Below are 61,479 nucleotides of genomic sequence, written 5' to 3'. Positions count from 1 at the left end.
ACATCTCTCTCCTCTCTCTCTCTCTTTGCGTGGTCTCGGAGATTGGAATCGGGGGGGGTATCAATAAATACCCCCTGAAATTTATCCTCCATCTCGCACCCTGGTCCGCGTGTGTGTGTCTTAAACGTGGCGGGGTAAATTGGTAGGGGGGGGGGGTCCTCGTCAGCATGCCGCATCGTAATAAAACCTCCGGCGGCATTAAACCCGTCCGACAAAGTCATAAACGCCAGAAGTTTTACAATCAAGGCTTGGCTCGGTAGGTGTGGGGAAGCGTTCTTTCTGCGGCCGTCTGGAACGCCTCTGCGTTGAGACGGTAGGAGACCGCTGGGAGCTGTGCACTTTTATAAATCATCATTATGAGTGGCAAACTCATTTCTTTAGAATAAGTTTTCCCCTTTTTTCTGCCAACAAAACAGTTGTGTTAAGATGTTAAAACACCACACTGAAACCTTTTACAAGGAATCGTGTCTGCATTAACCACAATACTTGTGGTCAGAATGCAAACAAAACACATACTATACTTAATTTTGGAGCTTTCGTGACTGCAGGAATTATTCTTTGGTTCTTTCGGTAAAGTCACGTATAAAGATAAAATAATAAATTAAATAATAGCATACGACGTTTCGATTGCAACACAAGCAATCATCATCAGGTATAATGATGATGATTGCTTGTGTTGCAGTCGAAACGTCGTATGCTATTATTTAATTTATTATTTTATCTTTATACGTGACTTTACCGAAAGAACCAAATAAAAATACATACTATACTTTTGATTTAACGCTTTCGTGACTGCAGGGATTCATATTATTGGTTATTTCGGTAAAGTCACGTCGGTATCAAATTAAATAAATCACGACGTTTCGATCGCAACACAAACTATAATCATCAGGTGGGAAACCACAGCAGGTGTAACCCTCTTCTTGGTTATTTCGGTAAAGTCACGTAGAATGGAAATAATAAAATAATAAAACATAATAAAATAATTCTCACGACGTTTCGGCCACAACGCAAGCAGCCGCCCTCATGTGAAGAACAGGTCTGTCGAGAAGACAGAATCTGAATGTGTCTTCTCGACAGACCTGTTCTTCACCTGAGGACGGCTGCTTGCGTTGTGGCCGAAACGTCGTGAGAATTATTTTATAATGTTTTATTTTTTATTATTTTATTATTTCAATTCTACGTGGTGACTTTACCGAAAGAACCAAGAAGATGAATCCCTGCAGTCACGAAAGCTTTAAATCGAAATTCAGATGTAACCCTGTGAGCCATGTGGCTCTTGACTCGGGTGCAACCGCAACAAAACAAAAACATATACAAGAAACATTCTAGATTTGAAGTTTTCGGTAAAGTCACGTAGGTAAAAAGAAATAATAGAAATAAATAATAAAATAATAAGAAATAATAATAGAAATACAATTATAAATCATCTTAAAGTGACGACGCGCAAAAGAAAAATCCAGGAAACAAGTATAACCCGTAAAAACAAAGTTTTTCACTATAAGTCCTTTATATGCGTGGCGGCTCGAGTCCTCTCGTCCTCTGGCTTGAGATGGCTGCCACCTATGGGTCAGATGATTGTCTGCAGTATTAAACAATTGGTAATTAAATATTTAATTTGTTTTCCCTAAACAGTGTAAAATTTTGGAATTTTTTTTTCACGAACATTAATTGTCTCGCACAACGAGTCTGTGTGCAAAATGTCAGCTCGATTGGATCACGGGAAGTGGGTTAAAAAACGACCGAAAGATTTGCACGGTCGTAAGCAAGCAAGCAAGCACGTAAGCACGTAAGCACGCAAGCAAGCAAGCACACAAGCAAGCAAGCAAGCGAACTTAAATAAAGGATTTAAAAAGCAGCAAAGTCTTGCCGAATTGAACGAATTACTCATTGGTTCTTTCGGTAAAGTCACGTATAAAGATAAAATAATAAAGTAAATAATAGCACAATTTAATAATTATTCATTATTTAATTTATTATTTTATCTATTATTTAATCTTTGAACGAAGTTCGTCATTGATGGTTGCGATGCTTACTTTTGTGTCTGTGTTGTTGTTGTATAATTTCTTCTTCTTACATCTCACTTTCTCTCTCTCTCTATCTCGTACTTGCTCCGGCAGTACCTCTACTCATTGCCAGATGAAGCAATTGCGGGGCCTGTAGCAAATCTACATATTTATAAAAGGCAAAGTTGTGAATATGTGTGTCTGTTCAAAATGTTTAGCTACTTCCCGACATGCAACAAACTTGAAATTTGCCATGTGGGTACTTTCCAGATTGTACACCGTGCAAACATTATAACAAGTAAACCCGTAAAAACAAAGTTTTTCACTATAAATCCTTTATATGCGTGGCGGCTAGAGTCTTGTCGTCCTCTGGCTTGAGATGGCTGCCACCTATGGGTCAGATGATTGTCTGCCAGTATTAAGCAAGTGGTAATTAAATATTTAATTTGTTTTCCCTAAAAAGTGTAAAATTTTGGAAAAAAATTTTCACGAAAATTAATTGTCACGCACAACGAGTCTGTGTGCAAAATGTCAGCTCGATTGGATCACGGGAAGTGGGTTAAAAAACGACCGAAAGATTTGCACGGTCGTAAGCAAGCAAGCAAGCACGCAAGCACGCAAGCACGCGAACTTAATATAAAGGATTTAAAAATACACTTTTTTCGGGGGGGGAGCTCAATAATGCATATATTTTTTGCACGGCAAGTGAGCTGTGACGTCACATCTGTCACGTGACCCGCGCACGTGGAAGCGTCACGCGTTGTAGTGTAGCGGGTAGCGCTACGAACCCGGCGAACCCGAGTTCGATTCCCGCTCACGGCCACCATCGGTGACGATTATTTTAACCGATCCTGGGCCTCCCCTAGGTCGACTCAGCCTCAAATGAGTGTGTGGTGTGTGAACATCGCCACTGGGGAGACAAAGGCGGCCGGGCGTGGTGGATCCAAGTCCCAGGCGAAGCCGGGTAGCTAGTGTTGTTATAAAGGGGTCCTAAAAAAATACGTAAATATTAAAACACACAAATTTTTAACTCGCACACTAAAGTAATTGTATTTTTTCATTTGCTATACAGCCAGATAATACGACACATCGCTAACCTTGAACAACCAGTCGTTCGTAAAAGTCGAAGGCGGTATAGTACTACAGTAATAGGACAAGTGCAGCATCACTGAACCGGAATTGATAGCTTGAAAGCGTTTAGCGCGGAGCCCTTGAAGGTGCGGGGCCCGTAGCTGCTACACATGTAGTAGCTACTACTACACGTGTAGCAGCTACTACACATGTAGTAGCTACACATGTAGTAGCTACTACATGTGTAGTAGCTGCTACACGTGTAGTAGTAGCTGCTACTACACGTGTAGTAGCTGCTACTACACGTGTAGTAGCAGCTACTACACGTGTATTAGCTACTACATGTAGTAGCTAATATATGTGTAGCTACTACTACACGTGTAGCTACTACACGTGTAGTAGCAGCTACTACACGTGTATTAGCTACTACATGTAGTAGCTACTACACACGTGTAGTAGTAGCTACTACACGTGTGTAGTAGCTACTACTCCATGTGTAGTAGTAGCTACTACACGTGTGTAGTAGCTACTACTCCATGTGTAGTAGTAGCTACTACACACGTGTAGTAGTAGCTACTACACACATGTAGCTACATTTGGAGCCACTTTTGTTCCGAGGATCATCCGGCACTGCCTCTACTCACATTGGTAACGGTGCAGAGAAGATGATAGTATGGCCCCTGGGCAAGGCTGACACGCGAATTCGTGAAGCGTCCTCTCCTCCCTCTCTTCTCTCTCTCTTTACGATCAGAGGAAACAAGAAGATGCTCGGTGTAGTCGGCACTTTGCTTTGTTCATCATTTCGTATTTTTTTTTTACATTTTTTAAAACTTTTCTTTATGTAAACCCCACCTCTCACTCACTCTCTCGGTCACTCTCTCACTCACTCTCTCGCTCGCTCTCTCTCGATCTGCACGCAGCCCTTCTCGCAGTCCGACGGCCTCCGACAGGTAGCTCATATCAGCATGCAGAGCTTCCCGTCATCTGCCACCGAGCACACGGCCTCCTCCATCTCTTTACGATCAGAGGAAACAAGAAGATGCTCGGTGTAGTCGGCACTTTGCTTCGTTCATCATTTCGTAATTTTTTTTTTAAACTTTGCTTTATGTAAACCCCCACCTCTCGCTCACTCTCTCGGTCACTCTCTCTTTTTTAAATCCTTTATATTAAGTTCGCTTGCTTGCTTGCGTGCTTGCTTGCTTGCGTGCTTGCGTGCTTGCTTGCTTGCGTGCTTGCGTGCTTGCTTGCTTACGACCGTGCAAATCGTTCGGTCGTTTTTTAACTCACTTCCCGTCATCCAATCGAGCTGACATTTTGCACACAGACTCGTTGTGCGAGACAATTAATGTTCGTGAAAATTTTTTTCCAAAATTTTACACTTTTTAGGCAAAAAAAATATATTTAACATTTATTCAAATATAACTCATTCATGGCTTTGGCTGAATATCACAGTGCAAGAGCCCAGAGCGTAACCCCTCCACAGGCCATGGCGGAGTAGCGCAGTTGGTAGCGCCCTCGCTTCCCATGCCAAAGGTCGCGGGATCGATCCCTGCGTCCTCCACAGGCGAATATATTTTTAAATCCTTTATTAAACCCTTTATATTAAGTTCGCTTGCTTGCTTAGGACCGTGCAAATCTTTCGGTCGTTTTTTAACCCACTTCCCGTGATCCAAAATTTTACACTGTTTAGGGAAATTTTTTAAAATATTTAATTACCAATTGCTTAATGCTGGCAGACAATCATCTGACCCATAGGTGGCAGTCATCTCAAGCCAGAGGACGAGAGGACTCTAGCCGCCACGCATATAAAGGATTTATAGTGAAAAACTTTGTTTTTTACGGGTTAATTTTTTTCTCTCTCTCTCTCCATCTCTCCTCCCGCTCACTCCTTCCACTCCCCCCCTCTCTGTGTGTGTGTGTGGATGTCTCGACAAGGCCCCTGATCGTGATTAACAGTTGCAGAGGCCGGGGAAGCAATCAAATCAGGGGGGAGGGGGGGGATAGGCGGCTGCCGCTTTATTGCAAATTGAAAAGTGCCACGGGAACTTCGCTGATGAATTAACGCCGCCCTGGTGGCTAAATCAGAAGCAGGGGAGGTTGGTGGTTGGGGCTCATTTCGGCATCGCCACCCCCCCAACGCACTCGCCCGCGTGAAGTGCCAAGGGTTTGCAGGTTAGCAGCGATTACATGGACCATACTTCACTACGCTGGCGAGTGTGGGTTGATGGAGACTCGGGAACTGTGCGTGATGTGCGTGTGGGTCTGTGTGTGTGGGGTGGGGGGGGAGCGGTGGTATAGTGGTCAGCGCTACGCTGCGATACGAACCCGACGACCCGAGTTCGATTCCCGCTCACGGCCACCACGGGTGACGATGATTTCAACCGCTCCTGGGCCTCCCCTAGGTCGACTCAGCCTCAAACGAGTGTGTGTTGTGTGAACATCGCCACTGGGGAGACAAAGGCGGCCGGGCATGGTGAATCCAAGTCCCGGGCGAAGCCGGGTAGTCAAGATAGTTAAATGTATGATGCGTTCATATTCTAAGGTTTTCGGTAAAGTCACGTAGATAAAACATTAAAATTAATAAAAGTAATATAAAAAATAAAAAATAAAAAAAACACAAGCTTCCGTCTTCAGGTGGAACCGTCGTGATTTTTATTTTATTTTTATTTTATTTTTTATTTTACTTTTATTAATTTTCTTTTTTTACCTACGTGACTTTACCGAAACCCTTAGAATATGAATCCTTGCAGTCACGAAAGCTTCAAATCTAGAAGTATGATGCGTTTTCTCTGAAACTGATTGGCCCACACCAGAGATGGCAGAAGCCTTCTTGATGGCCGCGTCTCACCGCCGGTGTTAGACCACAGAACACCGCCAAAAGGCGAACAACACAAGTATCAGAGCACTTAGGGGCCGTCCATAAATGACGTCACGCGATTTTGGACGATTTTTGACCCCCCCCCCCCCCCATCGTCACACGGCGTCACAAAAAGTCAGACCCCCCCCCTCAAATATGACGTCACAAAGATCTGCCCCCCCCCCCAATATAAAACATGCTTCAAATCACTTTAAACTATTGTCATTGTAGTGCGTATTTAATGTGGCGCTGCACTCTGATGTTGTGGGAGAAAACATTTATTAATAAGTATAACCCGTAAAAACAAAGTTTTTCACTATAAGTCCTTTATATGCGTGGCGGCTAGAGTCCTCTCGTCCTCTGGCTTGAGATGGCTGCCACCTATGGGTCAGATGATTGTCTGCCAGTATTAAGCAATTGGTAATTAAATATTTAATTTGTTTTCCCTAAACAGTGTAACATTTTGGAAAAAAATGTTCACGAGCATTAATTGTCACGCACAACGAGTCTGTGTGCAAAATGTCAGCTCGATTGGATCACGGGAAGTGGGTTAAAAAACGACCGAAAGGTTTGCACGGTCGTAAGCAAGCAAGTGAACTTAATATAAAGGATTTAAAAATTATATTTAATTAAGTAGAACGCGTCGTCTATATTTATTTAAAGTTGCCCGTTTTGATGTGACGTCACATTTCTCAACCCCCCCTCCCTCGTCACACATCGTCACAAATGTCTAACCCCCCCCCCCCCTAGGTGCGTGACGTCATTTATGGATCGACCCATTAGTTTCGATTTAAAGCTTTCGTGACTGCAAGGGTTCATCTTCTTGGTTCTTTCGGTAAAGTCACGTAGAAGGGAAATAATAAAATAATAAAAATAAAACATAATACAATAATGCTCACGACGTTTCGACCACAACGCTGCTTGCGTTGTGGCCGAAACGTCGTGAGAATTATTTTATTATGTTTTATTTTTAAATCCTTTATATTAAGTTCGCTTGCTTGCTTGCTTAGGACCGTGCAAATCTTTCGGTCGTGTTTTAACCCACTTCCTGTGATCCAATCGAGCTGGCATTTTACACACAGACTCGTTGTGCGTGACAATTAATGTTCGTGAAAATTTTTTTCCAAAATTTTACACTGTTTAGGGAATTTTTTGTTAAATATTTAATTACCAATTGTTTAATGCTGCCAGACAATCATCTGACCCATAGGTGGCAGCCATCTCAAGCCAGAGGACGAGAGGACTCTAGCCGCCCCGATGCCACGCATATAAAGAATTTATAGTGAAAAACTTTGTTTTTACGGGTTAATTTTTTATTATTTTCCTTCTACGTGACTTTACCGAAAGAACCAAGAAGACGACCCATTAGTGTTGTCGTTGTTGGTGGTGGTGGTTTCTGGCCAGGCGGTGTTGTGTAACCCAGTGGGACAAATTGCCCGTTTCAAAATCACCCTCGCAGGAGGAGGGACTAGGATGCAATCAGCTCGTCTATCTCTCACGGGGAGATATCGGTGGGGTGGAGGGTGAGGGAAGCGGGGTGGGAAGCGGGGTGGTCGATACAAATTGGCACCGACGTCAGATCGAGAGAGTTATGACCTCGGCACTTAAGTGGAGGCGAGCCCGGATTTAGCAAATGCGATGAAGCGGAGGAGGGGGAAGCCTGGTATGAGAGAGAGTGGAGAGTGTGGAGAGAGTGAGTGGAGAGTGTACGGAGAGAGTGAGTGGAGAGAGTGTGGAGAGTGTGTGGATAGTGAGTGGAGAGAGAGTGTGTGGAAAGTGAGTGGAAAGAGAGTGGAGAGTGTATGAAGAGTGAGTGGAGAGTGAGTGGAGAGAGTGGAGAGTGTGGAGAGTGTGTGGATAGTGAGTGGAGAGAGAGTGGAGAGTGTGTGGAGAGTGAGTGGAGAGTGTGTGGAGAGTGAGTGGAGAGAGAGTGTGTGGCGAGAGAGTTTGTGCAGAGAGAGAGTGGGTGGAGAGAGAGTGTGTGGAAAGTGAGTGGAAAGAGAGAGAGTGGAGACTTTGAATTTTAAACAACTTTTATTGCCGCCAGCAGCAAAAGCACTGGAGGCGATTTCAATATGAAATACACAAAGTCACCGGCAAACAAAAGAAAACAAACGCTACAAATCGACGCGCTGTTGCGCTGAAAGCAACGCGCACAATACAAAAGAAAAGCCACGTGGTGGTGGTGGTGGTCATCGCGCACGCCACGGTGACGAGCGAGCGCTTCAGAAGGTGAACACGAGGGTGCCGTCCACGCTGATACAGAGAGGGGCTTTTCCAGCTCACCGGCGTTCGAAGAAGACGCGCTGCACATCACCAACGTGTGTGGTACATGGCGTGCTCCAGCCGGAGCCGCGCCTTAAGCAGGCCTCTGAACACTGGAAGCAGCACAGAGCAGCCGTCAGTGTCACCCTCCAGCATCTTTTTCCTCGTTCTGTACACCGCCATCTTCGCTTGCGCGCAGGCGAAGTTGGAGAGAGTGGAGAGTGTGAGTGAGTGTGGAGAGACTTTTGACTTTTGAACAACTTTTATTGCCGCCAGCAGCAACAGCACTGGAGACGATTTCGATACGAAACACACAAAGTCACCTGCAGCAAATCAACACAAACACTGACAAAACAGTAGTAGTAGGTTTTTACCCTTTAAACTGGTACAAAACTGACACCTTTATACAAGGCATCATGTTTGCAATAACCACAACACAAGCAGTCAAAATGCAAACAAAAATAAACAACTCTGATAATGGTAATCATATGCACTGTCCTTGAAGTTGATTGGTCCACATCCGAGACAGCTTTCCTTAGAGCCTAGTCTCCATTGGTGTTGGACCAGATGACGCCAAAAGGCGCACAACTAAAAAACAGCGCACTATCAGAGTATTGAGAGCTCGGGGTTAGCATTTACATTGAGACCTCCTTTACCAGTGGCAAAATATAGTAGTAGGTTTTTACCCTTTAAACTGGTACAAAACTGACACCTTTATACAAGGCATCATGTTTGTAATAACCGCAAAACAACCACGCGCTGCGGCACGTGGCTGTGCTAAGGGGCCGTCCATAAATGACGTCACGCGATTTTGGACGATTTTTGACCCCCCTCCCCTCGTCGCACGGCGTCACAAAAAGTCAGATTCCCCCTCAAATATGACGTCACAAAGCTCTGCCCCCCCCCAAATAAAACATGCTTCAAATCGCTTTAAACTCTTGTCATTGTAGTGCGTATTTAATGTGGCGCTGCATTCTGATGTTGTAGGAGAAAACATTTATTACAAAGTCTATTTAATTAAGTAGAACGTGTTGTCTATGTTTATTTAAAGTTGTGCATTTTGATGCGACGTCACATTTCTCAAACTCCTCTCCTCGTCACACATCGTCACAAATGTCTGACCCCCCCCCCCCTAGGTGCGTGACGTCATTTATGGACGTTCCCTAAGACGTTCAAACACCAGACAGAAACCTTTAGCGAGGAATCAAGTTTACCGCATTAACCACACGCAACACGCTCCGATAACACTGGTCAACACACTTTTTCTGGCTTTAAGGTAATTTTGGGATGCTGATTCCAAATCTGACGTCAGTTTTTGTCTATCACATCAGGTTTTTGAGATATCAAATATTGCATTTTCAATAAAAACTGCAGAAGAAAAATATTAAATAAATGTGGATATCTACATGAAATGATATTATAAACACACTATCCTAAAAATACAGCACCGTTAATTTCGGGTAAAATCAATGAAAATGGGGTATGCCGATAGCATAAAAATGAGATTTGATAGAGCAAATCTGAGATCAGATTTGGAATCAGCACCCTGAAATTAGTCTAAAACAGCTGCAAAAGTCGAGGCCAGAAAAAAAATGTTTTGTTGACCAGTGTAATAACAAAAGGCTTTGTCTTTTAAACAGATTGGCCTACAACCAGAGACAAAAGCAGCCTTCTTCACGTCCTGGTCTCGCTACCAGAGTCAGTAGACCAGAGGACGACGCCAAAATGCGAACAGCACCAGGAAAATGTCACTACCAGGGTATTTATAGCTCGGGGTGAGCAGCTACAACATGGAGCCTTTGTTACCAGTGTCAAAATATAAAAATAGGGTTTGCCCTTTCTGGCAAAATAAAACAGGTGTGCTAATATGTTAAAACAATGCATATACAGTAAAACCTTGGATTGCGAGTAACTTGGTCTACGAGTTTCGATTTAAAGCTTTCGTGACTGCAGGGATTCATCTTCTTGGTTCTTTCGGTAAAGTCACGTAGAATGGAAATAATAAAATAATAATAAAAATAATCAAATAAATCTCACGACGTTTCGGCCACAACGCAAGCAGCCGTCCTCAGGTGAAGAACAGGTCTGTCGGGAAGACAGCGTCTGAATGGGCACCACCAAGCCTTGTGGTGCCCATTCAGACGCTGTCTAATGTTTTATTTTTATCATGTTTTGCAAGACGAACAAATTTTAAAAATAAATATTACGTTATTCACCATGTAATAAGTATAACCCGTAAAAACAAAGTTTTTCACTCTAAATCCTTTATATGCGTGGCGGCTAGAGTCCTCTCGTCCTCTGGCTTGAGATGGCTGCCACCTATGGGTCAGATGATTGTCTGCAGTATTAAACAATTGGTAATTAAATATTTAATTTGTTTTCCCTAAAAAGTGTAAAATTTTTGAAAAATTTTTTCACGAACATTAATTGTCTCGTACAACGAGTCTGTGTGCAAAATGTCAGCTCGATTGGATCACGGAAAGTGGGTTAAAAAACGACAGAAAGGTTTGCACGGTCGTAAGCAAGCAAGCACGCACGCAAGCAAGCAGACTTAATATAAATGATGTAAAAAAGATTTAACTACACATATTTGTACCATCGTATTTGACAGGTACTGGTCTACTTTACCGAGTGTTGACATCCCCAGCGTTAAACAGTACTGCTATTTTATATTTTGGATTTGGCAGTCAACATCGGTTGTAACCCCTGGTTGAGGTGCACCACTTGTTCCCTTTTAGCCCCCCCCCCCCCGTTCCATTCCCTGGCTACCACATTCAGATAAGCCTCTCCCCCCTCCCCCTTAACTTGTATTTAAGATCTTATCTCTTGGATTTTTCCTCACTTGATACAGTAAATGTAGCTGTGACGGTCCCACCTGAAGACGGAGACTTGTGTTGCCTCCGAAACGTCGTGATTGAATTTAGTTATTTTTATTTTTTACCTACGTGACTTTACCGAAAACAACCTAAGAGTATGAATCCTTGCAGTCTCGAAAGCTTCAAATCTAGAAAAAAATACCATAAAAAATATTAATTTGATAAACGAGCGAGGTCTTGCAATGCGAGTAGTACGTGTATACGCTTTGTCTGCCGTGATCACAACTGATATACGAGTGCTTTGATATACGAGTGCTTTGGATTACAAACACGTTTTCGGAACGAATTATGCTCGCAATCCAAAGTTTTACTGTATTACCAGAGTATGTGTTTTTTTATTGTTTGTGTGTTTGCATGTTCACCACCAGTATGTGCGGTTAATGCTTGAACGTCACCAAACAGAAACATTTCGCAAGGGATAATGTTTACCGCATTAACCACACACAGGGATTTGTGGTTTCTGTTTGGTGTTTGAACATATAAACATCTCCTGTTTTTCTTGCCAGAAAGGGTAAAACCTATTCTTATACTAAACCATCCTATTTGGTTCTTTCGGTAAAGTTACGTCGGTTTATTTTTTATTTTATACCCACGTGACTTTACCGAAACAACCAATGAGTATGGATTCCTGCAGTCACGAAAGCTTCAAATCAAGACTAAACCATCCTGTCAAGGCAAAGCCCCAGCTGAGGTATTCACTTCATTTTTTAGAAGCTGCCTGGCTCCCACAAATGATAGGCGCTCAACAAAGTGGTTCATCGCCTCGGGGAGGATTTATAGCGGCACAATAATCCCAATAATCTCAATGCGGAGGGGTTCACGTGGAGAGAGAGGGACGATAGGGAGAGACACGGGGAGAGAGACGCGGAGAGAGACATGGGGAGAGAGACACGGGGAGAGAGACACGGAGAGAGATGCGGGGAGAGACGGAGAGAGACACAGGGAGAGAGACACGGGGAGAGAGACACGGGGAGAGAGACACGGGGAGAGACACGGGGAGAGAGACACGGGGAGAGACACGGGGAGAGAGACACGGGGAGAGAGAGACACGGGGAGAGAGAGACACGGGGAGAGAGACACGGGGAGAGACACGGGGAGAGACACGGAGAGAGAGACACGGGGAGAGAGACACGGGGAGAGACACGGGGAGAGAGACACGGGGAGAGACACGGGGAGAGAGACACGGGGAGAGACACACGGGGAGAGACACGGGGAGAGATAGACACGGGGAGAGACACGGGGAGAGACACGGAGAGAGAGACAGGGAGAGAGACACGAAGAGAGACACGGAGAGAAATACGGGAAGAGAGACACGAAAAAAGACACGGAGAGAGACACGGGGATAGAAGCTGCCTGGCTCCCACAAATGATAGGCGCTCAACAAAGTGGTTCATCGCCTCGGGGAGGATTTATAGCGGCACAATAATCCCAATAATCTCAATGCGGAGGGGTTCACGTGGAGAGAGAGGGACGATAGGGAGAGACACGGGGAGAGAGACGCGGAGAGAGACACGGGGAGAGAGACACGGGGAGAGACACGGGGAGAGAGACACGGGGAGATACACGGGGAGAGAGACACGGGGAGAGAGAGACACGGGGAGAGATAGACACGGGGAGAGATACACGGGGAGAGACACGGGGAGAGACACGGAGAGAGAGACACGGGGAGAGAGACACGGGGAGAGACACGGGGAGAGAGACACGGGGAGAGACACGGGGAGAGAGACACGGGGAGAGACACACGGGGAGAGACACGGGGAGAGATAGACACGGGGAGAGACACGGGGAGAGACACGGAGAGAGAGACAGGGAGAGAGACACGAAGAGAGACACGGAGAGAAATACGGGAAGAGAAACACGAAAAAAGACACGGAGAGAGACACGGGGATAGACACGAGGAGAGAGACAAAGAGAGAGACACGGGGAGAGACACGAGGAGAAACACGCAGAGAGAGACACTGGGAGAGAGACACGGGGAGAGAAACACGAAGTGACAAACGGAGACAGACACGGAGAGAGACGCAAACTGCACACCAGGCGAGGTAGTTAACATCTCCTAGCCACCGTGATGATGATGATGAAAGAGAGATTCAGACTTCAAATCTACAGCAGCAGGCATCGTTAGGGTCGGGATCGAACCCACGACCTCCTGCATACCAGGCGAGGTAGTTAACATCTCCTAGCCACCGTGATGATGATGAAAGAGAGACACGCAGACTCCAAATCTACAGCAGCAGGCATAGTCAGGGTGGGGATCGAACCCACGACCTCCTTCATACCAGGCGAGGTAGTCAACATTCTCCTAGCCACCGTGGGCTCCTATCAGTGACTGAACATTGATCAACAATCTCTCAGTCTTCAGAGGAAGAACTCAAGCCAGCAAACCTCCACTAAACAGCGTGGAGTGGAGATGTTAGGGCAGGATCCGGTGCTGCTGGACAGTCCAACTGGACGTCTGTGAAAACGAGCATCGCGGCTCATGGGATTCCTCCAGGATAAATACAAATTATCTCCGATTCTGGGTAAATATCTCTGATTTTGAATAAACATCTCTGATTCTGGATAAACATCTCTGATTCTGAATAAACATCTCCGATTCTGGGTATATATCTCTGATTCTGGATAAACATATCTGATTCAGGATAAATATATCCGATTCTGAATAAATATCTCCGATTTTGAATAAACAGCTCTCATTCTGAATAAGCATCTCCGATTCTGGGTAAATATCTCTGATTCTGAATAAACATCTCTGATTCAGAATAAATATCTCTGATTCTGAATAAATATATCTGATTCTGGAGAAACATCTCTGATTATGGATACATATCTCTGATTCTGAATAAACGTCTCTGAATCTGAATAAACATCGCCGATTCTGAATAAACATATCTGATTCTGGATAAATATCCGTGCCATATAAACTTTGTCCAGCTCTGTAGATAACCTGGGTTCAATCCCTGGTTCTGTGCGTCTCTATCACGAGTCACACAACAGCAGTGCCGTAGACACTTTGTCCAGCTCTGTAGATGTCCTGGGTTCAATCCCTGGCTCTGTGCGTCTCTATCACGAGTCACACAATAGCCCTGCCATAGACACTTTGTCCAGCTATGCAGATCACCTGGGTTCAATCCCTGGTTCTGTGCGTCTCTATTACGAGTCACACAATAGCCGTGCCATAGACACTTTGTCCAGTGAGTTTTTTCGAGTCCTCTAAGCAGTAAAACAATTAAATGATTAAATTGGAACCCGTCCCTCAAGGGGTAAAAAATAAACCGAGAAAAAAATGGGACCCCAGTAGTTTGACGATGCGATAAATAAATAAATAAATAATAACAAGCTAATCATAAATACAAAGCGGACAGTATTACGGGGCATGTTCTGTCGTAGTGCCCACCAGAGTCAGAGTTTAGTTTTATCATCATTATTATTATTACTATCCTCAACTATATGCGCGCAACACGTTTGCCAACTTGCGCACTCTCATTTAAATGCCCTCGTTGTGGTGGTGATGGTGGGGTAGTGGTGGTGGTGGGTGAGTATTGGTGGGGCACGGTGGTGGGTGGGTGTGGGTATTGGGGTGGAATGGTGGTGGGGTGGTGGTGGTGGGTGGGGGTGGTGGGGGTGGTGGTGTGTGGTGGTTGGTGGGGTAGGGTGGTGGTGGTGGCTCGTGGTGGGGTCGTGGGGGTGGTGGCTGATGGGGTGGATGGTGGTGGGTAGTGGGGGAGCGTGGTGATGGTAGTAGTGTTGGTGGGATAGGTTCGTGGTGGTGGTCTGTGGGTGATGGTGGTGGGGTGGTTGTGGTGGTGGGTAGTGGGTGGTGGTGATGGTGGTAGTGTTGGTGGGGTGGTTGTGATGGTGGTAGTCGTGGTTGTGGTGGTGGTGGGTAGTGGGTGGTGATGGTGGTGGTGGGGTAGGTTCGTGTTGGTGGGTAGTGGGTGGTGATGGTGGTGGGGTGGTTGTGGTGGTGGTAGTGTTGGTGGGGTAGGTTCGTGGTGGTGGGTGGTGATGGTGGTGGTAGTGGTGGTGGGGTGGTTGTGGTGGTGGTGGGGTGGTTGTGGTGGTGGGGTGGTGGTGGATAGTGGCCGGTGATGGGCAGGTGCTAAAATCAAGACAAGCGAGATAATTCATTCACTGCGGGCTTTTGCCGAGGGCTCGAAGTGTATTCTCCTAATTGACAAGAAGACCCGGGGGATGGAGTGGGGTCATAAAATCTCGGCCGGGAGACAGCGCTGAGAGGGAGGCCGTCAGGCGCTCGTGCGTGGGCGTGTGACGTGGGACGTGGGCGTGTCGTCTGTGTGTGACGCGGGCGTAGAGTTACGTACGTGTGTCTGTATGTAATGCACGCGTGTGTGTTTCGATCGATAAATGACCCTCCCTATATATACACACGCACACCATAGCTCCAAAGTAGCACCAGGCTCAAGATCTCACATCTTGCTAACTGTGAACGCGTTCGGTGTTTGGCTGCTGTTGTTGTTGTTGGTCATCTTCTGTCATCATGGCGCGACTCGCCATGTCTCTCGTTGTCCTCTGCCTGGCCGCCGCGGTCAATTCATTCCCTCTGCTCGTCTTGTCAGGACCTCAGCTCTACCAAGGTGAGACTTTGCCTGGGGTTAATCCGCTGGCGGTAATTAGACCAGCGGCCTCCTGAACCTGGCCGTCATAACACCAGATACCTGGCTAACTTGCTTGCTGGCAATTAGATCAGTCACAATTGAATCTGTCCATCGTAAGACCAGATTCCTGGCTAACTTGCTGGCAATTAGATCAGTCACCTATTGAATCTGTCCATCGTAAGACCAGATTCCTGGCTAACTTGCTGGTAATTAGATCAGTCACTATTGAATCTGTCCATCGTAAGACCAGATTCCTGGCTAACTTGCTGGCAATTAGATCAGTCACCTATTGAATCTGTCCATCGTAAGACCAGATTCCTGGCTTACTTGCTGGCAATTAGATCAGTCACCTATTGAATATGTCCATCGTAAGACCAGATTCCTGGCTAGCTTGCTGGCAATTAGATCAGTCACCTATCGAATCTGTCCATCGTAAGACCAGATTCCTGGCTAACTTGTTGGCATTTAGATCAGTCACCTATTGAATCTGTCCATCGCAAGACCAGACACTATGATAACCTGCGGGTAATAAGACCAGATTCCTGGCTAACTTTCCGGTAATCAGGTTAGTCACCGAGCGAACCTGACCATCATAAACCCAGATACAGCGATAACTTTCGGGTGATAACACCAGATACCGGGCTAACTTGCTGGTCATTAGACCAGTCACCGAGCGAACCTGCCCATCATAAAGACCCAACACTGTGATAACTTGCGGGTAATCAGACCTGGCTAAGACAGATTCTCCTGGCTAACCTCATGATAATAAGAGCAGTTTCCCGGCTAACGTGATGGTAATAAGGCAGAGTTACCCGGGTAACCTCATGATAATAAGAGCAGTTATCTGGCTAACGTGATGGTAATAAAGCAGAGTTACCTGGATAACCTAATGATAATAAGATCAGTTATCTGGCTAACGTGATGATAATAAGGCAGAGTTACCCGGGTAACCTCATGATAATAAGAGCAATTACTTGCAGATTGGTGATTAGCGAGGTTCGAAACACTGAGGTGGTGCCGCAGAGATACTGGATTTTGATCTGGGTTTCCCAAGTGTGATGATCTCAGCGCGATAGTCAACGACTTCATATATTCGTAAGCCACTGGGAGCTACGCCACTTTGAAATCATCATCTATATTGACAAACTCATTCATTTAGAACTGCTTGTTGTTGTGTTTAGTTTGTTGTCCTTCCCCCCGCATCTCCGATTAGCGCGGTTGCCTACGTACGTTGCAAAAGAAGTTCAACATACATAGACTACACTATACACTACATACTACACTATGCTACACACTACACTATACACAACTATACACTAGTATGCACTACACTACGATACTGAATTGAAAACTGTCTTTAGAACTGCTGCTTGTTGTCGTTGTGTTTAGTTGGCGTTTGCATCTCTCTCATCATCATCACGGTGGCTAGGAGATATTAATTATCTTGCCTGGTATACAGGAGGTTGTGGATTTTATCTAGACCAGGGATGGGGAACATTTTCTCTGCCAAGGGCCATTTTGGATATTTATAACATTCGCGGGCCATACAAAATTATCAACTTAAAAATTAGCTCGTTATATTTGGTCAAACATTTAATTAACCCACGCCTAATGTGATGGCTGTAACTGCTTCTCTTTGGTGAGGCGTTTGATGTTGTTAGCTGGTATTGATGATGTTGCTACTCGCAACTGCTTTTCCAGGTTTGCTCCTAGATTTATTGAATTTAGAGTCCCGCCTGCTGTTGCCTTGGCAGGGCCACACCAAATGATTTCGCGGGTCTCATACGGCCCGCGGACCGGACGTTCCCCACCCCTGGTCTAGACCCTGACGATGCCTGCTGCTGTGTATTTGGAGTTTGGTGGCGTGGATTTTTCCTCCGGGTCCCCCGGTTTTTTCCTTCCACATTTACAATCAACGTCTCGATGCGTTTAGAGTTTAGTTGTCCGCTGCTATGAATTTCCACGCGATGATGATGATGTTTAGCCGCCACTTTTGTTGCGCTGCTCACATTTGTTGCTCTGCTCACATTTCGAAAAGTTTATTGGTTTGGCCATCTTTGTTTGTTGTAGTACGGAGTAAGACTGATAGCCTTAATCTAAGTTGTCTTGTGGTTGTTGTTGTTGTTTGACTTGCATCCCACTGGGATGTTTGCACACAGTGTTGGTGTACGGTGTTTTTTCTGCAATATTTTGCTGTCTTTTCTTGGATTTTCTGTTTGAACTCAGTCACATATTCACTTTAAGATGTTTTCTTGTTCATGTTTTTGTTTTTTGTTTGTTGCGGTTGCATCCGATTCAAGAGCCGAATGGCTCACAGGGCTACACCTATTAAATTAACTTGAACATGAACATTTGTGATAGCCCAGTGACGCTTCTGAAATAAGAGCGACGACACAACAGCTCAGTTGGAGGCCTTTCACCTGGCGAAATGAAATACAAACAATAGCTTCACTGCTTGAATTACCTTGTGTTGACTCCCCCCCCCCCCCCCCCCCCAGATTCGCAATTGGCTGGGAAGGAAGCGCTCACAGTGCCAGAGTTCCTGAACCTCAACAGAGCGATAGGTGAGTGACACTGCCGGGCATCTGTTGGGAATAAAAAATTAACCCGTAAAAACAAAGTTTTTACTATAAATCCTTTATATGCGTGGCGGCTAGAGTCCTTTCGTCCTCTGGCTTGAGATGACTGCCACCTATGGGTCAGATGATTGTCTGGCAGCATTAAGCAATTGGTAATTAAATATTTTAAAAAATTTCCCTAAACAGTGTAAAATTTTGGAAAAAAATTTTCACGAAAATTAATTGTCACGCACAACGAGTCTGTGTGCAAATGTCAGCTCGATTGGATCACAGGAAGTGGGTTAAAAAACGACCGAAGGATTTGCACGGTCGTAAGCAAGCAAGCACGCAAGCACGCAAGCAAGCAAGCGAACTTAATATAAAGGATTTAAAAAGAGCTTCATAGCTCATCGGATTTCCTCTAGGATGGTGAAGAATAAAGTTCGCGATTCTGAGTGCTTTCTCAGTGACACACAAAGATAAAGATCCCCCCCTCCCGTATAGCCTTAACAGACTGGTTGGGGCAAGTGCGGTTAGCCAGTAGCAGAAGCGCCTTATGAAGGTCGGCATGAGTGGCAACACGAGGGGGTGGGTGGCCATCTTTGTCTCCCCCAGTGTCACCACACACTCATTCATTCATTCACTCACTCATTCATTCACCCACCCTCCCACTCACCAACTCATTCACAAAGCTCCCCCACCCGTTATAGCCTTAACAGACTGTTGGGGCAAGTGCTGTTAGCGAACGCCTATGAATGCCGGAACTGTGATAACACGAGAGGGTGGGTGGCCAGCAGCACCACCATGCCTGGCCGCCTTTGTCTCCCCCAGTGCCACCACGCACTCTCATTCATTCACTCACTCATTCACCCACTCATTCACCCACTCACCAACTCATTCACAAATGTCCCCACCAGTTTAGCCTTCACAAACAACAAACAGTTGTAAAGAAATGAGTTTGTCAATCTCTAGATGATAGCTGCATAGCGTCGGCGGCTTCCTAATATCGGAAGGAAGAGTGGATAGTAGTGCATAGTGCAGTGTATAGTAGTGTAGTGTATAGGAGTGTACAGTAGTGTATTGTGTCGTGTATACTAGTGTATAGTAAGGTGTATAGTAGTGTAGTGTATAATAGTGTAGTGTATAGTAGTGTATAGTGTAGTGTATAGTGGTGTAGTGTATAGTAGTGTAGTGTATAGTGTAGTGTATAGTTTAGTGTATAGTAGTGTCGTGTATAGTCGTGTATAGTTTAGTGTATATAGTGTATAGTGTCGTGCATAGTAGTGTAGTGTATAGTAGTGTATAGTGTAGTGTATAGTAGTGTAGTGTATAGTAGTGTATAGTGTAGTGTATAGTAGTGTAGTGTATAGTATAGTATTGTTGTGTATAGTATTGTAGTGTATAGTGTAGTGTATATAACATCTAAAAGTGCGCAATCCCGGTGACCGTCTTTGTTCGATGTCTTAACAAGGTTGATGACTGCCCGAGTTGGCGTAACGACCGCTCCGTGCCCGCCCCTCTGTCCGTGTGCCTTGCAGATGACTACGACGAGAATGCCGTGGAAAGTGTGGTGAGTCGTCATCGTCATCACTGTCGTCATCATCATCGTCATCGTCGTCACGATCCATGGGGCAGAGAGCCCCCTAGTAGTATGAGTGGTTGTTGTCCACTGCTACACTTCATCATTCGTTGTTTCGACTTTCCTCTCTGTCCGTTTTAGAATGACAATTTGACTCAAGTAGTGGCCACATCATAACGGTGTATTGTAGAGTTTAGTGTATTGGAGTGTAAAGTAGTATATAGTGTCGTGTATAATCGTGTAGTGTATAGTATAGTAAATAGCATAGTGTATAGTGTAAAGTGCAGTGTATAGCATTAAGTAAAAGTGTATAGTGCAGTGTTTCGTACTATATAGTGTATTGTGTAGTGTATAGTGTAGTGTAATAGTGTAGTGTATAGTGTAATGTATAGTAGTATGTAGTGTATTGTGTAGTGTATAGTGTAGTGTATCATCATCATCACGATCCACGGGCAGATAGCCCCCGACGGTGTTATCCGCTCAATTGTCTTAAATAGACGCAGAGTGGATCTCGCCCCTTCCTCCTTCAAAGGAGTGAAGACGACAGCTAGCGGAGTGTTTACGACGCGGGCCGATCGCTTTGGGATCAGCGGCCGCCAAATCTTTGATGGAGCCACCCGTGGTGATCATGCGGCCGCATCGGCCACGCGCCCCCGGTCCTCATTCGGTTTGACGGTCGACCATTGGCGGCGTGGAAGGTTGAACCCCATGGAGGTTCGGAGGTGGTAGGGTCGCCGTACGAGACGTTTACGTTTTTGACATCGGCGCGCAGATTCAATTCCACCTCTCGCCTGCATTCGTATGTTTGTGGCAGCGATCCAGAAGGGGGTGGCGTGACCTTGGGCGAACGGGCGGCACCGGGTTCACGTGCCGACGTGTCGGTGGGTACGGGTTAACGAGAATGTTTTGGTACTCCCGGACGGCCGCTGTTTCTTCTCATTGTGCCACTCGTGACCCTTGTCAAGTGACTTGGATAAAGGCGCTCTATAAATGAGATAAGAACACCACCACCACCAAGGCCACCGTGGGAGACCACGATCTAGAGCTGATGATACAAGTCAAACAAAACCAACACGCAAAAAATACCCGGCGAGCCAAGTTCGATTCCCGCTCACGATGAACAACAGCGGCAAATATTTTCGACCGGTTACCTGGGCCTACCTCCCCTTGGTCGACTACAGCCTCAAAGTAGTACCTGGTGCGGTGGGTTAACAGCATCGCCAATGGGGAGACAAAGGCGGCCGGGCGTGGTGCTGGTTACCGACCCCCTCGTGTGCCGTTCTTGCCTTCATAGGTGCTGCTACTCGCTAACAGCACTTGCCCCAACAGTCTGTGAAGGCTACACGGGGGGTGATCTTTGTCTTTGTTTATTGTTTCAGCCCGAACCTCAGGACAAACCTCAACCCTTCTCCTTCCGAATTCCCAAGTACCTCAAGATGATGTCGCGTGCCCGCAAGAGTGATGGAGGTAACAACATGGCATCGTCATCATCATCGTCGTCATCGTGAACATACCAGATGCACATGCTGTCCGATATCACCCTTATCGAAAATGGTAATCAACTTTAAGACCAAATCTCCGTTGAGATGACTGCCTCGATTGGCTGCTGACTGCTGTTAACTCTCTGGGCTGTGTGCCTTCATTGGTCAGATAAATAACAAATAAAGCACACGGCAGTATGGATTCCTGCAGTCACGAAAGCTTCAAATCAAGATTAACACAACTGTTTCATTGCCAGAAAGGGTAAAACCTTTTCTCATGGTAATCATCATCATCATCACCAGCAGTAATCATCATCAGCAGCAGCAATAGTCACATTGTTATAGACTGGCCAGCCCACTGACCAGCAGGCACATGTGACTTTAATCCTTTCAGCCTGCTTTTGGAAATACTGCGTCTGAAGACTCAGAGAGCCAAGCCCAGCAACGTGTACAGAAGATGGGAGAAGAAACGACGCCTCTGCTGATACACAAATACACCCGCACACACACAAATACACACGCAAATACATGCATACACATACACACAAATACACACATACACACAAATACATGCACACACAAATATATACATACACACAAATACACAAATATATACACAGAAACAACAGCAACTGGTATTTGCCTAAAAGTGGTGATGACACTGCTTTAACCCATTCACACACACACTCTACATGCATACATATAAACACGCTCACACACACAATCACGCACACCTACACACACACATTCTACATGCATACATAAAACACGCTCACACACACAATCAACAACAACAACTGCCATTCACCACTAAGTGGCGGTGACGTCACCACACAATAACGCACACACACACACAAATACAGACACAAAGATCCCCACGCATATAATGTACACCCATCCAATAAGGGCTCACAAGTGATGACATCACATCTACTCCTCTATTTAAGTAAAGAAACTGGAGGATTTCTCCACAAATCTGGCTGTCGCCTGATGGAGCTGGTTGTAATTACTGGCGAAACGTCGTACTCAGATTGTAAATGTTGTGGCTTGGCTCTCCAACACACAACCGGTTAGTGCTGTAACGAATTGGCACGTTCTGGTTACGTAACAAACCCCTTACTAATTGGCTGTGTCGGGTGGTGGGTTTAACGACACAACATTTATATATTTATGCGACCTAACCTGGAAAAACGCCTGTATTGCACTACTACTATACGTTATTCACTACATTACTGCTATACACTACTATATATGATATACTCTTTGGTGCTTTCGGTAAAGTCACGTAGGTATAAAACAAAATAAATCACGTTTTCGGGCGCAACACAAATACATACGCAAATAAATGCTACACTACTATACACTATACACCACTACTAAACACTGTACACTACTATACACAATACACTACTGCTATACATTATACACTACACTACTATTATACACTACTACTACACACTATATACTACACTACTACTATACACTACTACTATAAATTATACACTACTATACACAATACACTACTACTATACATTAAACACTACTACTAAACACTATACACTACTACTATACATTATACACTACACTAACACTATATACTACTATACACAATACACTACTACTATACATTATACACTACACTAACACTATATACTAACATAGCTATCAACCCATACGATTTACCCCGTATTCTTGTACAGGGAAATTGAGTTTTCAGGTCTATACCACGTACAGCCGTTTCAATGCGGGCAACTAAAAAAATAGTATGTGTCTATCTGTTTGTGTTTCTCTCCTTGTGATTATGGGACTTTGTCGGACGAATGTTGAGATTTATAAGAGGCACGGGGCGACCGATAAGGTCTCAATTGATCACCACCACCGTGAGATTTGTTATCAACAACATCAGTGCAAAAACAACAACAAACAACTTATTTAAAAGGCTAAAAACGATTATCGCCAGACACGAATTTGTTCCGGTGCACGCTCGCGTAACTTGTACGTAGCCATTCGGATATTGGAAGTGATGCAGTTTTTTGGTGTTTTTTGTTATTTTAACCGTCAAGGAACGCAATAAAACAAAAAATGTAAACGTAATGAAAGAGCAATGTGCTTTGAATGACCGCTGAGCTTGAACGAAAGGAGGTGACCGCCATGGGAGTCTGAATTGTGAGATGAACGGGGTCGCGCCCTCCCCCACCCAACGTTAAATGTTCGAGACTGTGAGCTGTGACGGCGTGGATGATGTGAATTTGGCCAAAAGCACTAGCAGCACTATCAGCACCACTACCAGCAGCACCAAATTAATGATGGTCGGGGGTTTGCGCGTTAATTACCAGGGTAACGGCACCCTATTAGTGACAAGACATGCGCGTTAATCCCCGAGCAAACGCGCATGGGCGAGCGCAAACACGTGGGTGCAGGTGGTCGCGCTGATGAGGGTGTTTGCGCGTTAAACCCGGGCACAATGGCGAAACGAACGCGGCTGCGGCACGCGTTACACTCGTTGTTCACACCTGCCCCGAACGTCCGCGATCGTTTATCAGTGAATGCGCGCCGATCATCACACTTATGCGCGTACTCGCACCACCCCACGCTCTCTCCAGGAGCACTCCCACGAGGGGGCTCTCGGGTGAAAACCCAGAGGCCAGGTGATGCCCCCACGAGGTCCTACGTGGGGGTACGTGTGTGTGTGTTCGTGTGAGGTCGACTCAGCCTCAAATGAGTACCTGGTGCGGTGTGTAAACATCGCCACTAGGGAAACAAAGGCGGTCGGGCGTGGTGCTGGCCACCCACCCCCTCGTGTACCGCTCTGGCCTTCATAGGTGCTGCTCGCTAACAGCACTTGCCCCAACAGTCTGTTAAGGCTATATGGGGGGTCTTTGTCTTTGTTCGTGTGAGGAGTTGCGAGGGGGGAGCAGCGACGTATACCTGTCAACCCCGTATCAGTGCCCTCCCTACCTTATCACTGACCAATTCAGACCGTATCGGTCACCCCGTGCCCCTTCGACATCTCAACGTTCATCCTACAACGTTCCATCACAAGTAGAGAGACACAAACAGACAATTTCGATTTAAAGCTTTCGTGACTGCAGGGATTCATCTTCTTGGTTCTTTCGGTAAAGTCACGTAGAAGTAAAATAATAAAATAATAAAAATAAAACATAATAAAATAATTCTCACGACGTTTCGGCCACAACGCAAGCAGCCGTCTTTAGGTGGAGAACAGGTCTGTCGAGAGACAGAGTCTGAATGGCACGCCCCAGGCTTGGAGCGACTATTTATGCTGGGATGGAGGGTGAAGAGCGCCTGACAAAATAATTTGCATATCAAGAGGAATTTAGCATATGTATGGGAAATGCAGATATGCGATTAGTACTACTTGTGAAATGCGTAGGAGGTTTGGCGAGGGGTTTAAAGTCATTATGCCCATGCATTATGCAGGATTAGCAACATTATTAGTCTCGATTTGACTGCAGGAATCCATACTCGTAGGTTCTTTCGGTAAAGTCACGTGGGTAGAAAAATAAAATAAATCACGAAGTGACGGACGCTTGTGTTGCGCCCGAAACGTCGTGAAACATTTGTAGTATTATTTTTGCCCCGTATTGAAACGGCCGTACGCCGTGTGGACCTGGGAACTCAATCTCCCTTCTTCTTCTTGGTTCTTTGGGTAAAGTCACGTAGAAGGGAAATAATAAAATAATAAAACATAATAAAATAATTCTCACGACGTCTGACGCTGTCTTCCCGACAGACCTGTTCTTCACCTGAGGACGGCTGCTTGCGTTGTGGCCGAAACGTCGTGAGAATTATTTTATTATGTTTTATTTTTATTATTTTATTACTTCCCTTCTACCTGACTTTACCGAAAGAACCAAGGAGATGAATCCCTGCTCCAGTCACGAAAGCTTAAAATCGAAATTCATTCTCCCTTGTACAAGAATACGGGCTAACCCTCGTGGGTTGACAGCTGTGATGATGATGATGAGGAGCCCACTCCGTTGAGCTGCTATCATTAGTAATAGCCAGGTCGCTTCTGTGACAGACCTACGTAGCAGCAGCAGCACAGTGGTGAGATCTACACGCTTGGTAACAAATACAATAATAAAGTTTAATCGTTGTTAACGCTCTGTCCTGCATCTTGTTGCTTCGTTTTCGTCGTCTTACCCCGCATCTTGCCGCTTTGTCATCTTCGTCGTCTTACCCCGCATCTTGTCGCTTAATCTTCTTCGTCTTAGCCTGCATCTTGTCGCTTCCCGTTCTCTCCACCCCACTCCGTGAGGAGCTGCAGATGCGAGTGATGGCTCAGAGCACTTGCCCCAATAGTCTGCTACAGGCTACACGGGGGACCTTTGTCTTTGTGTGTTCATAGGCGCTGCTGCTACTCGCTAACAGCACTTGCCCCTGCAGTCTGTCGAGGCTACACGGGGGATCTTTGTCTTTGAGTCGTCGTGATTGGTAAACGATGCATTTGACGTTTGGAACGTCGTTACGACGTCATTTTTACGTCGTTTTACGTCGTTTTTAACGTCGTTTTAACGTCGTTTTTTACGTCGTTCTCGCTACAAAGTCGCCCCAAGAATTCCTTCCCTCCCCCACCCCCTGGCACCAGATATTTTTTTTATTTTATTTTCGTTTTTCGCGCCCGCGCTCGAGAAATCCGACAAGCTACGAAGCTCTTCGCGCGACGGCTGCCCCCAGGGTCGTCGCTACGACCCGCGGAGTGAGTGAGGCGGCTGGCTCGGGACTACTTTTTTTGTTGAGGCTCCCCTCCGCATCGGGGGCGGGGCCCGGGGCGACGCACAGCGACTCTGTAACCTTCCGCTCCGGGGCCCGCCATTTAAACAACGTCGCGAACGTCGCCTCGACGTTGGGGATCTCCTGACGCCCGCCACTCGCTCACTCATCCACCACTCACTCATCCACCACTCACTCATCCACCCACCCCACCACTCACTCATCCAGCCACCCACCACTCACTCATCCACCACTCACCCACCCACCACTCACTCATCCACCACTCACTCATCCACCCACCCACCACTCACTCATCCACCCACCCACCACTCATCCACCACTCACTCGCCCACCTACCACTCACTCACTCATCCACCACTCACTCATCCACCACTCATCCAGCCACCCACCACTCACTCATCCACCACTCACTCGCCCACCTACCACTCACTCACTCATCCACCACTCACTCATCCACCACTCACTCATCCAGCCACCCACCACTCACTCATCCACCCACCCACCCACCACTCACTCATCCACCACTCACTCGCCCACCTACCACTCACTCACTCATCCACCACTCACTCATCCAGCCACCCACCACTCATTCACCCACCACTCACCCAGCCACCCACCACTCATTCATCCACCCACCACCCACCACTCACTCACCCACCACTCACCCACCCACCACTCACCCACCACTCACTCATCCACCCACCACTCACTCATCCATCCACCACTCACCATTAATTCACTTATCTGCCACTCATCCATACACTGATCCATCCACCACTCATCCATCCACTACTCATCCATCCACTCATCAATCACACACCCAAAATCGATTATCAACGATTTTGATTAAATCCGTGACCGTCCTCCCCATCATTAAGGCGGATAATCTTTAACGTCTTTCGCTGCATTCGTAGCTAACCGTGCTAATTGGATGTGAGGACATCAAACTAAACACAACAAGGACAACAAGTGATAAAGAAATTAGTTTTATGTGTGAACGTATTTTTGTTTTGCTTCTTCCTCAGATGGCTTCATGCTGTGATTTCTCCCCCGATCAAAGAAGTAAATTAAGACAATCCAAGCTTTGGGATTGTGGTCCGACTTTACGATGATGATGAAACGTGAAGATGCAGATGCTGGTAGGGTCATTTGAACAAAAAACCATCTCGGATAATCACACTTCAAGCGTCCGTACAGCAGAAATTCTTCATTTGTATGCCGGAGAGTTAATCGGCAACAATTACAGGGGGCGGGGGGGCGGTCCCCTATATGCGTCGTCTCGATATGCGTCGTTTCGCACTCACATCGCCGTGGGCCTTTTGAGGAACCCAACGTGAAATTTCCACCGCAAGCGCGTCGCTTACGCCATTTCCCCGCTCGGTTTAGCCGAGTCGACAACACGTACTCTAACAAGTCGTAAAAACGCACTAGCGACGCGTTAAAGCGTACTGTAAGACAACTCGTATTTCGCGCGTGAGCCGCCATCTTGGCCCCATCGTGGTCTCCCTCGTTCGCGTTGCACGTGAGCTACGAGCGCTGCTTGTAGATCGGCGCGCGGACTTTTATCGCAAAACGCCGACCCCGGCCGCTTCGACGATGAGTGGCAAGCGTGGCGCCGTCGACGGCGTGGGTGGCGAGCGTCGGAAAAAGCGCAGTAGCATCGCGCTCGACGTTAAAATGGAGGTGATCAAGCGGAGCAGGGAGGGCGAACGCGCGGTCGACATCGGGCGCCGTTTGAATCTTCCCCCGACGAGCGTGCGCACGATAGTGAAGAATGCCGACGAAATCGAGAGCAAAGCCAAGCACGTGCTCAAGCATTCGGAGGTGAAAATTACACGGCAGAGGAGCGTCGTCATGGAGCAAATGGAGCAGTTGCTGGCGTTGTGGATCGAGGATCTGCACAGCAAGAACGCGCCGATCAGCTTAGCCCTCGTTCAGGAGAAGGCCCTGAGCCTGTACGAGGACTTGAAAAGGGAGTTGGGAGAGGCGGAAGCGGCGAAAGAGAAGCCATTCAAGGCCGCCCGTGGATGGTTTTACAGATTTCAGGCACGATATAGTTTCAAGGACGTTAATATACAAGGAGAGTCGGCCAACGCCGACGCGGATGCTGCTGAGATGTTTCCCGAAAGACTTAAAATCGTTGAAGGAGGTGGGTATGATCCTACACAGGTGCTTAATCATCTCCAAACGCCTTCGCCAATCAAGCGCAACTCATCCACCCCTCGAGGTAAGATCGTGACAATGATTGGTTAAGGTAAAATATGTTTTTTGAAGATTCGAAAATGGTTTTCCGGTTGAGTCATTGCTTAAAAAAGTCACGAACACGTTTTTCTATTAAAACAAAAGGAAAAGGTTTTAAAGTGTAAAGGGATGCTTCTAAACGCTCATGAAATGGTTTTCAGTGAAGTGTTTGAGACGTTTAAATGCTGTCTAAAGGTTATTGAACTCAAAATCGGTGATAGATGTGTACATTCTGTGTACAGTATAGTACTATACATGTACAGTACCTGGTTTTTTGTATATGTACAATACATATTTTGGTTGCTAGGTATGAAACAACATTCCCCTAAGTTACGGTCCCTATCTCTACCTTGCTCCATTGTTTCTTATGGGAGGAATTGCCCTGCTTTGCGTCACAGATGCAATGTTTAAGCTCTTACGGTCCGTATCCCCCCCCATTTTCATGTATTCCTATGGAGGGGAATGTCCCCATTATAAATCGTTTCGTTATAAGTCTCAGCTTTTCGGTCCCTAACCCCGACGTACAGGCGACCCCCGTACTTACGACCTACTTGGTTTCTGGACGACGGTCGTGAGCCGTTGTAAATCGAACCCCTTATTTCCCCTAGGCACAATGTAATACATTGGGACTCCGTTCCTGGAAACCCGTTATGCAACGTAAAAAGAACAAAATTGACCAAGAAAATAGATGAAAATAACCCTAACAACCATTTATTGTAACATCGTGGAGTTATCTTCTGGGGTAGATCTCTGAGACAAATTACGTGAGGATATATGCTGACTGTAGGAGTTCCACAGAGGGATGATTCTTCATGACGTGACCAACAAAACTCTACCGTAACATTTTTTGCCTAGTCATTCCATTGTTTTATTGGTGTCCCAAAGATATTTGCAGTTCACATCATTGCTCTGGGAAATTGAGACATGTTGGGGGAATTGCCACAGAATATTATTTTGCAAAACGATTTTTAAGGTAGTTTTAAAAGGCTTTTTTCACCATTTTGGAGCAACCATTTTACGTGCCCTAACACGTTCGTTTTCAATGTGTCAATAAAATAAAACATTTTAATTTTCAATGCTGAATGACGCTAAATACACTCAGTACAAAAACATGTAATAGGATGTTTTATTTTGCATTAATTGGTGGCTCGGCCAATCAACATTTGAGCTCAGATTAAATCGCGTGTAGGTTGAAACCCAGATTCATAATCTAAACTTGGTGTTTTTTCACAGAATTCTATATCTCGAGCTGGTCAGACACCTCTAGCTCATGTCACTTTCTTCGAAGATCATCTGTCATTTTATTTTGTTAATGGATGTGTGTAGGAGCAGTCACGAAGCAAGAAGACGAAGGGAGTCTGGGCACCGAGAGACTGAGGATTGTGGTGAAAACTGAAGTGGAGCAAGACGGTAAGAGGCCTGCCTATGCATGAAGTTACACCGCGTCAAACTCGCGCAAGAGATCAGGAATTCTAAGAGCATGAGGACAAGCACGTCCTTAGCAGGCCAGCTTGACAGTCTGATTATTGTCTACTGATTTTTGTGTTCAGTTTGTTGTCCTTCCCCCGCACGTCCGATTAGCACGGCTGGCTACGTATGGTGTGAAATAATCTGAACATGCATATAATTGACTTGCCATAAAAGACTGTGATGCATTGTTTGAATCGCAGCTCCAGATCTGAACCGTTTAAAAGTGGAAGAATGCAGTGGGTGGCCAGAGGAGACTGGGAATTCCCTCGAATGTTTGGTCACTGCAGACCAGAACTTCATTGAGGTGGAGTTGTCAGAAGAGGACTTTGGTGGAGGTGAGTCCCAGTTCACCACACCTCTCTTCAAGTCCAGCTTCCTTACAAAGGTCCTGACGGGTCCACCATCTTCCATCGCGTCCTCTTCCACTGTTGGCAGTCGTACGTTCCAGTCTTTGCTTCTGCACTCTTCACGGTCCATAATTTTTCTCGGCCATCCTCTGCCTCTTTTGCCGTCCACCATAATTGCCATTGGTCCCTTAATCTCCCTCTCCATAACCACCGCCACCGTTATTGTTCGCTCTTCATATTCTCATTATACATCTATCCATCATTAACCCCTTTCATTCAATCCATTCATCGTAATTTACTGTCAGAATAATAATTATTCTCAGACGACTATCCCTCATTAACCCCTTTCATTCAATCCACTCATCATTTATTGTCATCAATTTCGCTTTTACCAAATTCACGCATCACAGATTCGCTCCCCCCATCGCTTCCGCTCATCTATTTAAGGCACTATATACATTCCGTTAAGATAAGATTCCTGTTTGGTGCCAATCTTATGACACGACCATACCAGAGAAGTCTGCATTATTACAGCATTGGGAAAAAATTTGTATCTTGTTAAATCACCAATGCTGCTTACTCCATTAACGGGAAGGTGAAAAATTACTTCATAGAAGTCATCCAAGTCCGTGTGATCCCACATCATGTCAGACACAATGGGCACAGCTAGAATGCCCTATTGTTCACGGTCAAATAACCAGCGAAAGTAGCTCACACCCCGTTACCATCCTTAAATGAAAAGAGTTGCGATCCAATCTCTGACTCGCTACCCCTACCATAGGAACAGATTTAACTAATCAGCCCAGACAGCTACGAAGCCTAAACTAATGTCAGGAAAAAGCTAACCCCCCTGTGTGAGTGGCTGCCTGGCTGGCTCGTGGGCCATTTGCTAAGAAGCTACAAAAAACGATCCAGAACTTGAGACTTGATGACCCTCCAAATGAACTACTTGAGGGGAGGGTGGACACGTGTACAGGTTACCCTACACTTCAACATGATTACAACTGCCAGGAGCACAATACAGGCAGTGCCCGGGTTACGGAAGGGTTAGGTTTCCACTAAATATCCGTCACCCGAATTTTCCGTGTGTTGGAAACTGAAAAATGTTCCATATCCGGAAATAGTTGTGCCTCCCCTACCATCTTCTCTCAGTTCTGTATCGCGCTGCCGTGCTTTTGCTATCGCTACCCGTATCGTTTTGGTGAGGGTTTGTACTCCTTCAACTTAGAAGTCGCCAGCCACCACTGTTTTTCACACAAGGCCATGGGTCCAAGGATAACATTGGGCTTCTCGATTATCCGCGCAAATGACGGGGAGGACGGCCGTGAACAATTCAAAATTGCGGATAATCCAAAAATGTAACCATTTTCCACGGATCTCTTTCCAAAAACCACTCATATAGGTATAAGTTATATTTAAGTTTCTCTGCTGTCGCACAGTTTTATAAATTAAAACTCAAAAAATAAATGATTGGATAAATCGCTGAAATTGAAGCACAACTGACGATTTTGATTTTACTCTTTCGATTTAGAACGAATACAAACAATCGATGCGTGGTGCTCAGTGGTAACTCTTTCCTGCTCCCGCCCAGCAGACGAATAACAATGTGTAACTGTTTTTAGATAATTTATTTGGGCTCAAGGGAAACTCCATGAGTTATTAATTCATATCAAAATTTAAGATGCGCGGTTAATCCGCAAATCGGATGAACCGCACGCGGAGTTTCCTGCATGTTTGTGGAACTTCTTTTGCACCGTACGTAGCCAACCATGCGAATCGGAGGTGCGGGTGAAAAGACAATAAGCTGACCACACAAAAAGCAGTTCTAAAGAAATGAGTTTTCAATCTAGATGTTTTAAAAGTGCATGGAAGTTCCCCCTCGCCCACTGAGTCCCGCTCTGCTTGGTCTTGTTAATAGTTGGTGCCGCTGCTGGAGAGTTACAGAGAAGTTGCCCAGCCTCCTCGCTTAAAAGCTCCCCTTGTACGGTGAGTCCTCTGCCTATGTCGCTCCTGTTTTGCGTCGTTTCACTGTAACGCCACTGACCGAATTGGATAAAAAAAAGCGTTGATTCACCACGACGTTTTGAAGAATAGAAAGGACGCGCTACGCCCAGACGCCTCCCCCCCCCAAGTGGTGTTTACAACATCGTCACACTATACATGGCACAACATTGCCACACTACAACACCGCCGCATTGTGCAACAGCGAGATACTGTGGACCGAACAACGTCGCCATACTGTGCACTGTGCAACATCGGCACGCTGCAACACCGCCACGCAGAACACTATAAAATCGCCATACATTGATACACTGTACATCACTATACCGCACACTGTACAATATCGCCATACTGCACACTGTACATCATCACCATTTTGTACACTCCGCGACATTGCCACATTGCACACTGTACAACATTGCCATTCTGTGATACTCTCGTCTTGTGCGCATTAATTGTGAGTTTTCATCTGCCACATTTTTTCGCAGAACCACGCGAAAAGGAGTGGTAAACGACCGGCAAGTGACATTGCTGCCTCGTCGTCGAAGAAACCGAGGAACACCATCAGTTTCGAGGTTAAATTGGACGTGCTGAATCGGTTTGATGCGGGAGAACGTGCCGTGGACATCAGCTCTGATCTTGGCCTGCCACCCACGAGCGTGAGGACAATCCGTGCCAACGCTCACAAGATAAGGGAGTACGCTCGAAGCGTGACCACGTTAAACGCTGCCAGGATAATCAGGGGCAGGGACAAGGTGAAGGACAACATGGAGAGGTTGTTAAGCGTTTGGATCGAGGATCAAGGACAGAGGAACGTGCCCATGAGTTTGATGATGATACAGGAGAAGGCCAAGTCACTATTTCGGGACTTAAAGAAGGAGCACGGTGAGATTTCAACCATGCCAAACTTTTCCGCGAGCCGTGGTTGGTTCGATCGGTTTAAGCGTCGTTGCAACCTGCATAACCTCAAAATGACCAGTGAGGCCGCTGTTGTTGACTTGGGGGCAGCAAAGCGATACCTGGAACAGTTTAAATTCATCGTAGAAGAAGGTGGCTATTCTCCCCAGCAGATTTTCAACGTTGACAAGACCGACTTGCATTGGAAGCGAATGCCTTCCCGCGCGCGCATCCCCGAAGGGGAAAAGGCGGCCGCGGGTTTCGAAGCCGCTAAAGACCGGCTGACCCTCCTGCTCGGCGGCAACGCTTCGGGGGACGTGAAGCTCAAGCCTCTGCTTGTGTACCATTCGGAGCATCCGAGGGCCCTGGCAGGCTACTGCAAGAACAACCTCCCCGTCATTTGGCGGGCAAATAAAGAGGCCCGGGTGACGACGGCCGTGTTCCAGGATTGGTTCACATCGTGCTTTTGCCCTTTCGTGAGGGATCACTGTGCCAGAAACAAGCTGGAGCACAAAGCGCTGCTCGTCTTGGACACTGCGCCCGAGCACCCGGCGAACCTGGACGACCTGGCCGAAAACGTGCGGGTTGTCTTCCTGCCGCCGAACGCGACGTCGCCGCTGCTGCCCGTGGGCCGGGTCGTGACCGCCACGTTCAAGGCGTACTACTTGCGTCGGCTCATGGGCCAGCTGGCCGCTGAGACGGACGGTGTAGGGAAGCCAACGGTCGGGGAGTTCTGGCGCGGCTACGACATCAGGAAGGCCGTCGATAACGTCGGGGCGGCGTGGCGCGAGGTGACGCCGGCGCACCTGAACGGCGCGTGGAGGCAAATCTGGCCCGAGTGTGTCGACGGGTCGACGGGTTTTGCGAAGACGGTGCCAGAAATTCGACGGGAAATCGTCGGGCTAGCCAGGCGAGCCGGGTTTGACGGAGTCGACGAGGGCGACGTTCGGGAGTTGCTCGAGTGGCGCAGCGAGGAACCGTCTCACGAAGACCTGCTTCAGTTGAAACGGCGACGACGACGAGCGGAGGAGGAGGAAGAAGACGAAAGCCTCCATGCTGTAACGCCGCCCCCTAAGCAGCTGACGGCAAAAAGGCTCTCAGAGGCGTTCGGCCTTTTCGAGGCGGGAATGGACATCCTGACGGAGGATGACCCCAACATGGAGCGAAGCTGCGCACTTAAGTGGGGCTTTGAAAGTCTCGTTCGCTGCTACAAGGAGCTGTACCAGCAGAAGAAGAAGAAGGAGGCGGCAACGGCCGTCCAGATGTCCCTGCAATCGTTTTTCGGAGAAGGGCGCTCTGGAAAAGACTCCTGACAGCGGCGCAGAAACAACGCCAGGAAAGTTCCCAGAGAGGAGCCCCTGCAACGGGCCCTAGAAGGAGGGAGCCCGAGGGAAGAGCCAAGAAGAATCTGAATCAGAATATTTATTTATACTGGAGGAATCCGATGAGCTATGAAGCTCTTCTTTTGCACATACGTCCTAAGAGGACCCAGGAATTTCGTTCACCCTCGGATGAAAAGGCAGACAGATCCTGAATTTTTGTCCCGAGTACCTCCTCAAATCCTCACCTTCACCCCCACACCAGGTCTCAAAATGCAATCTCCATCGCCGCCTCTGGTGAGTACTCTGCACTCACTCCGATTAGCACTGTTGGCTATGTACGGTGCGAAAGAAGTTCAACATACCGTCGATCTTCCATTATCCAGCACGCAATTATCCGGCTTCCAACATTATCCGGCGGTACCGCTCCAAAGGCTGTACCAGTCCGGCGATCGGCACCATGTGTGTGACGCAAAAAGTATCTTTGCTTGATTTCAGTGTCAAATATATACAGTACGTTGTACACTACATACAACTTAAGTAATAAAAATACTACATGTATGTGCACCATAAAATGTACAGTGTGATCCGGCAAAAAGTTGCGTTGTGTAATTCGCCGTTCGCATCGGTCCGGCGATCGTGAAACATATGTTGTTGAAACCAGGGCATAGTAGTTGTAGTACGTACATCACTCCATGATGCAGACTCTTCAAGATTGGAGTGGTAAGTATAGTCCAGTAAATACGGTGACTTTTTACCGTAGCGTATTTATTGTTGTCTATTTGTACATTTATTTATGCCAATTTCATATCATAAACACATTTCTAACACAAAACATATACATACAACACCTAAAAACAATGTTATGCAAGAATGTAAAAAATAAGCTATTTTAAATAATGATGATTTGTTGATTATCCGGCGTTTTTTGAAAATCCGGTGCCCACTTCCCCCGCTGAAGTCGCCAGATTATCGACGATCTGCCGTGTTATTTATTTTTGTTGTGTCACATCTTTTTGGGTATCTCATGTTATCTTTTTTGGTACTTGATAGTTTTTTTTCTTCTGCTTAGTTTTGACCAAAAGAAAATTTACCCCACGCGAACGCCTCCTAAATTCGTATCATTTCCGTCAACGGTAACAAAAATACGTTTCAATTTACTCTAATTTTTCGTTCCATAGGTGGGTTTTTATTTTTTATTTACGAGGATGCATCCCCGAACGTAAATGGGAGGACTTTATCAGTAGACTTCAAAAAAAGACACGGTGTTATTCCAAAGAGCTCTTTCTGCGTGTGAGTTGGCGCAGAACGTCAGTGTTGGACTGGGCACACGATGAGAGTTGCGCGGCAGCAAACATTCAGACTTTTAACATACCTGAAACCCTGGAAGGAACGGCAACTTGGCTTCGCACGTCAGCGTGCAGCTCTGTCTGTGGCTGTTCTTCTGCATCCACGTAGTTTAGTAGTAGTTGAATTGAAGGTGGGGGGGGGGGAGTTAACAGCCGACTCGCACCCGCGGTGGCTACATGTGCTATGAGGGGTATAGCCGATTTGAATTGGCCTTCCCTCCATGGCATTATTCAGATTCTCCACAGCGTTACCGTCTGCCACCAATGAGGAGGTAGGGGGTTGTTTTTGGCGGACAAGCGTGGACTTGCCGTTGACTGGTATCAGCGGTGTCAAGATCGGCTTCTGTGGAGGAGGCTCGTGAAGGACGCCACTGGGCAGTTGGAGGCAGTCGCCCTCCAGCAACAAATGGAGGGCAGAGGAGCGACGCTCACAACAACGGGCGGGGCGCCGGGCGGCTAAAACACAGCAAGTTGGTACAGTAGGGGGCACAAGTGGTGCATCTGCCAACCCATGGCACCTGCTGGGTCTGTCCTATGACCTCCTGCCAGCGGATATTCGACACTTCACGTAGCCTTAAAGTGCACATAGCCTGGCAAAAGTGACGTGGTGACATCACTGCCACTTAGTGGCGAATGGCAGTTGTTCTTCTGTGTAGATTCCTCTTGTCTGAACTTTGCCTGATTTTCACTCCTTATGTAGTGATGAGCGTTACTTAAGTAGGTTTATATGATTGCGTGTGCATGCGTTGTCACCTTCTAATTGGAAAGGTGGCATGGACACCCAACGTGATGAAACATCACTGCTTCACTACTGTTCTCAAATTGGAAAAAAGCAAGAGTACGGTAAAGATCCTGTGATGTGATTTGCAGGAGTAGGTCATCCTGCACTGGCATTATTCATGCAAACTCCAGGTCGTCCTCGCAGCAGTGGCTTTTTAGCTCACCACATCGAACACCGCATCGCGCGGTGCCTTCAGACGCGCTTCCGCGGTCGTCTGGAACGCTCTTCCTTCCGATATTAGGAAGCCACTTGGAGCTATGCCACTTTTAAATCATCATCTAGATTTACAAACTAATTTAATAAAAAGCTGCTTTTTGTGTCTAGTTTGTTGTCCTTCCACCACCCCGCCGCATCTCAGATTAGCACTGTTGGCTACATACAGTGCGAAAGAAGTTCAACGTACTTACAGCCAATGTGGTTACACCGACTCACCTCGTGTGTTTCTCTGTGTCTATCTGTCTCTGCCTGTCTCCGTGTCTCTCTCTGTGTTTGTCTCTCTGTCTATCTCTCTATCATTTTAGGACGAGTGTCTCACTCCATGTGCTTCTGTCTCTCTCACCATCTCTGTAGTTGAGTCTTGCATTGTGAAATCTCGATTTACAAACTAATTTCGGTTGTCTATGTACGACGCAAAAGAAGTTCAGCATACGTATGTGAAGACAGGGTGCCATCTCTTGACCAGGAGGGGTAATCACGAGTATGTTTTATATTAACCAACTAGAAGAGGGGTGTAACTTGGTAAAAGGTCGGGGTCAGCCGGGAAGCTCCGGGAACCTGCTCGAAGGTTCTAGAAGGGGGCAGTGGCTGGGGGCGTGGCCGGGGGCGGGGCCTGGCCATGCCGGGAAGTATATAGGGGGGACGTGACCGAAGGTTCGGGGCTGTCGTGGGGTCCCGAGTCTTGGCTGCCGTCGCCGTCTTCGCCGTCATCTCTCTCTTCATCGTTCGGCCGCGTGGCCGATCCTCTGCACGGCTCCCATCGTCGTCGTCGCTATGTTAGTCAGCCAGCTATATAGTTAGACGCCGACGAAGGGGCTGTGTAGATGGGTCAGCTATGCATAGCCGTGTGTATATATTTATCGCCCAGTGATTGTGCCTGAAGTGTGAGAATAAATAAGAAGCCCTCTACATGTTGTGTCTCTGAAGTCGCTCCCTACACATACATAAATTATGGTCCTAAATTTCAAACTTAGAAAATTTTCCTGCAAATGTCTAGATTGGAATATGCATTGTAAACATCACCCCCTTCTGCAAAAAAAAAATTTTCAGTATCCTCCTGTAAAAGAGTTTATTGAGACTCCCCCAGAGTCTTTGCCGGAAAAAGAGATGCATAATAATAATTGAAATGAAACAAACTTTAGAAAACAGTTCGTAACTATATCTTCACGTAAACAGAATGTGCCAATTCGTTACTAGTATAGCACTAACCAGTGTGTTGCAGAGCAAATCCAAAATATTTACAATGTAACAAATTGGCACGTTCTGTTTACATGACAAACCTTACTAATTGACTGTCAGGTGGTGGCGGGTTTAACGACACATTTACGCAATCTAAATGATATTGGTCGCAAAAGCCTATGTGTTAAACGGTCATAACCGTCAGCCCTGATATGTATAGCATTTATAGTTGTGATAATACGGGTTTATATATATGTAAAAAGTTATGCTCTGGTTAATTTTGCGAAGCTATCTTTTGACCAGAAATAAAATAGCACAGACACTATGCTTAGGAGTGTGGTTTAATCTCGGGTGACTTCTACTTAAAGATGATCAGGGTAAGGTCCAACTGGACTCCACCATTATGTTGTGTACGATTCCATGCCAATTTTATCCGCTTTGAATTGACTGAGATTCATTTGTTTGATTACAGAAGTCGGAGCTGATTCTACATATTGAAAAATTGAATTCACTTGAGCAAGATCTGGAAAAAAATGCAAACCTTTTTTATTTTTTACCGGTGCCATTTCTGTCGGTTGTCGTTACATTTTCCTGCATCGGTTTGACGGAACTATGAACTTGTTATTGTTCAAATAAAGCGGCAGAAGAAGCGAAAGAAATGGAGCTCCCTTGAAAACAAAGATGGACGAAGCAGAACGCACCACCAGCAAGATCCCCCTGAACAAGCCTGCAAGCGAAGCGGGAAGGCGCTTGACCCTTTACCGCATTGTGCACGACAGTCGCTGGGACGGGTTTTGCAACGCGCTCGTTAGTTTGAACGCACATTCTGTGTCCCATGGGTGGCGAGAGGCCGCGCGTGCGTTCGAGGGCTTTTGGGTGACGTTCCACACTGGATCGCGCGCTGGCAAGAGAAGCCTCGTGCGTGCAAGGCATGCGGGAAGGAGCCGTGCTTTACATAATGGGTTCGGAGGCACGCGTTGGGACACGCGCTGGCGAGAGAAGCCGCCGCTTGTGCGTGAAGGTTTTTTTTATCAACGTTATACAGTAGACTCGATTATCCGCGCTAATGATGGGAGGACAGCCACGGATAATTCAAAATCGCGGATAATCCAAAAATATAACTATTGTCCGCGGATCTCTATGCCAAAAAACACTCATTGGTATATGTTTTAAGTTAAGAGAATTACATTTTTTTATGAACAAAATAAATATTCATAGTAAAGAATGTATTGATCCTGTTTTATTCCATTTTTTAGTCCATTTCGATTTATAACCAATACTCGCGATCGACCGATCGGTGCGCGTTCTCAGTGATAATAACACTCAGCCCATTAAGTGGACGACAGCAGCAGAGCCTCACCAATCAACATCAATCAAACTCCGCCCACTGTTGTAAATATATGGCAACTACTGTACTGTAGAGTTGATCGCGTGGATTTAGGAATAACCGGAGCAGCATATTTGTTCGGTTTAAGCACCACGTGACTTTTAATAAACATTTCCAACACAAGTCTCCGTCATCAGGTGGGACCGTCACAGCTAGATTTACTGTATCAAGTGAGTCAAAACATTTCAAGATACAAGTTCATAAATACAAGTTAAGGGGGGAGGAGCTTATCTGAGTGTGGTAGCCAATGATTGGAACGTATTGTTGGGGGGGGGGGGGCTAAAAGAGACTGTAGGGGGCGACAGTTGGAAACCGTTGGAGATGGAGCACGAGGATTGGCTGAAGCGAGTCGGGTGAGCGAAGCTTCCAGAAAGGCGGCTCGGGGGATATATAAGTATAACCAGTAAAAACAAAGTTTTTCACTATAAATCCTTTATATGCGTGGCGGCTAGAGTCCTCTCGTCCTCTGGCTTGAGATGGCTGCCACCTATGGGTCAGATGATTGCATTGCACCATTAAGCAATTGGTAATTAAATATAATATTTTTGTCCTAAAAAGTGTAAAATTGTAGAAAATTTTTTTCACGAACATGAATTGTCACGCACAACGAGTCTGTGTGCAAAATGTCATCTCGATTGGATCACGGGAAGTGGGTTAAAAAACGACCGAAAGATTTGCACGGTCCTAAGCAAGCAAGCGAACTTAATATAAAGGATTTAATAAGTATAACCCGTAAAAACAAAGTTTTTCACTCTAAATCCTTTATATGTGTGGCGGCTCGAGTCCTCTCGTCCTCTGGCTTGAGATTGCTGCCACCTATGGGTCAGATGATTGTCTGCCAGTATTAAGCAATTGGTAATTCAATATTTAATTTGTTTTCCCTAAACAGTGTAAAATTTTGGATTTTTTTTTCACGAACATTAATTGTCTCACACAACGAGTCTGTGTGCAAAATGTCAGCTCGATTGGATCACGGGAAGTGGGTTAAAAAATGACCGAAAGGTTTGCACGGTCCTAAGCAAGCAAGCAAGCACGCGAACTTAATATAAAGGATTTAAAAAGGGGACAGCGCAAGGGGAGGGGACGATTGGAGAGAAAGACGAAGTACAAGCACCAAGAACAAAGCCCGGGCCTAGATATAATGTCGTGTCCGAATAAAGGGTCAGAGTCGAGCACGAACGTGTACAGGCGTTACTACATAACTGGTTATGTCTCGAATTATTTTTTTTGGTTTAGATCGTGTAAGGAAAAAAACGTGTGTTTTATAGGGGGCCGTCCATAAATGACGTCACGCGATTTTGGCCGATTTTTGACCCCCCCCCCTCGTCAAAAAGTCAGACCCCCCTCAAATATGACGTCACAAAGCTCTGCTCCCCCCCCAAAAACTATATTTCCATTTTGAAAATAAAACATGCATAAAATCGCTTTAGACTATTGTCATTGTAGTGCGTATTTAATGTGGCGCTACACTCTGATATTGTAGGAGAAAACGCATTAAAAGGTGGCGTTGGAAAGCTGAAATTTAGCATAAAATTCACTTGAAAATATTCAACATCTAACTAAAACTGCAGATGTTCGAAATATTATGTTGAAATTCTCTTATAATTATAAAATATTAAAAGTAATTCTAACTATAAAAAATACTTAAAACTTTGTAGTAGAACGAAGCAAAATGGAGAGTACAATTATAACAATCACATTCATTCCACAGAATGAAAAGCCCTGGTAGAATCATTAAAATAAAAATGTTTAATAACAATCATTAAAAAATGTTCAAAATGTATGCTTCTCCATTCTTCCATGGAGAAGCATAATGCTCCTTCATGGAATAATAAAAGGTGACCTTAGTAAATGTAAATAATAAAATTGTTAATCATGAAAATGTATCAAAATTAGTGTTATAACAATTCTATTTAAGTAGAACGTATTCTTTGGTTATTTCGGTAAAGTCACGTAGGTAAAAAAATAAAAGATCACGACGTTTCGATCGCAACACAAGCAATCGTCATCAGGTGGGACAACCACAGCAAGAAAAAACTGCTGAAGTAGGCGAGAGATCTGCCGTGGCATGAGGTTATACCGGTAGGAACTTCCTGGTCACACCAGCCCACAGGGGATTATTGTGTCCGTCCGTCGTGCAGGGAGGGGCTGGGTGGAGAGGGGAGGGGCTGGGTGGGGAGGGGAGGGTGGGGAGGGGCTGTGAGGGGAGGGTGGGGCTGGGTGGGGAGGGGCTGGTCACCCCGTGGTGCCCTTATAAAACTCAACGTTTAACCTACTCACGCCGGCTTGTGCCCGCCCTCACAGCCGCCGTTGACCCTGGCCATTGACCGAGCAACCCAACGTGTTCCTACCAGCTCCCTCCGCAGGAATGTGTTATAGTAGGCCTCGGTAGTAGGGGGGGAGAGATAAGTGGGGGGGAAGGAGGTGGGGCATTAATTGGACCACACTTGCAACACAAGCAATCCTAATCAGGAGGGACAACCGCAGCAAGAAAATGCTGCAGTTGTCCCACCTGATGAAGTTCGCTTGTGTTGCGATCGAAACGTCGTGATTTGTTTTATTTTATTTCTACCTACGTGATTTTACCAGTTGGGACTTCTGAAAAGAAGCTCATAGCTTGGTGGGGCTTGATACAATAATTTGTATATTTGTAAGTGATTGGGTTACCTTGTCAATACACTGCACCAAGGCCGTAGCCATGGAGTCAACATGGGGGGGGGGACCAAATCTTCCAGAAAATAAATAAATCTAAAATTGAAAACTCATTTTCCTGCCATTTTCTGCCTAAAATAAAAAAAAATTCACTAACACATAGGATGGACTTTATTGTTTATTTTTTACAATAATGTCTAAAACATTGCTGTTTTTATTTTATTTTTTTACCTTTTCTTGTTTCACTGTGTGTCATGGCAGAGATTAGGGATTAATAAAGTACAACCATCACCACAATCATATAAACAGAAATCTATTTCATAGCAATATATATTATAATTACGGCCTTGTACTGCACTCATATCGTGTTTTTGTATCGTGTTTTTGTTGTGACGCTCTGACCGAGTGGACATCTGTGAAAAAAAAGAGCTTTATGGATCTTCAGATTTCTACCTCCCAGTATCAGTGGCGATTGTGACGAAGGCGGCGGTGTCACTGAAGGCTTCGCCCAGAGGCGTTTCACGCTGCATCTTGTCGCTCGGTGGGGTGGCGCCCAGAGGCGTCGGAGACTCGGAAAGACAAAGAGACAGAGAGACACAGAGACATACAGAGAGACACAGAGACATACAGAGAGACACAGAGACATACAGAGAGACACAGAGACACACAAAGAGATACAGAGACACAGAGACATACAGAGAGACACAGAGACATACAGAGAGACACAGAGACACACAAAGAGATACAGAGACACAGAGAGAGACACAGAGACACGGAGAGACATACAGAGAGATACACAGAGACATACAGAGAGATACAGAGACATACAAAGACACAGAGACACAGACACACAGAGACATACAGAGAGACACAGAGACAGAGAGACACAGAGACATACAGAGACAAAGACACACAGAGACAGAGACATACAGAGAGACACAGAGACATACAGAGAGACACAGAGACATACAGAGATAGATACAGAGACATACACGCAGAGAGACACACAGAGACAGAGAGACACAGAGACATACAGAGACACAGACACACAGAGACAGAGACATACAGAGAGACACAGAGACATACAGAGAGATACAGAGACATACAGAGAGAGAGAGATTCAGAGATAGATACGGAGACACATACACACAGAGAGACACAGAGACAGAGAGAGACACAGGCAGAGACACAGAGAGACACACAGAGACACGGAGAGACATACAGAGAGAGACACAGAGACACAGACAGACAGAGACATACAGAGACAGACAGAGAGAGAGAGAGACAGAGATAGATACAGAGACAGAGAGAGACAGAGAGAGACAGAGACACAGAGACATACAGAGACACACACAGAGAGACAGACACACAGAGAGACAGATACACACAGAGACAGAGACACACACAGAGAGACAGACACACAGAGACACACAGAGAGACAAGCGAGGTAAGTCGGTGCAGTGACGGTGGCTGCTACTGTACGTTGCACTTCTTTTGCACCGTACGTAGATTGACAAACTCGTTCCTTTAGAGCTGCTTGTCGTCGTTGTTGTCGTGTTAGTTTGTTGTTGTTGTGTTTAGTTTGTTGTCCTTCCCCTGGACCTCCGATTAGCGCGGTTGGCTACGTACGGTGCGAAAGAAGTTCAACATACATACACTACACTATACAACTACTATATACTACACTATACACTACTATACACACTACACTACACTATACACACTACTCTATAAACTACAAGACACACTACACTATACACTACTCTATACACTACACTCACTATACACTACACTATACACTACTATACACACTACACTACACTATACACACTACTCTATAAACTACAAGACACACTACACTATACACTACTCTATACACTACACTATACACTACACTATTATACACACTACAGTATACACTACTCTATACACTACTATGCACACTGCTCAATACACTATACACTACTATACACACTACACTACACACATAACTATACACACTTAACTATACACGACAATGCACTACAATACACACCACATTATACACTACACTATACACGACTATACACTACACCACTATACTAAATTGAAAACTAATTAATTTAGAGCAGCTTAAATTTCGATTTAAAGCTTTCGTGACTGCAGGGATTCATCTTCTTGGTTTTTTCGGTAAAGTCACGTAGAAGGGAAGTAATAAAATAATAAAAATAAAACATAATAAAATAATATAATAATATAATAAAATAATAATTGTTTTATTATGTTTTATTTTTATTATTTTATTACTTCCCTTCTACGTGACTTTACCGAAAAAACCAAGAAGATTAGAGCGGCTTCTTGTTGTCGTTGTGTTAGTTTGTTGTCCTTCCCCCGCCTCTTCTATTAGCGCGGTTGGCTACGTACGGTGCGAAAAAGAAGCTCAACTTCGTGCACGCGGCACATCAACAACTTCGACTTTCTTTCTCAACGTTAGATGGAGTCGCGCTTTCATTTCCCATTCATCAAACAAGAGCGCGAAGAAGACCCCAGCGCTGGGACGTGGTCGGACCCGGCGATGGGACATGAGGACGCTGGCGATGGTGAGATCCCTCAAAACATCTCCCAAGATCATTTCCCAAGAACATCTCGCAATTGGAAATCGCCGTCCGTACGGCAAAAGTTATTATTTAGTTTTTGGTGCGGCGGGGGAGTTCATCGGCAAACGTTTCTACACGTGGGGGGCTTAGATCGCTGTGAGTGTAAATGTTGATAATCAACGTTTTTGGGTTTAGATCACGTTATTTATAAATGTGTCGTAACCCTCCACCACCCGACACGGCCAATGTAAACCCAAAAAACGTTGATTATGAATAATATTGGTCGCGAAAGCCTACGTGTTAAACTGAGTGTAAATGTCTTCTTGGTTCTTTCGGTAAAGTCACGTAGAAGGGAAGTAATAAAATAATAAAACATAATAAAATTATTTTATTATTTTATTACTTGCCTTCTATGTGACTTTACCGAAAGAACCAAGAAGATGAATCCCTGCAGTCACGAAAGTTTTAAATCGAAATTTGAGTGTAAATGTGTCGTAGAACCTCCAACCACCTGGCAGATTGGGTCTCGAACAGTGAACCACGGCGGTTGTCCACCAAGTTGAGTCTTGGACAGTCAACCCCGCTGGTTTTCTGTGTTGTCGATCTCGAACGGTCGGCCCCCGATGTCGCCCACCTCCGGTCGTCGATCAGTTCCCGAGAAAGCGCCCCGGCCTCGTTCCCCCTGATGTACTCGCTTGGCCCCCACTGCTACCGGACAATGGGCCACCTTACTGAATTGTCACGCGTATGCTGACGGTGCCTTCCGGCCACCTGTTTTCAACCATCGCCCTTCTGGAATCTTCTCTTGCACGCAGCCCTCGACGCAAGGATGTACAACATCCGTGTCGAGGTTGGCGAGGGTGAGTGAGTCAGTGGACAGCTTCAGGAGGGGCGGCCTCGTGAAGATCTCGCCAGCGTCGGCGGGGTTTATGTTGTCGTCCACTGGAGCATTTATTTTAGCATGCCCCCAACAAATTCTTTGGGTCTTACGGTAAAGTCACGTAGATATAGGTTCAAAGGAAATAACAAAAACATAACAAAAAACTACGACGTTTCCATCGCAACGCAAGCAGCGTTCGTCATCGTTCCTGATGACGAACGATTGCGTTGCGATCGAAACGTAGTTTTTTGTTATTTTCTTTGAACCTATCTACGTGACTTTACCGAAAGACCCAAAGAATATGAATTATTATCAAGATTTTCCTCCAACAAGTTTGTTTTGCCATATGTCAATGCAATGAAACGTTTTTAAATGTCAGGAGTGAATTAAGCTAAATACGCTCGTGCAGAGAAAAAAAAATTTATCAGGATGTTTTATAGCGCGTCAACTCTGCGTGTGTGTCGGGTGGTGTTGGATTTCATGTCGCGTTTATATTTACGTGATCTAACCCCACAGCAAAACAACCTTTATTACGAATCGTCTGTTAGAGTTGATTGTTAATGGATGTGTGTAGGAGCAATCACGAAACAAGAAGACGAAGGGAGTCTGGGCACCGAGAGGCTGAGGATTGTGGTGAAAACTGAAGTGGAGCAAGACGGTAAGAGGCCTGCCTACGCATGAAGTTACCCCGCGTCAAACTCGCGCAAGAAATCAGGAATTCCAACAGCATGAGGACAAGCACGTCCTTAGCAGGCCAGCTTGGCAATCTGATTATTGTCTCCTGATTGTTGTGTTCAGTTTGTTGTCCTTCCCCCGCACGTCCGATTAGCACGGCTGGCTACGTACGGTGTGAAATAAGCTGAACATGCATACAAATGACTTGCCATAAAAAACCGTGGTGCATTGTCTGAATCGCACCTCCAGATCTGAACCGTTTCAAAGTGGAAGAATCCAGTGGTTGGCCAGAGGAGACCGGGAATTCCCTCGAATGTTTGGTAACTGCAGACCAGAACTTCATTGAGGTGGAGTTGTCAGAAGAGGACTTTGGTGGAGGTGAGTCCCAGTTCACCATACCTCTCTTCAAGTCCAGCTCCTTTACGAAGGTCCGATGGGTCAATTAGTCGGTGCCACGGTGGCTAAGAGATGTTAACTACCTCGCCTGATGTGCAGGAGGTCGCGGGCTCGATCCCGACCCAGACGATGCCTGCTGCTGTAGATTTGGAGCTTGCATGTCTCTCTCATCATCATCACGGTGGCTAGATGTTAACTACCTCGCCTGGTGTGCAGGAGGTCGTGGGTTCGATCCCGACCCTGACGCCAATTCTTTACTGGTACAGCACACCGGTGTGTTGGAGAGTAAACCCACCACATTTACAAACCTTACCAATTGGCTGTGTTGGGTGTTGGCGAGTTTAACGACACATTTCTATTTCCACAATCTAACACAAAAACCTCTATTATGGATATTGGTCGCGAAAGCTTACGTGTCAAACATACCAAATGTTATAAACTATTCCAGAAACAACTTATATTTTCATCGCCAAAACACTGATCATCTTCCATGTCTATTGATTGCAGTTGGATTGATCAAAATAACCAAGTTATTAACACTCGTAATAATAACAAAGTAACTCGCCACAAAGCGCAACGCCATCTTATTATTAGGTTTCCCACGCCAAAACGGCAAACTCAATCCAATACAACTCAAAAACAGAAAACTCAATCTAATAAAACTCAAAAAACATCTTGGGCCTGCAATGGCGATCAGAAAAACGCTCCACGTCACAAAACCGCTTCTCAATTCCTCTGTTCATGAGTTTGAGCGCCGGTGTTAATATTCTAGACCCAATTATTATAAGTATGTTATATATTGAGATCAACTTTAATGTCAAAAGTCTCAATCGTGCATATATTCATCACCACCGACTCAATCAACAGTCAGTTAACATTACCGAGTTCCCTGTCAGTCAATTGACATTCAAGTAATATCAATTTAACGGTTATATATTATTGGAGCTAATGTAACGCGCAGCTTACCAGCACAAATCTAAATGCTCGGGATCCAATCCCTGATCACTGTCGCATTCACTTCAACATTAATTTATATATTTAACAAAAAAATACACCTGGCTGTAAGAGCCATAAGACAGAAAGTGAGTGTATTATTTCTGTATATACATTCGATGTACATGTGTCATACATTTGTTGACAGACTGGTTATAGTTGATTTCGAATATTCCAATTGTTTAGAAACCCCCCTGTGGTAAGACGCTCCATTGGTTGAACCCATGATGTCACTTCTGGTTTTACAGTATAAATGGGAAGCTATGAGAAGTGCCGAGCGGGGAGCGAGTGGATACAGTCTTTTACCGTGCGACAGGGTGATACAGTACGTGAACAGGCGAAGATATAACTTTAGAAAACGCTCGTTTTTGTGCAACTAAGAAATAACGAAACACTTTGACACCTCAAGCACACGTCAGACTTATTGCTCCCACAAGTTAAGGCGTAGCTTGTTTTCTGGTACAAGAAAGCTGCGCCTATATATTAAAAAAACAACAAACCTGGCTTCCCCGTAGCTCTGCAAATAGTGTCCTAGTTTCCCATCTGCTACTGAGTACACAACTATATGTGCGAGTAATCACGGGTGAGCTCACAACGAACATCCTCTGGCACCCATTCGTTTTATCTTGCATCGGTTAGTCAAACTATGAATTTGTGTGTGTTTACACCCTTTCTATTAACTCACTCTGCCTGTTGTTGTTGTAACTCAATTTTAACCCACTTCCCAATGTGGTACCGACTGCAAACTTGGTATACTTGTGTCATACTGATGACAATACCATATTCTATCATAAAAAAATATATTTTTAAACCTTATTTTTTATATGTTATGTTTCGGCTTGGGTCTAATTATCCACGGTAAACTCACGTTGGCTGTAATTGACCACGGTACCTTACGTTATGGCAAGCTTCAGAGCCACTTCCTGGAGTCGTGAAGTTCTTCCGTTACGAGTACGTTACATTTCATTAAAGCGTGTTTTGAAAAAAGTTTTTATTATTATTACTTATTTCTTCTTCTTAAACGTGCAGATGATGAAGCAAAAGAAAGGGGACTCCTGTGCGAGGAGTGCGGGAAGGGCAGACGCTTCAATGCAAAGACAGACGAAGCGGCGGAACGCACCACCACCAGCTCCACCAGCAACAAGACTCCGCGAGCCTGCAAGCGGTGCGGGAAGGCCCTTGGAATCGCCGCGTCGCGCGCGACAGCCGCCGGCGACAGGAAAAAGCCGCACGCGTGCACGGAGTGCGGGAAGGCGTTCGCAACGCGCTCCTATTTAAAAGCACACTCCGTTTCGCACACAGGCGAGAAGCCGCACGTGTGCAAGGAGTGCGGCAAGGGCTTTGTGCGTCTTTTCGATTTGGAGAGGCACGCGATAACGCACACCCTTGATAAGCCGCACGTGTGCGAGGAGTGCGGCAAGGGCTTCGCGCAACGTGCCAAATTGGAGCTGCACACGAGGTCGCACACCGGCGAGAAGCCTCACGTTTGCACGGAGTGCGGGAAGGGCTTCGCGATACGTTATAGTTTGGAGGCGCACATTCGGTCGCACACGGGCGAGAAGCCCCACGCGTGCGCGGAGTGCGGCAAGGGCTTCGCGCAGCGTTCCGATTTGAAGGCGCACTCCAGAACGCACACGGGCGAGAAGCCGCACGCGTGCGCGGAGTGCGGCAAGGGCTTCGGCCTCCGCTCCACTTTGAAGGTGCACATGAGGACGCACACGGGCGAGAGGCCGCACGTGTGCGCGGAGTGCGGCAAGGGCTTTGCGCAGCGATCCACTCTAGAGGCGCACGTCAGAACGCACACGGGTGAGAGGCCGCACGCGTGCGATGAGTGCGGCAAGGGCTTTGCGCAGCGCTCCGATTTAAAGGCGCACGTCAGGACGCACACGGGCGAGAAGCCGCACGCGTGCAAAGAATGCGGCAAGGGATTTGCGCAGCATTCCCAATTGGAAGCGCACGTCAGGACACACACGGGCGAAAGGCCGCACGTGTGCGAGGAGTGCGGCAAGGGCTTCGCGCTGCGGTCCACGCTCACGCTGCACGTCAGGACGCACACGGGCGAGAGGCCGCACGTGTGCCAGGAGTGCGGCAAGGGCTTTGCCCAGCGCTACACCTTAAAGACCCACTACAGGACACACAGTGGAGAGTGGCCTCACGCGTGCAACGGGTGCGGGAAGGGCTTCGCGCAACGTTCTGACTTGGAGAAACACAAGAACACGCTGGTGAGAAGCCGCATGTGCGCGGGGAGTGTGGGAAGGGGTTTTCTCAGCGCTCAAACGTAGGGAAATCGTAGGAGCACGCTGGTAGGATGCCGCATGTTTGTAAGGAGTGTGGGAAAAGTTTTTTTTACAATGTTCATAACAATTTATAGATCACATCCTTCGTGAATTGGACACAATGGTCGATCGAAAACTCGGGAGGTGCGGAACCAGAGTTCAAAGTTCTTCATGCGTCAGTGTTCTGTCCTCGTGGTGCGTAACTATAGAGACGGTTAAACACCGTCCCAACAATGTGCATTAAAGACAAAATTACCTTCTGCACTTCCTTGTATTCATTGAAACAACCGTTGGAAAGTTCAATTAGAATCGGCAAATACATCCAATATGAGTCGGTACCAGTGCGAAACTGAAACGAAGATAAATGCAGCGTTCTTTACACGTGTAGATTGACAATTATCTCACAATGTGCAATGTATACGCAGGCGGTGTCAGCTCACCTGTAATTAATCACGCGTATCATTGTGCACTCTGCTAATTTGCTACGGAGAGCCAGGTGCAGTTTTTAAAACATATGAGAAGGCAATGATGAGCAGAGATAGGACCCGAGCATCACATGCACAGCAGAGTTCTGAGCGATTAAAACAGAGTGTATCTGTACAACAGCAAACTTTTCGACAATTAGACTACTGATATTGCAGCGAATGCTAACCGAGACCTTTGTTGTCCACATCTTCAACACGGTTACAAGTGTAAAGACTGTCAGTAAGTCTCGAGGTGAAGACAGGGTGTCAGCGAGGCTGGATGCAAAGAGAAGGCGCCAGCAAGTCTGGAGGATCTTGGTTGGGAAATTTCCCAGAGTGTCCAAAAGAGACAGCTGGGGAAATTCCCACGGAGAATCCACGAGGATAAAAGCAGGGCAAAAAGGGATGTTTGGGGCCTGCGGAGAAGGATTCGGGCCGTCGTAGCTGTCTTCATGTCATCACTGTCTGCTCGGTCATACGATCTCCATGTCGGCATTATCTCATGACGACGTGGTCCTAAGCTACGTTACGTGCAATAAAATAAACCTCTAAAGTTCGAGTCCGGAGTCATTACACAAGTAGTACTGCACACAGTCACGTCAATCACCAAAATCCTGCCATTTAGCGCAACCTTACGGTATGAAAAACAATAGGTGTTTACCCTTTCTGGAAGTAAAACAGGAGTTGTGTTAAGATGTTCAAACACCAAATAGGCACAGCTATTGCAAGTCATCATCAAGTACTGCATTAGCCACACATACTTGTGGCAAAACATGCAAACTAATAAACTCTGATAATTATAATATGGGCATTGTCTTTGAAACTGATTGGCCTACACCAGAGCTGCAGCCTTCTTTATGGCCTAGTCTCTGTACCAGTATGAGACCAGCGAACGTGAAAAGGCGAACAATGTAAATACAATGCAAGGCTCATTTCCCATTATACTCGTTTACATTAACATGCCAATCTCTCCCTTTAACGCAGCTGCTGTGCGTGGGTGCGGCGATGGGACTCCTTTGCATCTCTGACCCCGCCTACTTACCCTTGGGTGACACCCACCTCAAACCTGTATAGAACATCTTGTTGCAGCAGCCCTTTCCTGTTCACCAGTTCTACTGCTGTATCTTTCCACCTGATGACGATTACTTGTGTTGCGATCGAAACGTCGTAATTTAATTTATACCTACGTGACTTTACCGAAAGAACCAAAGAGTATGGCATTGTCTTTGAAACTGATAGATCTACACCAGATACAGCAACCTTCATGGCTTGGTCTGAACCAACAGTGTCAGTAGACTAGAGAACAACGACATCTTAACGCCTATTTTATTGTGTGTTGCCAGAAAGGGTGAAAATCATGATCCTTATTTTTAATTCTTTTGATTAGATAGAAATATAAAACCACACCGTATTCGTTGCATCTTGTCGTTTGCAGTGTGGGTTCTTGTTAAAGGCGTCTTGTGTTGGATCCTGTCGTTTGCCGCTGTGTTGGTGCTCGTTTAGAGGCGTCTTGTGCTGCATCTTGTTAGAGGCGTCTTGTGCTGCATCTTGTCGTCGATGGTGGTGTTGGTGCTCGTTAGAGGCGTCTTGTGCTGCATCTTGTCGTTTTATGGGCAGACAGAGTTGGAAGGGAAGAGACACAGAGACAGGTAGAGAGAGACACAGAGAGATAGACAGAGAAATACACGGAGAGAGAGAGAGACAGAGATAGACACAGATACACACACAGAGATAGAGACACAGAGAGATAGACACAGAGAGAGACACAGAGACAGAGAGACACACAGAGAGACAGATAGAGACACAGATAGAGACACAGAGACAGAGAGAGACAGAGACACACAGAGAGAGAGACACACATAGAGAGACAGAGAGAGACGGCTAAACTGAAGTTCTTCAAAGTCAACACATTTCGCGTCGATTGCCTCGCGTGCGAGATGGCCTCGCACTTCGAACTCTCGTTCGCCAAACGAGAGGAGGAAGAGGCTGAGGATCATCATCATCAGCAGAATCATCATCATCAGCAGCGGCAGCATCAGCAGCAGAATAATCATCAGCAGAATCATCATCAGCAGCAGCATCATCATCGTCCCGGGTTCGGGGCGCGCTCCGACTTGATCGTGAAACGCGAAGACGCTGACGCCGCTGGTGAAGATCACTTGGAGAATACAAAACAATCAGCACCACCACCATCACCACCACCATCAGCACTTCCATCACCATCATAACCACCATCATCACCACCATCAGCACCACCACCATCAGCACCACCATCAGCACCACCATCACCACCACCACCAGCACCACCATCATCATCACCACCATCAGCACCATCACCACCACCATCACCACCATCAGCACCATCATCACCACCATCAGCACCACCATCAGCACCTCCACCACCACCATCAGCACCTCCACCATCATCAGCACCTCCACCATCATCAGCACCTCCACCACCATCACCACCACCATCAGCACCTCCACCATCAGCACCACCACCACCACCATCATCACCACCACCACCATCACCACCACCACCACCATCACCACCACCATCAGCACCTCCAACATCACCACCACTAAGTTTGAACCAAAATCTGCACAGCGAGAATCGTTTTTGTACCCCCCCGCCCCATACCGTGGGGTAAGATTGCCGGTTGGTGAGGTTTGTCGCTTAAACAAAACGTGACAATGATAATTGCTTCTCTTCCCTTCTATCTGGCAACAAAACTGACACCTTTTTGCAAGGAGTCATGTTTGCATAGACCGCAATACCTGCAGTCATAAATAGGTATTGCGGTCTATGCAAACATGACTCCTTGCAAAAAGGTGTCAGTTTTGTTGCCAGATAGAAGGGTAAAGAACCAATTATCATATTTTTACTGGCAAATGAGGTCCCCATAGTGTAAAACGTGACAATTTAACACGTAGGAGGCTTTCGCGGCCAAAACCCATAATGCAGGTTTTTAGGGTTACATCTAACCCATAATGCAGGCTTTTAGGGTTACATCTAACCCATAATGCAGTTTTTTTGGGTTACATCTAACCCATAATACAGGTGTTTTAGGGTTACATCTAACCCATAATACAGTTTTTTTTAGGGTTCCATATAACCCATAATACAGTTTTTAGGGTTACATCTAACCCATAATACAGTTTTTTAGGGCTACATCTTACCCATGATACAGTTTTTAGGGTTACATCTAACCCATAATACAGTTTTTAGGGTTACATCTAACCCATGATAATGTTTTTTGGGTTAAATCTAACCCATAATACAATTTTTTGGGGTTAGATCAAACCCATAATGCAGTTTTTTTAGGGTTAGATCTGACCCATAATACAGTTTTTAGGGTTAGATCTAACCCATAATACAGGTTTTTTAGGGTTACATCTAACCCATAATACAGTTTTTTGGGTTACATCTAACCCATAATTCAGGTTTTTAGGGTAAGATCTAACCCCTGATACAGGATTTTTGGGTTAAATCTAACCCATAATACAGTTTTTTAGGGTTACATCTAACCCATAATACAGTTTTTTGGGTTAGATCTAACCCATGATACAGGTTTTTGGTAGTGTACCGGTTAGCGCTACGCTGCGCTATTAACCACGGCTATGACCCGAGTTCAATTCCCGCTCACGGCCACCAACACCGGTGATGATTATCTAAACTGGTCCTGGGTCTTCTCTAGGTTGACTCAGCCTCAAATGAGTACCCGGTGCGGTGTGTAAACATCGCCATTAGGGAGACAAAGGCGGCCGAGCATGGTGCTGGCCACCCACCCCCTCGTGTGCTGTGCCGGCCTTCATAGCTGCGACTCGCTAACAGCACCTGCCCCAGCAGTCTGTTAGAGGCTACACGGGGAATCTTTGTCTTGTTGTGCAGGAGTGGTCGTGAAGCAAGAAGAAGACCAATGGAGGAGTCTGGACGCCGAGACGCTGAGGATTGTCGTGAAAACGGAAGTCCAGGAGGATGGTAAGAGACATCCACCACAGGTGCAGTGAGAGCCGAACTGAAGGCAAGATCTCAAGACATCTAAGAGTAGTAGAGTCTGGTTTTCCTACAACGCCGCGTGTTGTTTTCACAACGCGATTGGATATGCAATGCGATGAATGTATTACGTTTTTTTTAGAACGCGGACACAAATTGGATATGCAGGTGTAGAGGAGTAATATGGAGACGTGACGTCATGCGCGCTGTCCAGTGCGATGACGTCATGTGACGTGACGTCATGCGTGCTGGGCGGGGTGATGACGTCATGTCTCACAAGGGTACTTAAGGGGGACCCCGTGACGAAAGCGGGGTCGTTGTGGGAGCCCGGGATAGAGAGCGGTTGAAGAGACAGCCAGGGGTAGAGCTCAGGGAGTCTGGAGAGAAGCCGGCCGTAGTGATAGAAGGTGCTGCTCTCCCCGGTCGGTCGGTGTTGGCTGAACCCCCGATCCGTCTCGAGGGAGAGAGCCCTGTAGCTAGCCGAGCTAGGAACAGACAGAGTGAAGTTCCGCCTGCAGGACCCAGTGTAGGGCACCTATCCCTGGTGGAGTTTATCTAAACCCTTAATAAATAACCGGCGCAAGCCCTTAACCAAAGACCTGTCTCAGCGTCGTCATTTGCACCTTAACATAGGGACTCCTTTATTTACGAACGAGTTAGGTTCCAGAGGTCTGTTTGTAAGTCGATTTGTTCAACTTTACTCCTGTCGACTCCAAACACGTCGTACGACGTGTACGCTACACACAGGGAATGGTTAAGTTGTATAATGTCCTGCAGATGTAGATGCCACTGGTTCTTCACGTTCCGCAGATGTAGATGCCACTGGTTCTTCACATTCCGCAGATGTAGGTTCCACTGGTTCTTCACGTTCTGCAGATGTAGATGCCACTGGTTATTCATGTTCTGCAGATGTAGATACCACTGGTTCTTCATGTTCTGCAGATGTAGATGCCACTGGTTCTTCACGTTCTGCAGACGTAGATGCCACTGGTTCTTCATGTTCTGCAGATGTAGATGCCACTGGTTCTTCATGTTCTGCAGATGTAGATGCCACTGGTTCTTCACGTTCTGCAGATGTATATGCCACTGGTTCTTCATGTTCTGCAGATGTAGATGCCACTGGTTCTTCATGTTCTGCAGATGTAGATGCCACTGTTTCTTCACATTCTGTAGATGTAGATGCCACTGGTTCCTCATGTTCTGCAGATGTAGATGCCACTAGTTCTTCACGTTCCGCAGATGTAGATGCCACTAGTTCTTCACGTTCTGCAGATGTAGATGCCACTGGTTCCTCACGTTCTGCAGATGTAGATGCCACCACCACTGCCATGTATTGCACGGCGATTGAACTTATGACTCTGCGTCCGAACAGGAAAATGGACATACGGACCGGGTTTGTTTGTACCTCTTGGTAGAGTATTTCCTGTATAACGCGATCAAGTGAACGGAACTACGTCGCTGCGAGTAGGAATAAGCCGGTGGTTGTAACGGCACCCTCGGCGTAGCATCGTCATCGCACATTGGCGATGATGCTGGATGCTTCTCGACGCTTCCTACCATACGCCTCGGTCTTTGTTCAGTCCCCTGCATTATGCATCTCGCGTGTTATCGCGGACTGTTGCTTTACCCCCTACATTATGTTATTTAATCGCAATTTTTTCTTCTTCCATAACGCAGTGTTCTTTAGGAACGCAACTACTACTATTACCGTGCTATGGGGTAAGACAGACTGTGTAAGGGTAAAAGGGTTTGTCGCCGACCATCTTGGCCGTGTGTCTTATCCCCCGTGACGCGCGCCGATAGCTTCCCTTCAGCGGCCGCGGGTGCGCCCCTTCCCCAATTACAGCTTCGGATCTGAAGACCGTTAAAGTGGAAGGCGGCAGTGAGAGGCCAGAGGAGACGACAGAGACCCGTGGGTGTTTGGTCATCGGAGACGAGAACTACATCAAGGTGGAGCTGTCGGCAGAGGACATTGGTGAAGGTGAGTCCATCGTTTGTCGCTTCACTCCTCCCCGTCCAGAGACCCCTTTTATGGAGGTCACTGACTGGGTCCGTGACCTATTTTATTTTTTGTAAATTGCCTTGGCTTAACCATTGATCATCGAGACACGGCGGTCACCGCCTCGTGGCGCTTTGCGGATGTGCTTCCGCGGCCGTCTGGAATGACTCTTCGTTCCGACATGAGGAAGCCACAGCATTTACAATTCGGGTGCTGGGTTTACTCTCCAACACACAACCGGTTAGTGCTGTACTAGTAATGAATTGGCAAGTTTTGTTTGTGTGACAAACCTTTACTTATCGGCTTTGTTGGGTGGTGGCGGGTTTAACGACACATTTATATTTATACATTATAATCAGAGCGTGTTCGTTTGCATGTTCACCACAAGTAACTGTGGGGTTAATGCAGTAACTTGATTCCATGAAAAAGGTTTCTATTTGGTGTTTGAACATCTTAACACAATTCCTGTTTTATTGCCAGAGAGGGCAAAACCTATACTTATTTTTTCATACATTTATATTCACGCGCTCTAACCCCAAAAAAACCTCTGTAGTGGATAATGTTGGACGCGAAAGCCTACTTACTGCGCGCTAAACTAGACCTCCACCGTTGACGATTGGTGGCGTTTGTGACGGTACATTTTTTTTCCTGCATTACCAGCTCCGGATCTGAAGGCCGTTAAGGCGGAAGGAGCCAACGAGCGGCCGAAGGTGACGGCGGAGTTCCGCCGGTGTTCGGTCACCGCGGACAAGAACTTCATCGAGGTGGAGTTGTCAGAGGAGGATGTCGGTGAAGGTGAGCCGCGTTTTATCCGCAACTTTCTTGCCGTTCAGCCCCCCCCCCTTTTCACGAAGGCCGATTAGTCCCCCCCCACCCGCCTGCCCCACCCACATCTCCAACACAACGATTGATTACGTACGGTGCGAAAGAAGTTCGACGAACATCCTCACTTGTTGGCGATCGTACGTTACACAGTAGACTCTCGATTATCCGCGCGTGCGGTTAATCCCATTTGCAGATTAACCGCGCACATGAGATTTTGACGTACATTGATAACACATGGATTTTCCCTTAAGCCCAAATTAATAATCTAAAAAACTGTTATACAACAATGTTGTTCTTGGAAATGTTTTTTGGGCTAAACCGAACAAATATGTTGCTCCGGTTAATCAAAAATCCACGCGGTCGCCACTGCAGTACAGTAGTTGCCATATCTTTACAACAGTGGGTGGCGGAGTTTGATGTTGATTGGCGTGACTCTGCTGCTGTCATCCACTTAGTGGGTCGAGTCTTCTGCGTAGGAGCAGGAAAGTGTTATCATCACTGAGCTCGCGCATCATCAATCATTTCGTTTTTGTATGGACTTTTGCAATAAAACCAGAGCAATATATTCAATCTTCATTTGAAGCGTTCGTCACTGCTGGAATCCATACTCTTTGGTTCTTTCGAACTGCTGGATTATTTTTGTATTTTTATGCCTTAGGACGACCGCTTGTGTTGCGATCGAAACGTCATGATATATTATTTTTTATTTTATTTTATTTTTCTACCTACGTGACTTTACCGAAAGAACCATAGAGTATAGCAATACATTCGTTACGGAAAATTTTTATTTTGCCCATTAACAAACTCAATTTTCTTAACGTGTACTTTATTAACACCTAATATTAGTGGCTTTTGGCATGGGCCATCCACCAGGGAAATTACGGACGGTGAACCGGAGCTTGAGGACCAGATGACCTCCGTAACAACGGCCTGGACCACAATGCCAGTTCCCCAGGATTGTAAATTGCCCCCAGCGAGTAGAATAGTGACTGCATCGATCATAACAAGAGACTGGGGCATCTTGCTCATCATTGTCCCGTGGAAACCAACAATGCGTCCACTGCTAACGAGCTGGCACTTATCACTTTATCTTCCTTGCGTCTGTTAAGCGAACCCTGAATGGTTCTTCTTTTTTACACGCTTTCATTTAACTCACTCTGCCTGTTGTTGTCGTTGTTGTATCCTCAAATCTTGTAACTCAATTTTAACCCACTTCCCAATGTGGTATCGACTGCAAACTTGGCATACTTATGTCATACTGATGACAATACTATCTTCTATAATAAAAAATAAATATTTTAAACAATCTTTTTAATATGTTATGTTTCGGCTTGGGACTAATTGTCCACGGTAAACTGACGTTGGCTGTAATTGACAATTGTCCCTTACATTATGGCAAGCTTCGCAGCCACTTCCTGGAGCCGTGGAGTTCTTCCATTATTAGTACATTTCATAAAAGCCTGTTTTTTTTTTTACTTATCTTCGTTCAGCAGATCATGACGCAAAGGAAACGGAACTCCCGTGCGAGGAGTGCGGGAGGGGCGGACGCTTCGATGCACAGACGGACAGAGCGACGGATCGCAGCAGCGGCAAGACCCCTCGAGCCTGCAAGCGGTGCGGGAAGTCGCTCGGAATCACTGCGCCGTCGTGCGCGAGAGTCGCCGGCGACAGCGAGAAGCCGCACACCTGCAAGGAGTGCGGGAAGGGCTTCACGCGTCTCTCCAACCTGGAGAGACATGCGACGACGCACTCCCTTGACAGACCGCACGCGTGCAAGGAGTGCGGGAAGGGTTTCGCGCAGCGTTGCACGCTGGAGGTGCACGCGAGGTCGCACACCGGCGAGAAGCCGCACGTCTGCGTCGAGTGCGGGAAGGGGTTCGCGGCGCGACACATTTTGGAGGCGCACGCGAGGTCGCACACGGGTGAAAGGCCGCACGCGTGCGCCGAATGCGGCAAGGTCTTCGGGCAGAGCTCCACTTTGAAGGTGCACCTCAGGACGCACACGGGCGAGAGGCCGCACGTCTGCCCCGAGTGCGGCAAGGGCTTCGGGCAGAGCTCCGATTTGAAGGTGCACGTCAGGACACACACGGGCGAAAAGCCGCACGTGTGCTCCGAGTGCGGCAAGGGCTTCGGACTAGGCTCCACGTTGAAGGTGCACATGAGGACGCACACGGGCGAGAGGCCGCACGTGTGCAAGGACTGCGGCAAGGGCTTCGCGCAGCGGTCCACTCTAGAGGCGCACGGCAGAACGCACAGCGGCGAGAAGCCGCACGTTTGCTCTGAGTGCGGCAAGGGCTTTTCACAGCGCTACACCTTGAAGATACACTCCAGGACGCACACTGGCGAGTGGCCCCACGTGTGCCAGGAGTGCGGGAAGGGATTCGCGCGACGCTCTGACCTGGAGAAACACAGGAGCACGCCTGTGAGGAGCCGCATGTGCGCCGGGAGTGTGGGAATCGTTTTTCTCAACGTCATACTGTGACGGCACATTCCAGGACACACGCAGCACTCGACTTAACCCTTCCCCCCCCATTCCGAGACATCTGCAAGTAGGCAGGGTCGGCGTTGATTTTACTTAGAGAGTAGCGGTGGCGCCGTTTTTTATAGAGATGTCGTTACTCACCGCAGAGAACCGTAGCGACACGACCGCCGCCGCCACTCTACGATGGCCGGCGCCAAAACTGAGCCACACTCCCTCCCCGCATGGCCTTGTGAGAGCCTCGGTGTACCAATAAAGTTACTTCAGTTATTTTTCCAGTGTCGTTTTGACTATGTACACGTACGTCATCGGAATGGAATCGGAACAAAACCGATGGCGTGTACATGTGTGTACGTCATCGCCAACGGGGGTGGGGAGGCACACACATTACACACACACTACACACACACATGGGTAAGAAGCGGCACGCGCGTGCCAGGAGTGTGGGATAAGGTTTTTTTTTTAAAAATCAACAGTCAACACTTTCAGAACACACCCGAGAACGCAGACTGGGGGTGGGGGGGAGTTGTGATCCGTTAACACGTCCACACATCCGGTCCCGTGCCCGCGAGATCCGTTTGGGAGACCAGCGCGCGCGTTGGAAGACTTGCTTCCGTCAAGCATTGCGAGGCAGCGCGCAAGGCGAGAATCCGCAAGCGAAGGAAACGGAGCTCCCGTGAAGGGTTTTTTGTCGCTTCGCGAAGCGAGCAAAGATGTGTCAAGTGAAGACGACGTCACCAGTAAAGACGACGTCGTGAGTCGAGGAGACGCGAGGCGCGGGGGACAGAGACACGGGGAGTGAGACACGGTGATAGATACATAGGTATAGAGCCACAGAGAGACACGCAGATAGATACATAGATGGACTCGGGACACGCAACGTCGGATATGAGGACCTTTATTGTAACACACCGACTCGCAAGCCTCAATCACCATTCCTCCCAGCCCCCTTCTCGACCCTCTCCTTGTATCCCTGCCCCCCTCCATCTCGTCCCCCCTCTTCCTCCATCAATCTCATCTCTCTGCGACCCACCCAACCAACTCCCCGCTGTTTCCTCCCCCATATTACACTTTCCCGCTCTTTTACTTTTGAAACCAAGCTGACCAATCCTAGCTCAGTATTTTCTCTGGCACCTCCCCTGGGTTTGGGCCCGCCCCGCCCTCTGATGTTGATTGACTCCTCCCTCTCTCCCCGATCCCAAGATGTAATAAAGTGCGAGGATAATATGCAAGGTATAATATCCTCCTACGGAGAAAGAAACACGCGAGTCATCCCCAGCTCAGCATAGTTACCAACAAACCCCTTTGATGGCCAAGGAATTTCCATTAGTAACCACAACAACTGTGTAGGAGAACTGCAAGGAGAAATTGATGAAGTGTACGCGTTGAGATGATTGCGAAGAGGTGGCCGAGGGGCGATGTAAAGGGGACGGCGAAATGTTTCCACGTTGAGGTGATTGAAGACACTCGCCCTAAGTGGGGTGGGAGGGGCCAACTGTTCGATTTGGAGGCGGGGCCCCGCAGTCTGGGCCCAACAAGCTACGAGGTGGGCGACTTCGGGGCTCACTGTTGGCGGAGCTATGAGGTGGAAGCCGTCGGGGCTGACTGTTCGCGGAGCTGTATAAACACGTTATTCTTTGGAAATCAAAGACTTCACCTTTTTCAAAGGTTTAACTTAACTTGATTCCTCTATGTCGTGGTCAAATATTGTGATAAAAAATTTGTCCACTTCCCGTTGTCCAATCAATTCCACATTTTGCACGTGTACTCAGATCCGGTGACAATGCGTGCCCGTATCAAAATCGGCATGAATTAATTAATTAATTCGCTACTGTAAAGCAATTTACATTTTGTATGGACGCCTTATTATTTATATATATATTTGTGTAGGTCAAAAACGCCGCGGTCCCTAAACTGTGGAATCGGCTCGCACAAAAAGCAGGCGCCACGTGTCTCAGGTTCCATTAACGTACTTCTCGACTGTGAGTTAAACGAAGTTGTTAATAAAAC

The 61,479-nt window shown here is 46.5% G+C and overlaps 3 protein-coding genes across 6 annotated transcripts; all 3 read left to right on the top strand.

Annotated features, from left to right (window-relative positions):
* The first annotated feature begins 25,581 nt into the window (after positions 1 to 25,581).
* On the top strand, positions 25,582 to 39,095 carry LOC133360463 (tigger transposable element-derived protein 1-like). 3 transcript variants are annotated; one of them, XR_009757258.1, is made up of 7 exons: positions 25,582 to 26,035; positions 27,096 to 28,297; positions 29,638 to 29,721; positions 29,982 to 30,116; positions 32,047 to 32,114; positions 32,618 to 34,642; positions 38,343 to 39,095. XR_009757258.1 is itself a non-coding variant. In XM_061579188.1 (6 exons), the coding sequence occupies exons 2-6, from the start codon at positions 27,667 to 27,669 to the stop codon at positions 34,337 to 34,339; spliced, it is 2,640 nt and encodes an 879-aa protein (XP_061435172.1). In that variant the 5' UTR covers positions 25,582 to 26,035; positions 27,096 to 27,666; the 3' UTR covers positions 34,340 to 39,095. The 3 variants fall into 3 exon arrangements, 1 of the variants encoding a protein (XP_061435172.1); XR_009757259.1 differs by having other exon boundaries at positions 35,527 to 39,095; XM_061579188.1 differs by having other exon boundaries at positions 32,618 to 39,095.
* Positions 39,096 to 42,388: 3,293 nt separating this feature from the next.
* Positions 42,389 to 50,765, top strand: LOC133360493 (zinc finger protein 615-like). Its single transcript, XM_061579253.1, has 5 exons — positions 42,389 to 43,356; positions 44,383 to 44,488; positions 45,940 to 46,023; positions 46,290 to 46,418; positions 48,459 to 50,765. The coding sequence occupies exons 2-5, from the start codon at positions 44,383 to 44,385 to the stop codon at positions 49,709 to 49,711; spliced, it is 1,572 nt and encodes a 523-aa protein (XP_061435237.1). The 5' UTR covers positions 42,389 to 43,356; the 3' UTR covers positions 49,712 to 50,765.
* Positions 50,766 to 51,696: 931 nt separating this feature from the next.
* On the top strand, positions 51,697 to 60,114 carry LOC133360494 (zinc finger protein 239-like). 2 transcript variants are annotated; one of them, XM_061579255.1, is made up of 5 exons: positions 51,697 to 52,317; positions 54,062 to 54,151; positions 56,013 to 56,147; positions 56,826 to 56,960; positions 58,484 to 60,114. In XM_061579255.1, exons 1-5 carry the CDS (start codon positions 52,107 to 52,109, stop codon positions 59,470 to 59,472), a joined length of 1,560 nt encoding a protein of 519 aa, XP_061435239.1. In that variant the 5' UTR covers positions 51,697 to 52,106; the 3' UTR covers positions 59,473 to 60,114. The 2 variants fall into 2 exon arrangements, with proteins under 2 accessions (XP_061435239.1, XP_061435238.1); XM_061579254.1 differs by having other exon boundaries at positions 58,481 to 60,113.
* Positions 60,115 to 61,479: the final 1,365 nt, after the last annotated feature.

Source organism: Lethenteron reissneri, chromosome 69, assembly GCF_015708825.2.
Source record: "Lethenteron reissneri isolate LAM-NWPU_2019-01 chromosome 69, ASM1570882v1, whole genome shotgun sequence".
NCBI lineage: Eukaryota > Metazoa > Chordata > Hyperoartia > Petromyzontiformes > Petromyzontidae > Lethenteron > Lethenteron reissneri.
Note: the sequence above shows the minus strand (reverse complement) of the source record. Positions and strands in the feature narration are given on the sequence as shown.

Excerpts from the sequence above, each read along its gene's own strand:
- LOC133360493 (XM_061579253.1), top strand. The coding sequence starts at position 44,383 with ATGGAGTCGCGCTTTCATTTCCCATTCATCAAACAAGAGCGCGAAGAA. Across the intron at positions 44,489-45,939 it reads ACATGAGGACGCTGGCGATG|GAGCAATCACGAAACAAGAA; the intron begins GTGAGATCCCTC and ends GGATGTGTGTAG. Across the intron at positions 46,419-48,458 it reads AGAAGAGGACTTTGGTGGAG|ATGATGAAGCAAAAGAAAGG; the intron begins GTGAGTCCCAGT and ends TTAAACGTGCAG.
- LOC133360494 (XM_061579254.1), top strand. The coding sequence starts at position 52,107 with ATGGCCTCGCACTTCGAACTCTCGTTCGCCAAACGAGAGGAGGAAGAG. Across the intron at positions 56,148-56,825 it reads GGCAGAGGACATTGGTGAAG|CTCCGGATCTGAAGGCCGTT; the intron begins GTGAGTCCATCG and ends CTGCATTACCAG. Across the intron at positions 56,961-58,480 it reads AGAGGAGGATGTCGGTGAAG|CAGATCATGACGCAAAGGAA; the intron begins GTGAGCCGCGTT and ends ATCTTCGTTCAG.
- LOC133360463 (XM_061579188.1), top strand. The coding sequence starts at position 27,667 with ATGAGTGGCAAGCGTGGCGCCGTCGACGGCGTGGGTGGCGAGCGTCGG. Across the intron at positions 29,722-29,981 it reads AACTGAAGTGGAGCAAGACG|CTCCAGATCTGAACCGTTTA; the intron begins GTAAGAGGCCTG and ends TTTGAATCGCAG. Across the intron at positions 30,117-32,046 it reads AGAAGAGGACTTTGGTGGAG|TTGGTGCCGCTGCTGGAGAG; the intron begins GTGAGTCCCAGT and ends TCTTGTTAATAG.